This window comes from Parasteatoda tepidariorum, chromosome 9 (assembly GCF_982258835.1).
Source record: "Parasteatoda tepidariorum strain Cologne lab strain chromosome 9, Ptep-v5.0, whole genome shotgun sequence".
Taxonomy (NCBI): Eukaryota; Metazoa; Arthropoda; class Arachnida; order Araneae; family Theridiidae; genus Parasteatoda; species Parasteatoda tepidariorum.
In genome coordinates this window covers 12,564,916-12,627,725 of record NC_141763.1, presented here as the reverse complement: position 1 = coordinate 12,627,725, position 62,810 = coordinate 12,564,916, and the positions used below count along the sequence as shown (strand labels likewise).

General features: G+C 30.0%; 3 protein-coding genes across 3 annotated transcripts; 1 reads left to right on the top strand and 2 right to left on the bottom strand.

Annotated features, from left to right (window-relative positions):
• Nucleotides 1-5,117: 5,117 nt before the first annotated feature.
• LOC107439353 (uncharacterized) lies at nucleotides 5,118-58,737 on the top strand. The gene is made up of 5 exons (XM_087150492.1): nucleotides 5,118-5,200; nucleotides 6,041-6,110; nucleotides 18,342-18,413; nucleotides 49,881-50,123; nucleotides 58,067-58,737. Exons 1-4 carry the CDS (start codon nucleotides 5,118-5,120, stop codon nucleotides 49,962-49,964), a joined length of 309 nt encoding a protein of 102 aa, XP_087006618.1. The 3' UTR covers nucleotides 49,965-50,123; nucleotides 58,067-58,737.
• Nucleotides 28,711-29,505, bottom strand: LOC147803318 (uncharacterized). Its single transcript, XM_087150874.1, has 2 exons — nucleotides 29,225-29,505; nucleotides 28,711-29,138 (listed from the first exon to the last, which is right to left on the bottom strand). The coding sequence occupies exons 1-2, from the start codon at nucleotides 29,435-29,437 to the stop codon at nucleotides 28,890-28,892; spliced, it is 462 nt and encodes a 153-aa protein (XP_087007000.1). The 5' UTR covers nucleotides 29,438-29,505; the 3' UTR covers nucleotides 28,711-28,889.
• Nucleotides 29,562-34,566, bottom strand: LOC107457405 (uncharacterized). Its single transcript, XM_087150453.1, has 12 exons — nucleotides 33,896-34,566; nucleotides 33,466-33,525; nucleotides 33,183-33,317; nucleotides 33,003-33,068; nucleotides 32,166-32,879; nucleotides 31,626-31,940; nucleotides 31,101-31,450; nucleotides 30,641-31,012; nucleotides 30,482-30,562; nucleotides 30,143-30,401; nucleotides 29,728-30,054; nucleotides 29,562-29,594 (listed from the first exon to the last, which is right to left on the bottom strand). Exons 1-12 carry the CDS (start codon nucleotides 33,929-33,931, stop codon nucleotides 29,562-29,564), a joined length of 2,748 nt encoding a protein of 915 aa, XP_087006579.1. The 5' UTR covers nucleotides 33,932-34,566.
• Nucleotides 58,738-62,810: the final 4,073 nt, after the last annotated feature.

Sequence of the window (62,810 nt, the reverse complement as noted above, 5' to 3'; positions counted from 1 at the left end):
TAATAAAATAAAAATAAACTAATTTTTCGGGATTTTTCGAGTTTTTAAGCATTATTTGAAATTTCCCGAATAAAAAAAATATTTTTTACATATAGGATCCTTTAATATATCCAAAAAGACATAAAATAAATAATATAATGTAAAAAAAACAAATGAAAAAAATATAGAAAATTTTAAAAATTAATCGCTGCCGGGGTTCGAACCTGCAACCCCTCGCTAAAGGTGTAAGTCACTAGCACGCGGTTTTAGCCGTTGACCCACGTTTAAGCATGGATCTGGCTACTACATAGCTTTAAGTACCCTCTCCTGGTTAGCTAAACAAAAGACTTAAGGGGCATTTGCTGCCCGTTATATGGTCTATAAATATTTTCCTTGGTAGGGTGTTTCTTCTCATAGAGGCCAACTTTACGCCAGAGTTTGAAAATTATAGCTTTATATTGAAGGGACTTAGACGGACGTGAAATTTGAACCTTTCCCCCCGCCATTTTTTAAAATTTTTTATTCCGTTATGCTTTCTTTCACCAGGAAAGACACTTTATTTCAATCACAGAACACATTTCGGATGCTAAACTATCGTGAAAATACAGTAACAGAAGATTAAAAAAATGAAAAAATAAAAATAAACTAATTTTTCGAGTTTTTAAGCATTATTTGAAATTTCCCGAATAAAAAAAATATTTTTTGCATATAGGATCCTGTAATATATCCAAAAAGACATTAAATAAATAATATAATGTAAAAAAAAACAAATGAAAAAATTATTGAAAATTTTAAAAATTGATAGCTGCCGGGGTTCGAGCCTGCAAACCCTCGCTTAAGGCTTAGGTCACTAGCACGCGGTCTTAGCCGTTGACCCACGTTTATACGTGAATCGCTCTACTACATAGCTTTAAGTACCCTCTCCTGGTTAGCTAAACAAAAGAGTTCAGGAAAATTTGCTGCCCCCCTATATGGTCTATAAATATTTTCCTTCGTAGGGTGTTTTCTCATAGAGGCCAACTTTACGCCCGAGTTTGAAAATTATAGCTTAATATTAAAGGAACTTAGACGGACGTGAAATTTGATCCTTTACCCCGCCATTTTATTTAATTTTTTATTCCGTTATGCGTTCTTTCACCAGGAAAGACACTTTATTTCAATCACAGAAAACATTTCGGATGCTAAATTATCGTAAAAATACAGTAACAGAAGTTTAAAAACATAATAAAATAAAAATAAACTAATTTTTCGGGATTTTTCGAGTTATTAAGCATTATTTGAAATTTCCCGAATAAAAAAAATTTTCTTTTACATATAGGATCCTTTAATTTATCCAAAAAGACATTAAATATATAATATAATGAAAAAAAAACACAAATGAAAAAAATATAAAAATTTTTTAAAATTGATCGCTGCCGGGGTTCGAACCTGCAAACCCTCGCTTAAGGCGTAAGTCACTAGCACGCGGTCTTAGCCGTTGACCCACGTTTATACGTGAATCGCGCTACTACATAGCTTTAAGTACCCTCTCCTGGTTAGCTAAACAAAAGACTTCAGGGAAATTTGCTGCCCCCCTATATGGTCTATAAATATTTTCCTTGGTAGGGTGTTTCTTCTCATAGAGGCCAACTTTACGCCCGAGTTTGAAAATTATAGCTTAATATTAAAGGGACTTAGACGGACGTGAAATTTGAACCTTTTCCCCTCCATTTAATTAAATTTTTTATTCCGTTATGCGCTCTTTCACCAGGAAAGACACTTTATTTCAATCACAGAAGACATTTCGGATGCTAAACTATCGTGAAAATACAGTAACAGAAGTTTAAAAAAATAATAAAATAAAAATAAACTAATTTTTCGAGTTTTTAAGCATTATTTGAAATTTCCCGAATAAAAAAAATATTTTTTTTCATATAGGATCCTTTAATATATCCAAAAAGACATTAAATAAATAATATAATGTAAAAAAACAAATGAAAAAAATATATAAAATTTTAAAAATTGATCGCTGCCGGGGTTCGAACTTGCAACCCCTCGCTTAAGGCGTAAGTCACTAGCACGCGGTCTTAGCCGTTGACCCACGTTTATACGTGGATCGGGCTCCTACATAGCTTTAAGTACCCTCTCCTGGTTAGCTAAACAAAAGACATTAGGGGCATTTGCTGCCCCCCTATATGGTCTATAAATATTTTTCTTGGTAGGGTGTTTCTTCTCATAGAGGCCAACTTTACGTCCGAGATTGAAAATTATAGCTTAATATTAAAGGGACTTAGACGGACGTGAAATTTGAACCTTTACCCCGCCATTTTATTTAATTTTTTATTCCGTTATGCGTTCTTTCACCAGGAAAGACACTTTATTTCAATCACAGAAAACATTTCGGAAGCTAAATTATCGTAAAAATACAGTAACAGAAGTTTAAAAACATAATAAAATAAAAATAAACTAATTTTTCGGGATTTTTCGAGTTTTTAAGCATTATTTGAAATTTCCCGAATGAAAAAAATATTTTTTACATATAGGATCCTTTAATATATCCAAAAAGACATTAAATAAATAATAAAATGTAAAAAACACAAATGAAAAAATATAAAAAATTTTAAAACTTGATCGCTGCCGGGGTTCGAACCTGCAAACCCTCGCTTAAGGCGTAAGTCACTAGCACGCGTTCTTAGCCGTTGACCCACGTTTATACGTGAATCGCGCTGCTACATAGCTTTAAGTACCCTTCACCTGGTTAGCTAAACAAAAGACTTAAGGGGCATTTACTGCCCCCCTATATGGTTTATTAATATTTCCCTTGGTAGGGTGTTTCTTCTCATAGAGGCCAACTTTACGCCCGAGTTTGAAAATTATAGCTTAATATTAAAGGGACTTAGACGGACGTGAAATTTGAACCTTTTCCCCGCCATTTTATTTAATTTTTTATTCCGTAATGCGTTCTTTCTCCTGGAAAGACACTTTATTTCAATCACAGAACACATTTCGGAAGCTAAACTATCGTGAAAATACAGTAATAGAAGTTTAAAAAATAATAAAATAAAAATAAACTAATTTTTCGGGATTTTTCGAGTTTTTAAGCATTATTTGAAATTTCCCGAATAAAAAAAATATTTTTTGCATATAGGATCCTTTAATATATCCAAAAAGACATCAAATAAATAATATAATGTAAAAAAAAAAACAAATGAAAAAAATATTGAAAATTTTAAAAATTGATAGCTGCCGGGGTTCGAGCCTGCAAACCCTCGCTTAAGGCGTAAGTCACTAGCACGCGGTCTTAGCCGTTGACCCACGTTTATACGTGAAATGCGCTGCTACATAGCTTTAAGGACCCTTTACAGGTTAGCTAAACAAAAGACATAAGGGGCATTTGCTGCCCCCCTATATGGTCTATAAATATTTTTCTTGGTAGGGTGTTTCTTCTCATAGAAGTCAACTTTACGCCCGAGTTTGAAAATTATAGCTTAATATTAAAGGGACTTAGACGGACGTGAAATTTGAACCTTTACCCCGCCATTTTATTTCATTTTTTATTCCGTTATGCGTTCTTTCACCAGGAAAGACACTTTATTTCAATCACAGAAAACATTTCGGATGCTAAACTATCGTGAAAATACAGTAACAGAAGTTTAAAAACATAATAAAATAAAAATAAACTAATTTTTCGGGATTTTTCGAGTTTTTAAGCATTATTTGAAATTTCCCGAATAAAAAAAATATTTTTTACATATAGGATCCTTTAATATATCCAAAAAGACATAAAATAAATAATATAATGTAAAAAAAACAAATGAAAAAAATATAGAAAATTTTAAAAATTAATCGCTGCCGGGGTTCGAACCTGCAACCCCTCGCTAAAGGTGTAAATCACTAGCACGCGGTTTTAGCCGTTGACCCACGTTTAAGCATGGATCTGGCTACTACATAGCATTAAGTACCCTCTCCTGGTTAGCTAAACAAAAGACTTAAGGGGCATTTGCTGCCCCCCTATATGGTCTATAAATATTTTCCTTGGTAGGGTGTTTTTTCTCATAGAGGCCAACTTTACGCCAGAGTTTGAAAATTATAGCTTTATATTGAAGGGACTTAGACGGACGTGAAATTTGAACCTTTTCCCCGCCATTTTATTTAATTTTTTATTCCGTTTTGCGTTCTTTCACCAGGAAAGACACTTTATTTCAATCACAGAACACATTTCGGATGCTAAAATATCGTGAAAACACAGTAACAGAAGTTTAAAAAAATAATAAAATAAAAATAAACTAATTTTTCGGGATTTTTCGAGTTTTTGAGCATTATTTGAAATTTCCCGAATAAAAAAATTATTTTTATGTACAGGATACTTTAATATATCGAAAAGCACATTAAATAATTAATATAATGTGAAAAATAACAGAAGAAAAAAATATAAAAAATTTAAAAAATTTACCTCGCTTAAGGCGTAGGTCACTAGCACGTGGTCCTTGCAGTTGAACCATGTTTATACGGGGATCGGGTTACTACATAGATTCAAGTACCCTCTCCCGGTTAGCTAAACAAAAGACATAAGGGGCGTTTGCAGCCCCCCTAATATGTCTATAAAAAATTTTCTTTGTAGGGTGGTTCGGCTCATAGAGGACAACTTCCCGTCCAAGCTTGAAATTTATAACTTAATATTAAAGGGAGTTAGGATTTTCCTCTTCATGTAACGCGAACGCGAGTTAGTTCCATCTGAAAATCTTCCACGAAGGAAGAAGTTCCCTTGTCTTCTGCATTGGGTTTAAAATAACAAGTCTTCGGGGATAAACATTAGTAGTCGTAAATCCAAAACATTGGGTCGGCTGTTGAACGATGGTTGTAAAATAAAATAAAATGTATATTTGTATATTAATACCGGCAATGAACAGCTCACCCAATTCTGAGTTAACAGCAGTCAATGTTCGATTCAGCAGCCTTGTAACTTTGATCCCTATTCAGAAGACAAGGAAAGTCCTGGATCATGCATTGGGAGGATATAACTTTCGTGGAGGACTTTTTGATGGAACTAACCCACGTCTGCATTATATGAAGAGGAAATCCAGATATGGTTAGCATGTCGGCGAGGGGATTATAACCCATGTTCCTTACAGCAACTGAGGATATTTTACGTCTGAACTATGATTTTTCCTATCGGAAAACGAATCAATGAGCCACCGCAGGGATATGAACCTGGGTCACTTCATGTGGAGGCGAACTCTCTGTAAGTAGAGCCACTGCGGTTCGTTATTAATGTATTTTACTCGTATAATGAAAAATACCATTTTGATTTCCAACATTCAGTTACACTTTATTGATGCATTTTATTGTCGTTGAACCGCCTGCAGAAATGTTTTGATACTACTCATGTTCATCTCCATAACTTTGTAATTTTGAACTCCTGGATGAACCTATCCCGCAGTTGCGTTACATGCAGAGAAAATCCTCCCGTGGTTAGCTTGATGGCAAAAAGATTCTAACCCGTCTACTTCTGAGAATATTGCACGTTAGCACTGTGTTCAGTGCGAGCCGGCTGTGGAACTTGTATCAAAATGATTTAAATGGTTTTTCTCTTGTTCATACTCAAGTTTAGCCAATCTTTAGATAACACCCTCTAACGTTGGAATATCAAAATGCTTAAGAAAAAACTCCACTAAGATTCTGATGAAACAGGAATTAAATTAGAAAGTTAGAACTAAAGGAAAAACTTAAAAAAGAAATTTAATTATGTTATACAATAACAAAAAATTGGGAAAAACGCTAAATTTCGAAAATCGTGACCAACATAAAATCATCTATTTTAATAAAATGCATTACGTTTTCAACTACACGATTTAAATGCGTAATGAAATATTTCGTTCTCGTTCTGATTTATGCTTTTCTTAAAATGGTAAAGCATTACGCAATTTATTTTAATACACTTCAAGAAAATCAAGATGTTGAAACATTTTAGTTCACACTTTTTTTATTGGCGAATTTTGAGTTGGCGACTTCTGTTCGGCAAATTAGAAAAAAGCAGACAGAAACAATATAAGATTATAACAACCCTAGAAAACCAAAACAGTATTCTCTCTCGTCTAGTGTTTGTTGCAAGAGTGGGCATTTCATCTTCCATAGGACATGCAATCTATAATGTAAGTTTCCATTTTTGTTTATGCACTTATTAGAGATGTTTATATATTATTCTATTCGTTTTTTTTTCCCATTTTTATAATATGAATGTTTTTTTATCAATAATTTTGTTTCTAGCTCTTTTCAATTGCAATGAATTTCGATTTTTTTTTATTTATATACAATCATTCTAAGTTATTATGTATTTAAATGCATGAATATGTATTTAAATGGTTTACAAATATTGAATGTGTCAAAGTTATTTTAGGAAGGTTGAATGTTTAAACATACATGATTTAGGAAGGTTAGATGTTAAAATATGTATAATTATATAATTATCTACTATTAACTGAGAGAACTAGAATAATTCACGATTTTATAATTTTTCTGTAACACTCCAGTTTAAAATTGCTAATTGCAATTAAACAGTTACATAAGTAAGTTTTATCGGATTTATAATTAGTTAAGAAGAAATTTATCTACCAATTTGTAACATATACACATAGCGTATTCGTGAGATATCAAAATCAAATATCGAGATTTGTATATTTACAATATTTAAAATCCACAAATCTGATTTCTGTACACGTGATTTAAAAATAACATTGTGATTTGCATCACAGGATTTAATTACCCACTATAGTTCGTATACACGCGTTTTAAAACAGAGCATCACGATTTATATTCATGCGATTTTAAAATCAGGTTTCAATTCACACCTGTGCTACTTTAGAATCAAACATTACGATTTGTAATCAAGCGTTTTTAACATTGAACAATTTGTTTTTTATTCAAACTATTTAATTTTCACATATCGCTCTTCATATTCACGCAATTTAGTTTTGATAATTGAATTTTCACTGATAAAAAAATTAACTTTTGGCATGTTGCCTACTTATATTTCAAAATGTATTTATAACATTAAAGTTCAATATTCACAGATTATTAAAAACTAATAGTTCTGAAAATTTTAAAATCATTTTTCTTAAACTATTTTAAATATTTTTTATTAATTTTACTCAAGGATTGTCCGGATGTGTGTTAAGAATTATAACATCACATATTGTTACGAATTTCCTAATATTGTAATAAATTATAATATTATGAGATACACAATTACAATAATATTGTTATTTTTATTTTAATTACTTAAAATAATATGGTTCATAATTTTAGTGACTTTAATTTATATTTTTATTATTCAAATTCCACAAAATGAGATTTAAAATATATCAATTTCAAGTTTATAAAATTATAATTAGAATTTTCTATTGGCAGGAATTTTACTACAATGATCATGTATGTCACCTGATTAAACTTTTTTCGCCATTAAAATTTCAGGTGTTTTTTTACGAAGCTCTAATTACCCCTGTTAAATATTAATGATCATTTTCATATTCAGATCTTCCATTTTTTTAAAAATAGTTCGTGTTAAAAAGCATCAAATGTCAGTTTGAATGACATTCATTTATTAAAAAGTGGCAAAGATAATTTTTGTTTAATTAGTAGGTACTTTTCTGACATTTAATGTAGAACTTTGATATCAATCACTGACACTAGATTTAATTATTTTGAACTTTTGAAATTCTATTAGTTTATTGTACATTGTAATTGTTTATTAGTTTATTGTACATTGTAATTGTTAATTAGTTTATTGTACGTTGTAGTTTATCATGCATTTTTTATATTTTGCTGTATCATCCCTGCGTTATGCATACTTTAATATCTTTACTTTGACAAGTATTTTAGAAATACACGTTAAGGGTGGTCTTTATGGAACACGCCGTATACGAAAGCGTTTCCTCTAAAATTTTTATTTTTCTTAATTTATTACCGTCGTTGAACAGCCGACCCACTTTTTGAGTTTACGACTACTAATGTTCAACTTTTAAGCTTTGAAATTTTGAACCCAATCCAGAAGGTAAGGGAACTTCTGGAACAAGTATTGGGAGAAATTTGTCATCGTGGAGGACTTATTGACGGAACTATCCCGCATTTGCGTTACATGGAGTGGAAAACCACTGAAACTTCCCACGTTCAACATAAGGGCGAGGGAACTCTAACCCGTAATCTGTCTAACACTGAGGATATTTTCCGTCATCACCGTGATCGGCGCTAACCGGGTGCGGAATTCGTATGGACCAGCCATTGCTGTAATTCGAACCTCATTGGAAGGCAAACTCTATCTTCTGAGCCACCACAGTTCTTTCTCAAAAGATTGAATCAATCGAGTTCTAATAAATATTTTTCGATGTAATTCAATCGAAATTGTGTTGAAAGGTGGAAAATAATATGTAATTGTCTGCCTTTAATAAACTGGCTATAACAGAGCTTGTAGACATAAATAAAATTTCCATAAATAAAGTTAAAATTTCAAAAATGTTGGCAAGACTTTCCTGTCGTGCAATGAAAAAACAACTAAGTGCTTTATGATAGATTTCTAGGAAAGAGGCTTGACAACCATTTTCTTTCCATTGCTGATCCTATCAAGGCTTAAGTAGAATTTTTTAAAAATCCGATAGTAAAAAAAATTGATTTTTTTTGATTGAAGAAAAATATATTTTTCACGATTGAAATTTATCGTGTCAAAAGGAAATAAATGAATAGAAATCTCAATTTTGAAATATTTGTCCATTACGTTGATCTTTCTATTGCATAACAATATCTATTTCCTCTAACAGCCTATTTTTTTTGTAAGCTTATGGGTTATAAAATTATTTCTAAATTAAATAACTAAAATGAAATTTTTTGAAATAATGACAGAATGTAGCATGAAGCACATTTTATTCCTCAGTTTTAGCCGGGAAATTACTCCATTTTTGATCCATGGCGAACTCAAGCAAGTCATCCTATTTGTTTTATGTTTTTTTTTTAATAGAATCTAACTTTTTATTATTAAGCTTAAAAATTTCCATTTTACTCATAAAACAAGAAAAAATTGAAGCTTAGAATGAACTCAAAACTGGAATTATCAAACAAAAACAAATGCTACGCCATATTCGCTAGAGACCTATTTTCTAATATATTCGACGACATTTGGCACAAACGTAACACCTTTTCGACGCAATATAACGTGATATTGATATTCTGTGTAGAGAAGCGCTGGTTCATTCCGTACTCAAAGCTGAAGTTATAATTCTCCACCTCATGACGTCGTCACGTCGCACACAGGTCTCGAAAATCACAACTAAAGGATATAAAAACTGGGCAGTTTATATTTTCTGTAAGAAAAGAGTTGAATGTTCGACACTTTTCTGATAATAGCTGACAAACTTTAGACTGCCGAAAAATTATTTCTGTTCAAAAATAAAGTATTCATAGATTTTCTTATAGTATTAAAAATAATATTTTAAAGTTGGAAAAATATATCTCAACGCTTGTCTTTTACGGTTCATTATCTTTTTCTAATTTAAGTTTTTAACTTTTACTGTTAAATAAAAGAAAGCATATACTGACACTTTTATGGTTGCCTTTTGTCCGATAACATTTAATCGGTTTATTAATCGGGAAGCTTACATTTAATATATTTTTTGATAAATGATAGCAAATTTTTTTATGCATTATCCCTAGAAAACAAAAACCTTAAATGCTAACATCCATGGACATATAATGATAGAAATATTACGTTTGCTCATAAATATTTAAAATTAAGACGTTATAATTAAAGCATTAAAATATTTTGAATAATAAATCGACCATTAATAAATCGATTATGAAATTGAAATAATTTTTAAGCATTAATAACTTTTATTATTGATGTTCGGGCTTTTATTTTCTTCTACCCAGTAATTTTTTTTTCTGTTTAAAGTCACGAGACTGTATCGATTTCAATAAAAGTTCTTGAGCGTCTAAACGAAAAACATTATTTTTTTATTCACTGCAATATAAATTATTCCAGTACATTTTATAACTTATTTGATGAGATCTTTATATTTTCTGAAGTAAAGCATGGAAAAATTACGTTTTCTCATTTTGTGTTTATTATAATTCTAGCCGATAGCTGTCAGGCAAACTGATATTTGATTACTACTGTTAAATTTTTATAATCAGGTGAGAAGAAAATCACCACAGAATAAAACAAAATACATGGAAAACAATAAATGCACAAGTTTAAAAAAAGATTGCTAGTTAATGCGAAACAATTTATTTTCAAAGCGAGAAGTTGATGATGCGCCGCCGTGACGTCACTGACTGAAATCAGAAGCTCTTCAAATCTAACCTTCTATTCACTATTTAGTCCTGTGAATAACTACAAAAGACCATTTGACAAAAGAAAACAAGCATATTTTCTTCTTTTTTTTATTTGTTGAAAAAAGTTGTGCGTAGAATTATTAAGCTCCTTTATAAAAGTAGCGTAAGGGATAAGAAATGTTACGAAATAAAATTGCAATTAATTTATTAAAACATTATTGGTCTATAAAATATTACTTTCCATTCACTTAAAACACTTGTTTATTTATAAAGGTTGTAATTTATTTCATTGAAGAGAAAAAAACCCAATAAGTTTGCAGTTAATGAATTATTAAACTCTATTATTAAAAAAAAATTAAAAAAAAAAACAATAAAACTTAAGCAAAATACTGCCGTACAATTGAAAAGCTATAAAAAAGCGAAATTGGAATTTTTATAAATTTAGCATCTCATTATGAATATTGCAAAAACTTTATTTTTCAAAAATCAGTTTTTTTTTTAGCAGTTCTCTGAAATTTCGTTTCAACGTAACTCCGACTAAATCTTTAATTCGTAAACAGAAAATGTAACTCCAAATTATCGTGAATTAAATAATTTCATACAGCTAAAGAATTTTGTGAAGACCTCAAAGGTTACTGATTATCGTTCCAGAGTATCAAGATGAGCTGATATGACTGAGGTAGAAATAATTTTGGCATTGTCCAAATTGAATTCTTGCCGAAGATTCTAACAATGTGCAGCAATTGATTTTCCGAGTTCTTGATTACGGAGGTATCTATCATGTTCCCTTAAGCCAGTGTTTCCCAAAGTGTGGTACGCGTGTCCCCAGGGGTGCGGGAAGTGTTTAACGGGGGTATGCGTTCTTATGCGAAATATCTTGCAACAAACGAAAATTTCAAAATTTTTTATTTAAAAACAAAGCTAGCCTTAAAAATTTACGATTGCGTATTTTTCTATTGACTATTTTTCGCGGAGTTCAGTTAATAATTAGTGGTGTCAACACCAACAACCAGTTGTGATTTTTAACTTTTGTGCAATTTTTTTATAGTAAAAAATACATTCTTTTTTTTATTAGTGGTGCACAGCGTTACGAAGAATTTAGAAAGGGTCCACAAAAGTCATAAGTTTGGGAAACACTGCCTTAAGCCTAAATCTTAAACCGCATCTTGTTTGCCCGTTGTATAGCCAAAGTCGCACTGACAAGGAATGCTGTAAATATTCCAGCGATTATCAAAACTAATAGTATCTTTAAGAGACTTAGTTCCGTTAGCGTGACTAAAAATTACTCAAAAACCAAAATGGGTGAAAATATTAGCAATTTAAAAAAAAAAGCTTGAAGCTCATTAAAATTTAGACATAATGAACGCTGTAGATATGTCCGTTTTCAAGAATTCAGTAAATAATTAATTGCTGCGCACTGGTAGAACCTTGGGGATAAATTCAATTTCGACAGTGACGAAATTATTTCATCCCCAGTCACATCAGCTCATCTTGATACCCTGGAATCTTGTTTTTATCCATGAGGAATACTAATTCCCTTGTTAACGACATTAGTTCCTCGCGACCTCTCCCTAGCCTGTGGAAATGAATTTTGCCCATATCTGCAATAGTGGTTTTTCTTATCTTTTTTCTCTCTCAGCTACTCTAGTTTTTCTAGTTCTGCTTCTCGTCTTTATTTTTCCATTTTTCGTATGCATATTTTCCAGTTTATATTTTGAATTACTCTTGTTACTTCTTACTTACGTCTGGCAAGTCTTGAAAATGGGTACCTGCTTTTGTGAGCTCGAAGCAAACCGACTGTATTTCCAACTTGTATATTTTTGAAGCGAACGAGATTTATAATCAAGCAATATGGATCATGGGATTATTTATATGTGGCTTATTTTTTGTGGCTTATTTTATATAATTTATTAAATTAATTTATTAAATTAAATTATTAATTTGAAATTGTGTATTATTTAAATGTGGCTTATTTTACTAATTTACAATTTATGTTACACACACAGAAACAAATTACTAAACTAGATATAGTTCTGTGGCTGCGAAATTAACTTACGGACAAAACTAAATTTTAGATAAAACGGTGAAAAAAATTTCATTTCTCTTATGAAATTTTATCAAAATTATTTTCATTTTATCAGTTATGAAGTCTGATTTTTATAGCAGAAAGAATTGGTATGTTTAATATCATGTATTTTTGTTTTGTCTTTTCCTTCCTGGAGAACTCCTTTCTACCTTTTGCTTCAACTCTTGAAGCATAGTTCAAAGTAGAAATTAATTTTACATAGAATTTTACAATTTCTATTTATAAATCTTTAAGTGTTTCAAACCTTTTTTTTTTGTTTGCCTAGTTTAGGGAGGCACAACTTTTTTGAGTCAATGGCCACTTGTACAGCAGGTTGACCAACAAGTAGCCGCACATATATTTAGACATATTAACGACAAATGTGGTAATATTTATTTAAACATTTTTATCTATGAACTTTGTAATATATTTGTAGGAAATTAAAGGAGTTCATTTACTAGAATTCATAAGAAAAATAAAAAATAAAACTAATACTTTAAATAAAAAAAAAAACAATTGTCATTTCTATCATATCAAAAATAGATTTATCATAAAATAAATAAACATTGGAGAGAAGAAAGGTTTTTTTTATCATCACAAAATACAAAAATTCATTTTAAAAAAAAATTCTAACAAAAAAAAAATTCAATGCTCACAGAATGAAAGCAGGAAAAAATGTATTACATAAGTAATATAAATTCAAGTTAAATTGTTTAATTGAAAAAAATGTTTTAAACAAAAGACTAAACTAAAAACAAAACTGTTATACAGTCAAACCCCGCTATAGTGAACCCTCAAGGGACCGAAATTTCGGTTCACTATAACCGGGTGTTCACTATATCCGTTACGCAGATAATTTGCCTAATGGTTCCCAAACTCCTCCCTTTTATTGCACATTATTCAAATAAATGACTGAAAAATAGTATGCAGTAGCAAAAAATGTGTTATTTTTCATTACTCTTCGTCTTGCTTCAAAAAAAAAGTTAGTAATCTTCAGCTGATGAGCAATCCTCAACATCAGTTATGGAAACACTTCCCGATTCTCAGATCATTTTTCCTGAATTTCTGTCATTCCGTTTTTTAAACCTGTCTAACCAGCCTTTCGAGCTCATGAAAGTAGTCTCATAAAAACATTTAGCAAATTCATCCACATTTGTCCAGATACAGGAAAATTGCGGCTTCTTCGAATGGTGAACCACTTCAGTAATGCTTCTTCATCATCCTTGTGATCTGCTTTTTTCAACTTTTTTCTGCCATCTAAATTTTTTTCATAAGTAGAAATTATTAATTGCCTATTTTTCCATATGTTACAAACTTCAGATTTGGATAGTTTATATTCCCTGAAAATATCAAAAAAATTTAGAAAAAAATCGGTCGAAGACTGAAAAAAGTTCATTATATCCAACTTCCTCACTTTTTTGGTTCACTATGTCCACAAAAAATGATATTATGCGTGTATAGCAAGGTAAGGGACCGAACATTTGGTTCACTATATCCGGGAGTTCACTATTAACCATGTTCACTATATCGGGGTTTGACTGTCGTTCGAAATTAAATACACATATGTAGTCAATCGCAATATGTAGTCGCTCTAGTCAATCGGAAAGTTGATGAACTTTTGATCCTAATATTCTAACCTTCTAGGCACGAAAACAAGTTAACTAAAAGGTAGTACGAAAATGATTCTGTAAAAAAGAAATTTAGAGTTTTAGATCAAAAAGAAATTTACATACAGTCACTGGCGAAATTATCAGACGCACTATAAGATTCTATGTAAAATCTTAATTATCAGATGATATTATACAGCTTTATTGCTTTTACGCTACTGAAACCGGTTTGCGCTTGTTTACGTTCGTTTATCAATCGGTTCAATTTGTAATGTAATACGTTAAAAAGAAATACATATAGTATAAGCATATAAAAAATCTCCTGAATTAAAACCTATTACATGTATGGTTAAATATAAAAGTATTGCGTATAAACTCGTGTAAAGCATGCAACTATGATGCCTAATAATTTGGTACGATTATTATAATATACTAATATAATACCAGATATAATTATTCTTTATTTATATAATAAATCGTCTAATTTATCCAATCATCGACTATATTATAAATAGTCTAATTTAACCAACTGATACACGAACGTTAGGAAGTGTAAACCGGTTTTAGTCGCGTTAATAATGCTGTATAGATAATTAAGATTTTACATAGAAACTTGTAGTGCATCTAATTATTTTGACAGGAACTGTAGATTTGAAAAGAATTTTAGATAGATATTGTTTTGTTCGAAACAACGGTTTAAAAATTCGAGATAAAAAATAACTATTTCGAAATTCATAAACCTTCACAAAATCCTTTGTTTCAATAAAATACGTTATGTTTTCGACTAAATAATTGAAATTGGAAATAAAATGTTTCGTTTCTAGGTCTGATCTTTGTCACAATTTTTTAAAATAACAAAGTATTTTCAATACATTTTAATACTCTTTAGGAAAATCAAAATGTAAAAATTGTAAGTACCATTAAATTCAAGTTTTATTAACCCGGGATTTTAAATTGGCGACTTTAGATTAGAACATTGCAAATGTGAAATTACATTAATAAGATTATAGCAACCCTGGAAAACCAAAACGGAATTGAAATATTTTTTTTAAAAAAATAAATAGATGAGAAGTATTTTCTCTCCCAGTGGAGTGTGGGTAAATCTCATTCACTTTGATAAATGCTAGCATAAAAATGTTAAATCTGCGTTTATTACTTAAAGTTTTTTTTAAAGTTGTCTGCAAGAGCTTAATATTTTAAGAAAATTAAAAGTAATGGTTAGAATTTAACAAGTAAGTACAATTTTCTTTGCTATGTATAATATAGCATTTATTGTTTACTATTTGTTTTTTCTTTTCATTTATTTTATAGCTAGATTTGTGATTTGATTGTTGTTTTTTTATTAGTTTTTTCTTTAACAATGTTTTTCTTTTAAAATTTACAACGAAATTTCAACGGAAGTTGAATGGTCATCGTTTATTATTGGTTATCGAACGGTTATTATTGAATAATTATCACGTATTAACTGATGAAAAGTTATTCAATCCTTATTAGGTTATTTTAGGAAAGATAATTTATTAAAATGTTTATATTGGTATAAATTTAAAAAAAATACTCGTAATTTCAAAACAAGGTAATTACAGAACAAGGAATTATGTTCTTCAAACATTGTATGAATTGGTGACAAATACATAATTACCATCAATTAGTTACACAATTGCAAGTAGTGTATATGCAGCTAGCACTATTATTATATGAACTCAAAATGTCATATTTATTGTGATTTTAATAGTTTTAAATCTGTCTTTTAAGTTATGGTCCCGATTTTAAGTTATTTTCTCAAAATTTCATAGTTTTTAAAATAGCTCATTTCAATATTAGTTAATATATTTTAAAATAGATAAAAACATAATAAATTAAAATCTAGAGCCATTTACGAGTTTACAACTATTAATGTTCAACTCCGTAGCTGTGAAATAAGAACACAACCCTGAATATAAGGGAATTTTCGGATCACGCATTGGAACAAACTAACCTTCTAGGAGGCCATCTTGATGGAACTAACCGGGATTTGCTTTACAACAGGAAGAAAACCACGAAAAGTGGCAAGGAGTTTTAAAATATGATTCATTTACCACTGATGATATTTTACGTCAACATAGTGAACAATGAGACACTGCTGTCTATTGTATGACATTGAAGCGAAAACTATGAAAACCTCTTACGGTTAGCCCGATGCCAAAGGGACTTTAACCTTAAACTGTATACCTTCAAAGTTATTATACTACAGCACGATGATTGTTGCGACATTATTAACTATTATAATATGGAGCTCTATATAATAGCTCATATAATATGGGGCCCTATAAAATAGCCCATATAATATGTGACCCTTTATAATTAATAACGGTTTCCCCCACTCTGCAGGCAATTATTAAATGTGGCTCTATGCAATACTCGGTTCAATATGTGTGTTCTATACTACAAGCAACGTAGCCTTATATACAAGTTCAACCATAAATTTGCAAATTAATGAGTGCAGACGATATTTAAGTTAGGTTAACTCTTTTCCTGTATAAACGTACCTTTTTTCTTTCTTATCTTTTTTTTTTTGATGGATTCTGAGATTTTTGATCCTAAGAGTATGGGGATAGCCGCAATCTAAAGAAAAAAAATTCTAAATAGTTTGAAACCGAGAGCGGTCGAAAATTTGAATATCTTTATGCTAATATTAATTATTTTGCCATATCCAGAGAGTATATTGAGCTAATCGAATTATTTCATTACTCAAAAACTGCACGACCGATTTTATTCACCTTTTGTATTTTTACATTAAAAATTACATTCATAAAAATTTGCGTCTCTTTTTTTTACAATTAAATAAAATGAAAAAAGTTAAGAAGGAATATTTTTTTTTGCATGAAATTATCCTAGAGTGAAGCAATTTACTATTTGTGTTCCAACACTTTTCAATTTGCTTAAAAAATCTCGAGATGCCGAGAAATACGTAAAATGAACATGAAGGAATATAACTTTCTACCATTCTCCTGCTTTTAGGATTAAACTATATTTTGAAATAATTGGAGCATGCATTGTCATTAGTTATAGAGCTCAAGATAACATTTGAGCACATTAGTTAATCGGAAACAGGTTGAAATTTTTGCAGACGATAAATTTTATGTGTTCAAATAGCATAACGATTCAAACTAGAATAAGGTTTGGGGCTACAAATGAGATTTGATCTGTCTAATCCAGTGTTTCCCAAAGTGTGGTACGCGTACCCCCAGGGATACGGGAACAGTTTAACGAGGGTACGCGTTCTTATGCGAAATATCTTGCAGCAAACGAAAATTTCAAAAATTTTTGTTTAAAGACAAAGCTAGCCATGAAAGTTTACGATTACGTAATTTTCTATTGGCCATTTTTTGCAGTAATTAGTGGTGTCAACAGCCAGTTGTGATTTTTAACTTTTGTGAAAATATTTATAGTAAAAAATGCATTCATTTTTTATTAGTGGTACACAGCGTTACGAACAATTTAGAAAGGGTACACAAAAATCATAAGTTTGGGAAACACTGGTCTAATCAGTCGAAAATGAGACGAACTTTGATAGTAAGACACGTCTTCATAGGCACAAAAGCAAGTTAATTAATTCGTAAAGATAAAATCATGGTGTGAAAAAAAAAACTTCGAAAGAAATTTGTATATTTTTTGTTTTCTTCAAAGACAAGGGTTTAAAATTTGAAATAAATAAAATTGATTTGAAAATCATAACCAATATAAAATCATTTGTTTTAATAAAATGCATCATTATGTTTTTGACTAAACGATTTAAAAGCACACTAAATTATTTCGTTCTCGTATCTCGTTCCGATTTATGTCAGTATTTTTAAAACAGTAAAGCACTTCGCAACTTGTTTAAATATACTTAAATAAAATATGGAGGTTAAAATTCCATGTAGCATTTACTTCAAACTTTTTTAATCAGCGAATTTTAAATTGGCGACTTTAGCTCGGAGCATTCCAAATAACAAATAAGGGGTAAACAGTTCAAAATTATAACAACCCTAGAAAACCAAAGTTGGTATTCTCTCTCTTCGAGTTGAGTGTCCTTAATTCTAATTAAATGCATTCTAGTTCTGAAATTTTATTTGTGCTTTTATTTGTGCTTATGTGCTTTTATTTGTGCTATCTGTGCTTTTATTATCTATCTGAAGGAGAGTTAGTTATTAGATTTTTAAAAATTCGAGAAGATTTAAGGTAATGTTTTGGATTTACTTCATTTCTGCATTTATTATATTTGCTTTTCGATTCTTTTTCTTCTTTTTATTTATTTTGTAACTATGTTTAGAATTGGGATTTAATTGATTTAGGTGACTGCTCTGTTGCGTCACTAACTCTGATTTTTCTTTTTTGATGTTCAATATTCTGAAAAGCATTTTCTATTTCAGTTCTCGTGTTGTCTGTCTTTTGTTAAGAATAACTTTAAAGCGTGGATTGCGTGTTTAATGTTTCATTTGAAAGTAAGTAACTTTTTATTTTCTGTATTAACTTATTTAACTTATGTATTTTATTACTTATTATATTATATCTTACTATATTATAACGTATGTTATTTTAACTATTTAACTAATGCTATTTCTACGATAAGTTGACTAATGTTCTGTTTTTATAATTGTGTTAACTGTAGCTTGATTTCAAGTTACTTTACTATTTGAAGGTTTTAAAGCATTGAACGTATTTTTTTCTTCGTAAAGAAATACGTTTTGAGTTTTGATAACTGCATCTTTAAATGCTTTGATTTATGTGACATTTTAAATGTTTAGATAAGAAGTATTTTCTGGGTTAAAAAAATCTCCAACGTTCCTAGTTACTCTAGTAATATTTTTGTTACTAATTTCGTTCCTTGTTTTTAAATTTTTTTCACCAGAATTAGTTTGTCAAGGTTACCAAATAGTTTTGAATTTTAGAAAAATTAATGCGGTTTTTCTAACTGAAGTACAAAGTATCGTTTGGGTTCCGCGCAGTATCGCTAATGCAATCTTTTATGTTATTTAAAAGCTTAAAATTTAATCAAATTCAACGAAGAATTTAAAAATTTACCATCTTTAATGATATTTTTTGCCATTTTTGCCTCTAAATAATATTTCCTCAAATAGAAATTAGTTTGAACTTATTAAATTAATTTTCACAGATTTCAAAGATTAACAGATTAATCTTGTTAGAAACACTGTTATAAATTTTATTTTTTTAAACAGTTTTTCTTACATTTACTTATTCTGCGTTCTATGTAATCTAATTTTTTCTATTTTACTTATTGGTTCTTTTAAGAAAAGATCGGGTGTGATGATTAATCAGCGATTTCATTTTCGCACTATAATTGCACCAACAGTAATAGACGGATCGAAAAAATAGGAAAAATCTATACAAATTGCGATATAAAATTACATCTCCTTCCATGCTAAAATTTTTTTTGCTGAAAGAAAGGCGTCTCGATTAGCACTTACAAAGGTGCCACAGAAAACTAATTTGTTCGAAACTAATTCCGCATCCGACTCGCACCGACCACAGTGCTGACGTTAATTATCTTCAATGGTAGGGGGATCATGGCTTAGAGTCCCTTTGCCGTCAGGTTAACCGTGGGACATTTTCGTGGTTTTTCTCCCCATGTTACGCAAATGCGATTAGTTCCATCAAAAATGTCTTCTACAAAGGCAAAATTCTTCCAAGCTTGCTTCAGGGGTTCCCTGATCTCCTGGATTAAGTTCGAAATTAAAACGTTAAGGAGTTGAACATCGATAGTCGTAGACTCAAAGTCGAGTCAGCAGTTCAACGCAAGTGATAACAGTCGAGTTTGAGTTACAATGGTATAGACCATGGCACCCGTCGATAGGTCAAGGTGCGCCCGCTGCTTGTGCCAAACGATAAAATATTTCAATTTTCCATTTTCCCATAAAATGATATGCAAAAATTAATGCGGTAAATTAGTACAATTATTACATGTAATTAAAATTATTTCCGAAATAGTTGACATAATTCTAGCAGCTCCTTTGCGACTTTTCAAGGCCCTGCACTGTGGAACAAAAATAACTTTTCGCGGTCAAAAAAAAATGTGAAGTTATAAGAAAAAAAAATCTCAATATGGTTTTTTGTAGTAAAATTTCCAAGGAATATGACGGTGTATTTCGTTTTTTTGGTTTATTAATGGAAATAGCAGTGAAATAAAAAGAAAGTCAAAATAAAAATAAATAAATTTTTCAGTTAAATTTTTATTAATATGATAAATCCTTATAGTAAATAAAAATATTAAAACTATGCATGATTTAAACTTAAATGTATTTTTAAGATACATATGAATTCATTATTTTATATAAACACTAATAAAACCAGAGCCATTTCCCTATTTCTACCTTGTACAATGAAATTGTAACTTTAGGGTGTTCTATAAAAAAAAGCCTTACGTTGCCGAGGTAAAAAAAAATGTGTACGTTTGTTTGGTATATATACTCAAGAACTAAAAAAAAATTAGCTGCGAATATTTGCGAATTTGGCTGATATATCTACTTTTATAGTTCGTGTTTTATATCTTTTTTATATCTATTTTTTTATATCTATATTTTTTATATATATTTTTTACATATATTGTTTTATAAATTTTTTATATCTAGCAAAATAGATTCATTATTTTTTTTAAATTCCATAATCGAATTTGTAATTAGCAATCTTAAATATTTTGATTCAATTTATTTAGTTTAAATTTGTTTCGATAAATATTTGCGATTTTACATCCATTAGTTTATTTATTAAAATTATTAAACACAAATTTGTAATCAAAGATCTCAAAAACTGCTAGTAAATAATTTTTATTTATTTATTTACAATTTTTTCAATCCATTCGCCATTTTGGATCCGCCATTTTGTTTTTTTGAAATTTTGACTTCATATTTGAAATCAGCGACCAAAAAAATCTATAGGTGATCAATTTTTAGAACATTGAAGTTAATTTTCTAATTTTGGCCGCATTTTTCTTATTTTGTCCCACTGTGCCCTGTTACAAAATCCTGATGATGCTGACCTCATTTTACATACTGAAGTACGCTGGCTCAGTAAAGGCAAAGTATTTGATAGATTTATGCATTTAATCGAAGAAATAAAAAATTATCTTGCTGCCTAAAATCAAATATTTTTAGAACTAAGAGATCCTCTTTGGCTAGGAGATTTGTGTTTCGTAACAGACATGATTGAAAAAAAAAATAATTTAAACTTGGAGCTCCAGGGAAAAGACAAATTTATAGCAAGAATGCATGTTTTTAAACGTTGTAGGGCTAGTTCGTGATTTTGAAAAAGAACTGTGCGAAAACAGGATCTATCCGGAATGTGTTCCATTGATTGACTATCTGAGTGAACAATATTTGAAAGTCATCCGTCTGGATCTATGTATTGCTGCAGCAAGGAAGGATTTTTGTTCTTTCGAAATTTAAATAGTTAAGTTTTTATTATTATTATTATTATCTTTGAAAATAAAATGTATTTAATAACGTTCAGACATTTTGTTGTTGTTATTAGATATTTGCTAAAAATTTTGTGTGAAACTTTATTTTCCAGAGGAGAAAATTTTTTTCTATTTCAGCAGGCATGACTTTTCTTTTTCAGTATAATACTTTTTTTTCAGGTTCTTAAAATAAAATTCTTGCTTAAATTTAAAAAGGAAAAAAAATTCAATACTTGTATAGGTATTACTATTTAATTTTATTAAAATTATTGTATACCATTATTTTTAAGAATGTTTATGAGTGTTAATTTTAACTGTTAGAAATAAAACTGTTATTAGAGAAAACAAAATAATTTCTAAAAATTTTTTTTAAATAGATTATGGATCATTTACTTTCATCAGTTTATACGAAACCTGAACAACCAGGAAGTTTTGGAGGTGTAAATGCTATTTATAATTCTGTGAAAGGTAAAGTGAGGAAAAGTGACGTTAAGAAATGGTTAGAGACTAAAGATTCTTATACTTTGCATAAACCTGTGAAACATAAATTTAAACGGAATCGAGTGATTGTAGGAGGTATAGATGAACAATTTCAAATTGATTTAGTTGACATGCAATCTTTAGCAAAATTTAATAATGGATATAAATATTTGTTAACTTGTATAGATTGTTTCTCAAAGTATGCTTGGGCTATTCCTATTAAAGATAAATCAGCCAAAAATGTATTGCATGCTTTAAAAACTATTTTCAGAGAAAGAAAACCTGAGAAACTGCAATCAGATAAAGGAAAAGAATTCACTAATAAACTTGTTCAACAATATCTTAAAAATTTAGGAGTTTATTTTTTTACAACAAATAATGAAACTAAGTCAAGTATTGTTGAGAGGTTTAACCGTACTTTAAAAATGAAGATGTGGAAATACTTTACAGAATATAATACGAAAAAATATATTGACGTCATTTCTAAATTAATCGATAGTTATAATCATACCAAACACAGAAGTATAAAAATGGAACCAACCTCAGTGAATATCGATAATCAAAAGGAAGTATGGAATAATTTATATAGTGATAAGGTGAATAATGATAAGCCTGTCTTTCAAATAGGTGACACTGTTCGCATTAGTAAGTCCAAACGTCATTTTGAAAAAGGATATGAAAATAATTGGACACGAGAATTATTTGTTATAGATAAAATAATCTCGCGAAAACCTATAGTGTATAAATTGAAAGATTTAATGAATGAATCAATCGACGGTACCTTTTATGCAGAAGAATTACAAAAAGTAGTCGATTCTGGATTTTATCCAGTTGAAAAAATAATTAAGAAGAAAAAAATAAATGGAAAGATGCAATATTTTGTTAAATTTCTAGGTTATTCCGATAAATTTAATGATTGGGTGACGGATATTCATAAAGTATAAATAGCGCAACGTTTTCGTTAAAGGTTCATTTTTAAAAATGTCTTTCTACGTGACGTTACCTTCTGATAGCTCAACGCGATTCTTTCCTGATAATAAAATCTCTCATTTCAAAACTCAATTACCTATACCAGTGGATTTAAGAGGTGAATGGGAAGTAGGTTTATCTGAAATCATTTATCCGCATTCTTGGCTGAACGTTAATGAAACTAATAATTATTTTCATTACAAGATAAATAATGGTAATATCATATCGACTGTTAAGCAAGCAATTGATGTGGGGTGTTATGAATCAATGTTCGATATTGTATCAGCTATACAACTTGCTTTACCTAAAAATCCAAGTCGGTTTACAATAAATTACAATAAAGCTACGAAACGAGTTAAAATTAACGCCGTTCAAGGTTGCAGCCTTCATTTAGAGAAGTTAGGCGAATTGTTAGGATTTCAACGTGATGCAGTCATTACGGGTAACCAGAAAAGCGAATTTGTGGCTGACGCATGGTCTAATTTTTCAGTTTTCTATGTGTACACAGATCTTATTTCCCCCCAAATTGTCGGAGATACACAAGCTCCTTTACTGCGGATCGTCCGAATAAAAGGACATGATGGAGAAACTATCAGTCAGTATTATGATAGACCTCAATACTTACCCTTAACGAGACATTCATTTCAAACAATTCAAATCGAACTCAGACTGAATTCAGGAGATTTTGTTCCGTTTGAAAGAGGCAAAGTGATGGTTGTGCTGCATTTCCGAATGCGACAAATACTATAAATATTGCGTGTTTTTTTAAAAAGGCTTCATTTCAAGATAAGCAGTCAAGATGAAAGTACCTTATGTTTGCTGTTCCAAGAAGTTGGAGGACTATTATGCTTCCCAAGCAGGAAACGGTTTACCTTATTATCGTGGTGTGTCGTATCAAAAAGGTTATGGTCTGGGCGGCATATTTAGACGTCTATTTAGAGCAGCCCTACCATACATTGTTCGCGGGTCAAAAACTGTTGGAAAAGAAGCATTAGTCACAGGATCACGTGTTATGTCCGATGTACTAGCAGGCCAAGATTTGAAAACATCAGCCAAAAATAGAGCAAAAGAGTCGAGTAAAAATCTGGCCAATAAAGCTCTTGGGAAAATACAGTCAATGATTGGCAGTGGGCGCTATAAAAGAAAACGCAAGACGAAGAAAAAGATCATTTCATCAAAGAAACAGAAAGTGAGAGGACGTGATATTTTCGACTCATCATGACGTTTCTTTTAAAAGGTTCCCCGGAATGTGTGAAGTCTGAACTGGAATTGTTTCAAATGCCCGGCACGCAAACAGTTATACAAAGTGGACAGTGGGTTGAATTTCACCCGTTATCGAACGTGTTTGATGGCGGACCCGTTGAATTTCATATATCTGGTTCTGGTGATGAATTTATTGATCTAAGCCAAACTCAGCTTCACGTACAAGCAAAAATTTTAAAAAACGATAATACCAATTTAACAGCTGATGATAAAATTGGTCCAGTAAATTTATTTTTACACTCATTATTTTCTCAAGTGGATATTTCTTTAAACGACCGCATCATATCTAATTCCAGCAATACTTATCCTTATCGATCTTACATTGAAACACTTTTAAACCATGGTTATGACAGTAAAACCTCCCAATTGACAGCCGAACTTTATTATAAAGATTCAAACGATGGTCTTAAAAAAAGATCAGATTATTTCAAGTTAAGTGCAACTGTGGATATGATTGGTTGTATTCATAGTGATTTGTTTCATCAAAACAGGTTATTATTAAACATGGTTGATATAAAAATTAAATTAAATCGTAGTAAACCCGAGTTTTGTCTAATAGGAAAGTCGGGATATAAAGTTGTATTGGATAGAATTTCGCTTTTAGTTAGAAAAGTACGTGTGAGTCCTGGAGTCATTCTAGGACACGCAAAAGCATTAGAAAAAGATACTGCAAAATATCCTATCAATCGAGTGCTCTGTAAAGTGTATTCCATTCCTAAAGGAAACATGTCATTTGTGCAAGACAATGTATTTGTGGGACAAATTCCTAAACGACTTATCATAGGTTGTGTCGAAAATGATGCATTTCATGGAACATTTGAAAAAAATCCTTTTGATTTTAAACATTTCAATTTAAACTTTATCGCCGTCTACGTAGATGGTCAACCAGTCCCCCATAATCCATTGGAACTCAACTTTTCACAAAAACAATATATAAGAGCTTATCAAAATTTATTCATGAGCACTGAGCATATGAGAAGTGATAAAGGTAACTTTATTTCCAGAGAAGAATTTTGTGATGGTTACACTCTATATGCTTTTGACTTATCACCTGATTTATGTGATGGCGATCATTTCAATTTAATAAAGCACAGTAATCTACGAGTTGAAATGAAATTTGAGCAACCGTTAGAAAAAACAGTGTGCGTTATTGTGTTCGCAGAATTTGAAAACGTCATAGAAATTAACAAAGCACGTGACATTATATACGATTTTGGAAATTAAACAATGGATGGAAAAAAGATTTGTGAAATTTTATCAAAAGATCCTACAACAGCGTTTAGATTTAGAGGTGTTTACTCGAGAGACACAACACCCTTATTGCAAGAAAATGAAGCTATTATCGTCAACACTGATGAATCAACTTTACCAGGATCGCATTGGTTAGCTCTGTACATGACTGAAGGAAAAACATTGGAATTTTTCGATTCCTATGGCCATTCTCCAGATTTCTATGGACTTAATGTTTATAAATTATTTAATATTTCTAATGTATGTTGGAATTCTGTATCTTTTCAATCACTCACATCTAACGTATGTGGAGCCTATTGTATTTTTTTCATTTATAAACGTTGTCGCGACATATCTATGTTATCCATTATAAAAAATCTCAATGTAAATCGAAAAAATGATTTCGTCATGTATCAATTTGTGAAAAAGAAATTTGGTGTACGTTTTGCTTTCAAACAATAAAATTTTAAAGTTTTAAAACGTTGTGATATTTTATTTTGTGTTTTTTTTTACATACCGTTATTTGAGTTATTTATTTTTAATAAATATTCTCGTTTATTAATTCTTTTCTATAAATTATGGAGTTCCCTAAACTTAGGCATTCGTTCACGTGCATTTTGGCTGGTCCAACAGGATGTGGAAAAAGCCAGCTCTGCAAAAAAATAATTGAATCTAAAATTATTGAACCTTTTCCAAAATCGGTTATTTGGTGTTATGGAGCGTATCAAACCATGTTTGAAACAATACCGAATGTGACATTTCATGAGGGCGTTCCTTCTGATTTAAATACTATTTCAAATGCATTAATTATTCTCGATGATCTCATGTCTGAATTAGGAAGTAATTCCAAATTGACGCATTTGTTTACAAAGCACAGTCACCACCGTAATGTCTCCGTCATTTTTATCGTACAGAATATATTCCATAAAGGTAAAGAGATGCGAGAAATATCTCTAAATGCTCATTATCTTATTCTTTTCAAAAATCCACGTGATCAAAGTCAAATCACACATTTAGGCAGACAACTCTATCCAACAAAAGTGAAATTTTTCCAGGAAGTGTATCAAGACGCAACTTCGAAACCTTTTGGTTACCTACTAGTCGATTTAAAACCAGATACTGATGATAATATGCGCCTACGCACAGGTATATTACCGAAAGATAAAATGATCGTGTACCAACCACGATAGTCATTTGCCCATTAACCTTTCGTGCTAACTGTAATTTTTAGACACTTTAAATCACTTTGCCTTCATTAAAGCTCAATCTTTTGGGAAATGGTATAAAATAAATCTCACAAAGAATAAAATAATCAAATGCGATTAGAATGTCGGACAGTAAACACTGTTGTCTCGAGGTCTTAAAAGCTGTGGCTAAATCAAAATCAAAGCGGAAATTTTTAAAACATTGTCCAGCAAAATCTATTAAACATATTTGTGAATGTGTATTTAATTTGTTAAAAGGTAATATTCCTCTCAATAAAAATCAAAAGAAGAAACTTTCACCTTTTAAAAGAAGCTTAAGAAAAATTGCAGACAAAAAAGTACCTTTATTCCGTAAGAGAGAAGTTCTTGTTCAACGAGGTGACGGGTTCTTAGGATTTCTGATTCCAGCGGCAATAACAGCTTTAACATCTTTAATCAATGGAGTACGCTAAAAAATTTATTCTTATGCCGGAAGATAGGCTGCAAACTAACACTGTAGAATATCTGTCAGAGTTGGATCAACAAATGCATGATATTTTAAAAAATAAAAATATTTCTGACAATGAAAAAGCAGAGTTATATGTACAAATTCTCCAAAAGTATGTTAAATTTCCTACTTTTTTGGAGAATAAAAATGAACCAGTGGAGGAGCGTTCAAATGAAGTGGAAGAAAAAACTAAAGATATTAAGGAAGAAAATATTTCAGAAAGCAGCAATTTAGTAGAAACGCAACTCATGAATATTGTACCCAAGAGTCAAAAGGAGAGAGCTAAAGAACTTTTACAATTCTTACAAGAGAATAAAGAACTGTTAACTTGGACTGAAAAAGGAGAAATTTTATATAGACAGAAACTTTTACCTGGAAGCAATATCACGCATTTGATAAATAATGTATTGAGAAATGAAAAGAAACAACCCAAAGGACAGAAAGAATTTTTCGAAGCATTAAAAGAAATGAAAATACCTGAAAAATTTGTAATTAATAAGAAATTACTTACCGAATCACCATCTGTAAATACTTCGCCTATGTTGTTTGCTAGAAAAAATAGATGGCTGAAATATTGAAACATTTTGTAAAATATTTTTATAATGCGTTTTTTCAATAAATGACTTTTTTTAAAATAAAAAAAAATGTAACTCTCTCTCTTTCATTTTTATGAAAATATTCACTCACACACAGAAACACACACACACACACACATCTCATTCAAAGATTAAAGAACCCCTTTTCCTCATCACCCGAGTGGGGTAAGGGTTAAGACGCGTTTTTTTTAAAGAGGTCAATCGCCAGGAGCCCTAATCCTCTCTTTGGTGGACAGATGATGTCAAAGGGATACCGTTTAAGCTAACCCACAAGACATTGTTGTTGTTGTTATCAATAACCATAAGGGAGCGTCGTCAGGTCAGATTGAATGACTCGCTTATCGTAAACGATCCTATACATTCTGGTTTCCGGCTTATTGATTACTTTTCTTTTTTTCTTTTCTCGACAAATCTTGGCAGGGTTGTGAAGAAGAATAGCTTCGTCTGACATACCAATAACCATCTTCTTTATGGAGTGAAAGTTCAACTTTTGGGAATTTCGAAAATTTAGAGTGAAACCTCGCACCTTACAGCAAGTCTTACCCGAAGATGTCTGGTATGCATAATTTTTTGGACCACCTAAAGATAAATAAATAAAAATAAATAAATAAAACTTCAACTCTATACTAATAGTTATTAAAGTTAAATAATTATCAAGAAGGGGGGGGGGTCTAGACTTACCAGATACGAAAGTTGTTATCACTTCGCCATTCAATTCATCCGTAAACTCCCCAAGAAAGTTGCCGAGTGGTGGGTCATTGCTCCCATCTTGAGCATAAATTATTGAGTCAGTATCATGGTACAAGACGTTTTCACCCAGCTTGTCCATTTCCTCATAAAGCTTCATCCTTGCCCAAGAGGTTGTAAATGCTGCTAAAAAGATGTTCGTGGATGAGTCTTGGGTAACGAATTCCTCTTTATATTCCCAGGATATAGCAGCCACCTCATCGGTGGGAAAAAACACATCTTTTACCTGTAAAAAATAAATAAATAAATAAATAAATAAATAAATACGTTTTCATGGATATTCTAAAAAATAATTATGTTTTTTCATTTATATCAAAACTAAGAAGAAAAAAGGGTGAAACTCACATTTTTGGTAGGATCAGTGAGATGTTTGTTGAATTCAGCGAGTGTAGTTACAAACTCTATTTGCCCCTTATTGCAGTTCATCCCCCACCTATAAAACGTAAAAAAATATTGATTGTAATAAATTCAAAATAATTTACATTCCGCACTTGTTCACCTGCGTTAGTAAAATAAAGAATAATGTTTACTTACCGACCCCAGAAACTGTTCAAAATAAGTTTGGCTACTGCCCTTCTTCCCAGATTTTTCATTATCTTTGAAATATCCAACGCCACCCCTTCTTTTCTTAGGTAATCTTCAATGTAATTAATTTTATCGTCCTCAGTGGCACACTCAGCTGGCCAACCACTTGACTCTTGCTTTATTTTAAGGAATAGGTCAATGAAAGAGTTGAAAAGTTTTGAAGAAGTTTCCTCGAAGTGGTAAACTTCGTGAACCTGAAGAAAAAATATAAATATGAATATATTCAATACAAATTAAACATACCAAATTAAATATTTAAATTGTAAGTAAATTATTATACCTCTGTTATTTCGTAACCCTTTTTCAATGCCATTTTTACTTCCTCCGTAACCCAAGTACCCGTTAGAGCTCTTTCGTCGTCTGTGTGGGTGCAGGGACTTTGTTGCAATGAATCGGCACACACTCTACAAAGTGGAAACATCAACTTCTTATTACTTCTGTAAGGAAGCACTGGCAGGTATAATTGCCTAGGAGGAACAATGGTACACTTCATGATTCCAAAATAGTTTTCGACCGATGCAAAGTTCTCAGTAATTATTAAGGGGTGACCTACGGGATACTCGCAGTATTTATTTACCTAGATTAAAATAAATAAATATAAATGCATTCACTCGTCATTAACTTAAGTGTACATTATACAAACAAAAATACTGAAAAAAATCAAATTTTCAAATAATCATATTAAATAATAATTTCAAATATTAAACATTTTAACCGATGTAACATTCAAATTTCAAAAAATATGCATTTAAATATATATATATATATATATATATATATTACCCATGGGTAGAGCGAAGTAAAATCAACATATTTAGCATTCCCTTCGTGATATAGCTTGACGGCATTAGTACGCCCTCCGTAAAATGCATCACGTGGAACCAGCCGGTCCTTCAATTTATGAGAAAGCAAGAAAGTTTTGAGTTCTTCATCATCTTCCTTCATTTTTTGAAACTCATGTTCCCAGCACTCTATCACGTTGTAGCCTAAAGATCTTAACTTCTGTGTGTTTTCCTCTGTAGACTGTCTCAGATCACCCATAGCAACATTCTTGAAGGGATGAATTTGCTCTGCTTTATAACAATTTAAGCAACCGTGGTAGAAGCAACCCTGAAAATAAAAAATAAAAGATTAATAATATACATACAAAAAATTTTTTTTTATATAAAATAGTATAACCAATAGAATCATTACTAACATGAAATTGATATACGGTGTTTGTATCCTCACAGAAACCATCCACAAAGGTGTTTTCGATCTTAACTTCTCCTGTGCCATTCAAAGCATGGATAATGTTGAAACCATCTTTCACAGCTGAAAAATCTAACCATCTAATAGAGTCGGGACTGTAATTGATTTTTGTAGTGTAGCCAGAAACAGGTACCATAGCTATTGTGTTTTCTTTTATGTGTCTACTTCTAAAAATTGCCATACTGGCTGATGCAATAGTAACACACCTGAAATATAAATAATTCATTATTTATATTCAACTACATACAACATGCAGTTACTTTACAAAACTGGAAATTGTACTTACTGGAAAGGGTCGACACCACCAACATCTAAGAATTCTTTTCTATAAATAAGGCATGAACGTCTCAAAATGTCAACATCAGATCTATAGAATAAATCAAATTTTTAATAATAGTACTAAAAAAAAAAAAAGAAGAAGAATAGATAATAAAGTTTTACTTACCTACAATAAGCCAAAATTTCTTCTTTAAAATTAAAGATTTTATCTTTTTGCTGCTCGTACCATTTGAAAAATTCTGCTCGAACACTGCTACTCATTGCATCTGGTGTATAATAATAATCATCTGGTATGGATCCAATGAAGTCCTGATTCTGGGGGGTATTGAATAGATGAGGAAAGAACCCCTTACGTGTCTCAACCAAGTTGAAAGTAACCGGTAGTTTTGACAAAGCCATGGGCATGAAATTGATGGAGTCAATAATTCGCAGCTGCAAGGCCTTGTGTCTAATTAGCATCAGCAAACTCCCATTCGGAATTATATCCGGTTTGGTTCCTTGCTCAATCAGCCAGGACAGTATAAACTGACCATCGAAACTGAAATAAAAATAATAAACATTAAAAATTCATGAAAATAGTAACACAAGAATATTCTTTCAAAATTTAAATAAAATAAATTACTTACGCTTTCATGTTATGGGCTATTGCAGTATAACCTTTATGCTCCTCGCTAAACAACCATGTGCAAAAATCATTACATGCGTTGTACCCTGGAAATACGTACTCCGATCCATCTTCCTTTTGAGCAACGGCCAGATTGACAATATGTTGCCCTGTTGATTGATCCGTCTCAAAATCAAAGAATATTAGTTTTTCAGACGGTTTCTTTGGCTCAATTTTTTTGAGATGGCATCTGTGGCTTGCAGCGATGACGAATTTCTGACAGGAGGGGCATTTTGAACTGTAGCACTGATGCGCTGAAGGTGGACACATTCGACGCTGAATAACCTTTCTACAGGTCCCACATTGGTAAATCTAAATAAATAAAAAAAATATCGAATGAAATAAAATATAATTAAAAAAAAAAAAAAAAAAAAAAAAAAAAAAAAAAAAAAAAAAAAACTATAGTAACAGAACAACGATAAGTATATCATAATACACAATCAGTAATATTTAAACAAAAGATAGAAAAAAAAAGGACCAAACTTACTTTGTCGCACAGAGATAGTTGTTGATTTTCAGTTTTACTCTTATGGGCCTCAAAACAATTTGTTGATAGACACAGACGATTACAGTCCGGACACCTTCTCTTTGTGTTATCTTGTATGCAGTCAACTCTTCGGCATATCCAACATGAGTTAGGACATTTATGATCTTCAATGCGATTGTAGGACTTGTCGCACTTCTCACAGTAGAATCTGGAAGCATAAAAACCAGGGAGATTCTTTATCACATCATAATGATCATTATGCAGCCATAATGTGATTCGGCGGGGTCTGCACACAGTATCATCCTTATACGAAACCTAAAATAATAAAAATCTAATTATTCCTTTGGATTATAAAATTAATATTATAAAACTTTTAATTAGATGTCATTAAAATAAGTACTTTAAAAATGTATTAAAGTTAGTCAATGATATTTTAAAAAAGCAAAAAATCAAAACTTATATATATATATATATACTGAATAATATGATACTAAATAATATAACACTTATATTTCAGATTGATTTTTTTTTTTAACTTACCCTGTTTAGATTTGCAGTGGAAATGACAACAATTTGCGTATTTAAATGCTCCTCAAACTTCTTAATTTCAGTATAACCACAAGGTCCTAGGGGAACACCAGCTGAGTAATATAGTTCCTTAGCCCTATTCATCAGTGCAGGTCGTCTCCTGTCACGTAAAGCATGAATAGATGATTGATCATTTTCCAGGTGGGCAATAGCGTACACAATCGCTTTCGCGCAACACAAACCTTCATCATCTGTTGGTATGGTCAAAATAGACCTTTTTTTCAGTCCATCCACTTTTTCGTTAATTACACGGTGATGTTGTTTTCCTCCCCCGACGTCCCGCAATATGGTGATAACGTCGATTAAAAAGCCATCATCTAACTGGATTTCAGTCTTTGACTGCAAGACTTTCAAGACGGCAGACAAAATCTTCTCCACAGTCATATCCTTGCACGGCATCAATGTGGTTGAAATCGGTTTATCGAGTCCATCGGATTGAATGCATATTCTAATCAAATCGTTAGGTTTTAGGTTCCAACAAACTTTCTTCAGTATCTGGCTGAATAGTTCACGAACTAAAGCGACAGACACCTCCACCAATGGAGAATTCCTTAATTCGTCTGGAAGTTTTTCTTGGTCGACGACTGCTCTAAACGAAACTTCATCACCTCTATATTTTTCTGTCCTTCTTCTAGATAGTTGTTGAAGGAATATAGCACTGCTTAACTAAAGAAGAAAAAATAATAATAATTCTAAATATATAAATTAAAACCTTTTTAAAAATACATAAACAGGGTAAAAAAATTGAATACCTGATAAAATGAAATAATTCAAAATAAAAATACTCACATTCGGCATATCAGAAGGCTCGTGTTCTATATAAACTGACCCACTGTTGGAAGGTCCTGGTCGTGTCTACTTAAACAAATAAAAAAAAATATGTTAAAGTAAAAAAAAAGAAAAACAAAACAATATAAAGAGAAAAAATAATAAATTAACAGAAAAAGTATCTGCAGAATTAGTTATTACCTCAAAACCCGAACCCACTTGATAATAAATGGGAAGATCTCTAAACACTTGCGTTGCTTCAGCAAAACCTTGCGAGAGATCCCCAATTAAATGCTCCTCGTCTTCTAAAAATTCTTGGGTGAATTCTCCCAAAAGCTAAAATTATAATTATAATAAGTGATTGAAAAAAATATATATTTATGTCAAATAACAATTAATATTCTTTAACAAACAAAAATTATACAATAACAAATATACATCATGAAAGATAAACAAAAATAACAAAAAATTATACAACTATTACCTCATCATCACATTCGTCAAACCCCAAACCCGGCTCACTAAAATCCATTCTATCATCATGCTATGAAAAAAAAAAATTATATTTTAAAGCAAATAAATACTTTTTTAACTGTACAAAAATATAAAGTAAGTTTTTTAAATGAAGCGATACACGGGCGCTATACAAATAGCGACAACAATAGTTAAATATAAGAGAATAAATTCAAAATATAAACGAAATCTACGCTTAAGCAAATTTGGATACTACATTAATAACAACATTGATAACTGAAACATAAATTTAGATTAAATAAATGAATTGAAAAAAATAAAATAATTATTGAGCCAAGCATAAAACTAAAAAAAAAAAAAAAAAAATTCTAATAATTATTAATAAACTAAAAATTCAAATAATTATTAGCTAAACTAAAATTCAAATAATTATAACTTACTTCTTCAGAAGAATCGTCTCTTGAACGTTTGCTCATTGTAATCCTTATAAGACACTGGAAAAATAACTACACAATCGTAACAAACGGAATACAATTTCCAACTAATAAATTTTTTCGTGCAGCAACGGTTTATATCAGCCTCTACTAACACGATAAATGAAGATAACGTGATAGCCCTTGTTAAATCTTGTGACAAAGGGTTGAAATAATTCTCACACGAACTAATCACTAATACCTTAAATTCTACGATAAAACTCATAACCACACTGACCAATATCAACATTTGGTGAGAAAAGTAGATAAAATGTGGTGAGAAAATAGATAAAAACTACTTTCCCTATCACTATATTAAACTTTCCATTCTGACTAATTGATAATAATACAGGTAAAACTAAAACTTCACACCTTGATAAAACTTTATCAGAAAACTCTCACGGGTCTGGTCATCTATTAGTCCCTTTTTCGAATCCCACGCATGATTTTTGAAAATAAATAGTTTTATTATATTATCAAATAAGCTGTAGGAATTTAAAACAATCGCGTTAAAAAGGCTGTTAAATGTTTTCTTCGATTTTAAAATAATTTTGTAATTTCAAAAATTAAATTTAATATATAATTGATTACAAATAATAGAGTTAATTATTTTCTAATCGTAAAAGAAATTAATTCAGAATAAAATAATTCACTTATTTTATCATAAACTTTTTATTTTACCATAAGATTTTTTTTTTAAATAAATAGAATTTTTATTTTAATATTAAATCATTTTATTTAAAATGCGTAAATTAATATTGAATAGGTTAATAATAGTTATAGTCGTTTATATCAACTGTATTTATGTTAAAAAATAACTAAAATTAAGAGTTATTAATATAGTCTCTTTCTAACATTTTAAGTATAGATGGCACCATTAGAATTCATATAGTATTTTTTAAAATGATTAAATTAATTTTATTAAAACCTTAAGTTTTCCTCCGATCTCTGTACATTCACAGGATACTGATTAGCGAAACCAAGTCCCCCCCTACTTGTCGTTGGACTAAGTGTAGGAGGTTTTCGTGGTTTTCCTCTTCATAAATCGTGGTCACTCACAAAGTCCTCTTCGAAGACATTGTCTCAAGATCTAGGAGTTCCCTTGTCTTCTGGGTTCAAAAATGACAAGACTACATTGATAGCCGCATATCCGTACTACGGTAATAAACATCTAATCTAATAAAATAATATTCGTTGATTTAAATATGCTCTTAACCTTAACACGTGTATGGACAGTACCGTTGCCATCCAGAGAAAGTTATCATAGCATTAAGAGGGGGCAGAAATAATTATTTAATAACTGTCAAAAGGTTAAGTGAAAAATATATCGATGAAACTGTATTAAGATATCGATATCAAACAGTTTTTATTCATACACGTGTTCAGAATACAAAAGTTTAACTTATTAACACATATCTAACCAAGCATTCGTGGGTCAGTGGTTATGATATCCAACTACTGACCCACGAAGGCTTTTTGATGGCGTGAGTTCGATCCTCAGCCTTAATTATATTTAATAAATAATATTAAAACAGATTTAAATATTAAAATAGATTTAAAGTTATTTTATTTCTAAAATTCTCATATAGATGGCGCCACTAGAGTAAAAGTATGATATCATTTATTCACTATGTCATAAAAGATGACGTCATAACTTCATAATATACAATATCTCTCCCAAATAACAAAGTTTACAAGTGTTGCCATCCTTAAAAAGTAATATTAAAAATAATAAGTGTTGCCACCCTCAAAAAACTAATAAATTAAATAATATTTAAAAAAACGAAACTAAATTAAAAACAGAAACCGAAACTAAAAATATGTTAGGCTTAAGAAAAAAAAGAAATAAGCTCCCCATGACGTTGCAGACGAAGTTTCGATTTTCAGGCGGGCAGAAATAAGCAAGCGGGCAGAAATAAGCAACTTCCGGTTTATAGGAGGGCAGAAATAAGTCACTTCCGGTCTATGGTCGGGCAGAAATAAGCAACTTCCGGTTGGGGCAGAAATAAGCTCCGGTTGACTGTGACGTCACTTCCGCCGCTTATACCGGGTGGTATACTACTAGGGTTATAAACTCGTTCAGAACTAAGTTAGTATTCTGGATATCACATTTGAAAATGAAGTCTCTTACACATTTTCCAAACACGAAAAAAAAATGATAGGTGACAGTTAAACTGTCTTATTAACATTTGTCATCAACCTCCAATTACTTCAAGATCAATTTGAAAAGCGCTTTCAACAATTTAATATCATCGAGCCTATGGTCACCTTTTTTGTAAATCCATTTACCATCAAATAAACGTAACCGAAAGAGCAACATACACTTCAGAATGTCTTCAAGTTAGGCGAGAAGAAGTGGAGATAGAAATTTTCCATCTTCAAAATGACATTGTCCTCAAAACTATTATATCAAATGAGAAATTCTAGAATATAGCTGACAGAAATAACTTTCCATTCTTATAAAGAGCAACATATAAGATAAAAAGTTTTGTGGTTCCACATACTTGTGTGAATCATTGTTTTCGACAATGAATTCATAATATAGATCACGACTTACAGATGAGAATCTTGACAATTGCTTGCAAGTAGGAATTTCATCATATTCTCCCAATTATGCAGCGCTGGCCAGTGAAATGCAATTCCAAAGATCACATTGACTATACTTTATATATTTTACAAATAGTTTTTATACTTCGTATGTTTTGTATAAGCAATTTAGTAATCATTTATTTTACTCAAGAATATTAATACTAATTATATTCATATGTTAAATTAATTTTTAATACTAAATTTTTCGTGCACTACATGTAGTGTGTTATATTACCTATGTCTACCAACTATAAATTTATTTTGAAAAAATAAATGGTTTTCGCCATTCGACAGTTATTCTGGTATTTGGTCTTAGGTACAAAAAGGTTGGGTACCCCTGGTATAGAGTGTTTCCTCCAAATTAAGGTGACCATGCTTCGAATCCTAAGGCGGCTGGTTGATGCAAATTCCGCACCCGGCTCGTATTGACTACAGTACTGACGTAAAATGTCATCAGTGGTTGACGGATCATGGGTCAGAATCGCCTTGCCGTCGGGCTAACCATGTGAGGTTTCCTCTCAATATAGCGCAAATGCGAATTAGTTCCATCAAAAAGTTTTCCACGAAGGCTAGTTTGTCCCAGTGCTTGATTCAGGAGTTTCCTTGTCTTCTGGGTTGGGTTTAATATTACAGGACTACAGAGTTGAATATTGATAGTCTCATACTCAGATAGATTATGGGAGAAAATATGTAAGTTTTAAACAAAAGATTTAAATAAAAACAAAACTGCTATAGTTCAAAATAAAATTCAATCCTTATTTGGTAATGTACTTTATGATTTCTTTTTGTTGAATTATTAAATTTTTTTATATAGTAAACGTTTTCTTTTTTTTTATCGAAAAAGATCACTTACGTAGCAAACATATGAAAGGAAATCTACAAACAGTGATCAGTTTAAAAATTCACGTTTTCCGCCATGAATTTCTCAGGTTGCAATAATATTGCATTTAAATTAGGGATGTAGCAAGTATTTAGCCCTTTTGTCCAAAATTCAGTTGGTGGAATGATCGGTCAAATATTCGGCAGAATAGTTTTTAGAAAAGTATTTTCGTAATTTTTTTTTTTCTGAATTTATACAGATATGCTAAAGAATAAAATAAAATCGTATTTTTAGCTGTATTATAGTACTGTTTATTATAAGAAATAATTTTTTCGCAAATTTTGAAATCCATGTTTCTGCACATGGCTTGCAAATTTATCTTCTAGAAGACAAATGGTAAAACGAAATTTGAAGAATTGAAACTTAATACTTATAGATTACTTCACTTAATATTCAACCACAAGGTTTTGCACTTCTGCTTTTTTTAAAAAAAATTATATTTAGACAGGTCAATTTCGTAATTTTTTTCGCTACATTTAATTCTTAAAATTGAGAAGTTTTGTTTCATTTTTGCTGCTTTTATTACAACGCAGCATTTTAACGGAACTTCTCGTACTATTAATTTATTATCACTTTTTCTGTGTACTGTAATATAAATAACCCGTAACATGAAAATTTGTGATTTTTGTGAGAAAACTGCTTATGATTTTCAAAATCGTCCCTGATAGGCTTTATCCTTTTTGATTTATGAATACGTTTTTAGAGAAAAAATTATTCTTAGCATTGAAATTTTGATTTCAGTGTTATACTGCTAAAATATGTTGCTATTTGTCTCCGAATATACGATATTCGGTCGATTTTTTTCCAGCCGAATATTCGGTTTTTGACCAAATCACAGTTCATTACCACATTCGACCAAATCATATTCGTTGGGCCGAGATAGTCCGGTTGGTAAGACACTGGCTGGTAGAGATTGTGGGTTCGATCCCTACGTGCCGAAAACTCTCCGTGTAGTAAATGGTGACTGATGCACGTTAAATCTATCGAGTTGCAAAGTCCTCCATGTTCCCTTAGCAAATCAGTACCTCTGGGGTTATTGATCCAGGTGTTTCCTTATCTTCTGGATTGGTTCTAAATTACAAGTCTATGGAGTTGAACATTAGTAGCCGTAAACCCAAAAATTGTTCAACGACGGTTATAAAAGAAAAATTCTTATTCGTTGTCGAAAAAACAAACTAGGATTTACGATAAGACTGTACCGAAAAACCATATCAAAAATTGATTATTTTAATGCGCTATTAAAAATTTGCGTGTCGTAATAACATCGTAGTTAAATAACGAGATAGTCAAAATCACGTGGAAAAGTATAGCAATAATTGAAATGAAAATTTACTTAAATTGCTGAACTCAACACGAATAAAGCGCGTGAAATGCTCGATTTAAAATTAGCATGTCGTAATAAAATTATCGGTATTTTTTATAGTACGTGGGACTGCATAGCAATAACTGCAGAAAAAAATAGTTGAAAAAAAATAAAGAAAGAATAGAAAAGAGGATTAAAAAAAATCACTTAGATTTACGATAAAATCGTCACAATTAAATTGCACCAAAAAGTGATTATTTAAATGAGTAATCTGAAACTCACGTGTCATAATAATATCGTAATAAAAAATTCAGGTCACGTTAAGAAGCGGAAATTGTGTTAAAAAGCGGAAATAACTTTTTAAAAAAATCATTTATATTTACAATAAAATCGGCTTAAAGAAAGCACGTTAAACATACATTTACCACAGAATCTGTTAAAATTGATCGTGTCAAAATGAAATGATTCAAAAGTGCGATTAAAACTTTTTGACATTTTTTATTTAAATTATTTATTTATTTATTTTTAGTTTAAACTATATTTGACATATTTTAAATTTATTTTATGTTCATTTTAAAAAGCTGAAAATTGAGATAAAGAACATTTTTCATTTCTTTATTTTTCACTCTTAAGGAATTTTCCTATTCATCAGTTAATTAGATCTGAGTTTAATTTTAAATAAATTTTATGCTGAATTTTAGCTTCTTTCTATTTCATTTTGTTTTTGGAGTTTTCTATTTTCATGGTGGATCAAAACAGAGGTTTATGCTACTTGTTTTAGAATCAGAAAAATATATAAGAGAAAGAAATAGGAAATTCTCAGAAAGGATGAAGCCATTTTAATAACACATTGGTTCATTCATAGTGTTACAGAAGATTGTAAAGCCAGATAAATATAATTAATAAAATTGAAAATCTTTTCCCCCCGATTGAACTAATGAAACAAAATTTTATTTTATAATCGAATTTGAACAGCAGACCCAATTTTAAGTTTGCGACTATCAATGTTCAACTCCGTAGTCTTACAATTTTGAGTACAACGCAGAAGAGAAGGAATCTCCTGGCATCAGGACAAACTAGACTTTTTGATTGAATTAAAGTACATTTGCGTTACGCGGGGAGAAAAAGCAATGTAAACGGCCTAAGGTTAGCCTGACAGCATAGAGGTATTCTACACCCTCTACCGCTGATGATATTTTATGTTTATACGATATGTAATGTTCTATCTAATTCGCATTAATATCATGTGAAATGCAGAGATAAGATTCTTTTGATAAGAAATTGTTAGTAGTTAAGAAAAATTTAGTCACGAAGAACTCGGAAAACCCCTTAAATTTATATTATTGAAAAAAAAAACTTATGGAATTAAGAAGCTGGTGTTGTGCGCTGGTGGAAATACGAAAAAGCCAGCTTTCTTATAAGTGTGTATTCGTTCTGGACATTTTTTGTTCTACAGTCTCTGACTAAATTATTAGACGCACTGTAAGATTCTATGTAAAATCTTAATTATCAGGTGACAGCTTTATTATTTTTATGTAACTGAAACAGGTTTGCACTTGTTTACGTTCGTGTATCGATTGGTTAATATAACTGTAATGCAATACGTTAAAAATAAATACAAGAATGAAGTTATGTTATTTATGACATTATCCAAATTTAAGACATTAATGCTGCTTATAATCAGAGTTAAGCGGTTTAAAAAAACTAGCTTTGTAAAAAGGGTTTGGCCGGTTTTAAGAAACGCTTTTATTTTATTTTTTTTAAATTTCGAACGTGGTTTTTTTTAATTTCTTTTGAAGATATTTTTAGATGTACCTATAATATTTTATTTAATGCTATATTCTCTTAAGAAACATGTTATATTTAGAGCTCCATTATCTTGAAATAATTGGCATAAAAGCATTTTATTTATTTTTATTCTCACTTGCTATTTTTTAATTATTAAATAACTAGCAATAAAGCATACTTAGTTTAGGACTGTATAATTAATGCAGCTTATCTGTCATTTTCAATCGTCATCATTAAATTTTGAAATAATATTTAATTGACAAAGTATTGTTACAAACTAGTAAATCTATCTATTTGAAAATATCCTTTTATTATAAGTTAAATGTTTCAGACCGACCCTAAATAAATAGATTAGTTAAAAAATTTGCAAGACTGGAGCGTGATTCTAACGTAATTTTGAGAGAAAATAACGCGTTATGTATCAGTTTGGCCCCACTTTCGCCGTCTTGGAAGTAATCACAGTGACCACTTTGACGATAAAATTTTTGGTCTGGAAGCTGAGTTTCAAAGTGATAGATTTTATTTTATATCCGTCGTTGAACAGCCGACCCAATTTTTTTGGGTTTACGTACGACTCATGTTCAACTCCGTAAGCCTTGTAATTTTGAACCAATCCAGAAGACAAGGAAACTCCTGGATCAAGTATTAGGAGAAATTTGCCTTCGTGAAAGACTTTTTGATGGATCTAACCCGCATTTGCGTTACATGGAGAGGGAAACCACGAAAACCTCCCACGGTTAGCCTCACAAAAAGGGATTCCGTCTGCCACTGATGATATTTTACGTCAGCACTTTGGTCGGTGCGAACAACCGGATGCGGAATTCGTATCGACCAGCCTTTAATAAATCTTTTAAATTGAAATCTGATTTAAATGGTTTCTCTCTTGTTCATACTCAAGTTCAGTCGATATTTAGTAATTCTGATAAGTGTTTTGTAATTCCGATGAAGCAGGGAGTATGTTAAAAGAAAAACTTTCAAAAAAAAATTTGAACACGTTATGCTTTATTAAATGACAAGGCTTCAAAAATTGGAAATAAGGAACACTATTTTTTAAAAAAATCGCAACCTACATAAAGTGAATCCTTTTAATAAAATGCATTACTTTTACAACAGTACGATTTAAATGTATATTAAAATATTTCGTTCTCGTGTCTAGTTCTGATTTATGTTAGTATGGTAAAGCATTTTCGAAATACTTTACCATACTGAAATGCATAAAAAATGGTAAAGCATTTCGCATCTTAATTTAATACACTTCAAGAAAATCTAGAATGCAAAAAGTCTACGCGACATGTACTTCAAAATTTTGTATTGGCGAATTTTGAATTGGCGACTTTAGTTCGGAAAATTCCAAATATCCGGAAACAATATAACAACCATGGAAAACCTGAGGCAGTATTATCTTTACTTTGGTAAATGAAAGGTTAACTTTAAACTATTCTATGATTTATTTAACACTACGGTTTTTATCACATATTTGATGATACTTACGGTTTTTATCATATATTTGAAGATATTCTTTTTCTTTCCTTTATTTTATTGTGATTGATAGTTTTTATCAATAGTTTTGCTTTCAAGGATTTTGTTGTGACATCATGATTCATATTAATGCGATTTAAAAATAATGCAGTGTAATATACGCCAAGAGATTGAAAAATTACTCAACATAATTCGTATTCTCTCGTTTTAAAAGAACGATTCGCAATTTATATTCACCCGATTTTAAAATAAAGCTTTGATTCGAACTTTGGCTATTTTAAAAACAAACATTGCAAACCGTCATTCGTATTCACGCTTTTTAAAATAATGCATTATGATTTATATTCATGCTATTTTCAAATTAGATTTTGATTCGCCCCTGCACTATTTTAAAATTGAATCTTACAATTTATAATCACGCGATTTTAACATTGAATATTTCATTTTTTTATGCCCGCCATTTAAAAATCACATTGCTCTTCATATTCACGAAATTTAGTTTTAATAATTGAGTTTTCATGGATAAAAAATATTAAGTAAATTTTGGCATTTCGCCTACTTACATTTCAAAATATATGTGTAACATGTGTGTTCAATATTAAATACAGATTATTAAAAAGAAAATAGTTTTAAAAATTTTTGTTTAACTTTTCTGAAATTATTTTTATTATTTTTCTATTATTATAACTCACACATATTGTATAAATTCACATATTGTTATAAATTTCATAATACGGTAATAAAATTGTACTATTGTGAAATTTACAATTACAATATTGTTATTATTATTTTGATTAAAATAATATGGCTCATAATTTTCTTGATTATTTATTTATACTTTATCGTCTCGTATTCACGGGTATTAAAATTAAATATCGCGATTTGTGTTTACGAGATTTAAAATATACACATCGTGATTTGTATTCACGTGAGTAAAAAATAACATAGTGATTTGCATCCAAATTTAGTTACACACCGTCACTCGTATTCACGTGTTTTAAAATAACACATCACGATTTATATTCATGCGATTTTTAAATTAGATTTTGATTCGCCCTTGCACTATTTTAAAATTGAATATTACAATTTATAATCACGTGATTTTAACATCGAACATTTTGTTTTTATTGCCTGCAATTTAAAAGACGCACATCACGATTCATTTCCACGCAATTTAGTTTTAATAATTGAGTTTTCATGGATTAAAAAAAATTAAATTTTGGCATTTTTATTATAATTCAAAATATATTTCTTAGCATTTATGTTCAATAACATATTATTTTAAAAATAATAGTTTTAAAAATTTTACATCATTTTTCTAAAGCAATTTTTCTTATTTATTATTATTATTCAAGGATTGTCGGAATCTGCGTCAAGAATTGAAATATATATTTTTATGAATTGCATAATATTGTAATTTTCTTACAATAGTATGAAGTTTACAATTACAATATTATTAAAATCATTCATTTAGTTACCTAAAATAATATGGTTTAATAATTTTCTTGAAGTTAATATATTTATACTTTAATTATTGAAATTTCTCATTATAAGATTAAAAATAAATCAATTTCTCATTTATAAAAATTAGAATTAGAATTTTCTATTTTATTTTATAACAGCCGATCCAATTTTTGCATTTCCGACTTCTAATGTTCAACTCCGTAGCCTTGTAATTTTGAACCCAATCCAGAAGACAAGAGAACTCCTGGAGCTCTATACAGAAGGCAGGGAACAATTTTCCATGAGTAGAAATTGACCGTATTTATGTCTCCTGCGTAAATATGTTTTTCCATTAAAATGTCGGGTATTTTTTCAAGAAGCCCCAACCACCCCTCTTAAAATATTGATGGTGATTTTTATGTTCAAATTTTTCTATTTTTTTAAAATAATTTGTGATAGAAGCATTAAATATCAGTTGGAATAATAACAAAATTATCGAATAGCTATATAAACAGCAGATAGTTTGTTTTGTTCTCCCAAATATGAAACCGTGTAACTGTGTAAATTATTCCAGAAACTAGAAATGGCCGTTGAGATAAAGCAATAATTTTACTAAGACAAAATGCCATTTTCGCTGAGGCTTTTTCTATTTTGCTGAAGCAGCATTGCGTATATTTTTCTACATTCATTTTTTACCAGGTTTCTAGAAATATACGTTAAGGGTGGTCTTCACAAAACACCCTGTTTATGAAAGCTTTGTCTTTAAAAAATAAACTAATCTATTTCTAATATATATTTTGTGATGCAATTCGCTCTACATTGAGAGCGAATTAGGGTATTAAAAAACATATATTTTATTACCCGCATCTAAATAAATGTCGCATTTAATAGAAATAGTAAAATCAGATAAATTTCCAAAATCTAGGCCTGCAATTTCTAAAATTATTGCAAGTCTATCCTGGCGTGCAATGTAACGCAAGTGCTTCAAAATAGATTTTGATGAAAGAGTCTTTATGACTATTTGCTATCCATTGCTAATCTTTACAAACTAAAACAAAATTTTAGAAGACTGATGTAAATAATTTTGATGAAAAAATATTTTGCATTTTATATATTAGTTTTTCCTATCATATAAAAATCTAAAATTCAGTAGAATCTCATTTTTGAATTTCTTGTTTCTTACGTTGATTTTTTATTTGCACGATAGTATCTATTTTCTTTAAAAGTTTACACAGTTTTTCTTTTTTTCCAATTAGAGATTGTTAAAAAAATTTATAAAAATGAATTACTAAAATGAAATTTCTTGAAATATTGGCAGAATATAGCAAGTAGCGCATTCGAATTTTCAATTTTAACCGGGAAATTTACTCTATCCTTATTACACTGCGATCTCAAACTAGTCATCCTATTTATAACTTTTCGTTTTTCATTTTTTGCTGGTAAAACAACAGCTATTCAGTGCGAACCGCTTGTTTTCGCGTTATACATACAATGTATCTGTATACACATGTATGTACAACGTCCTTTAATATAGGCATATTAATGTGCAATCAATATATATGCACGCATTGCATAAACAATGCGGGAAAAAAATCACCCCACCTTTAATAACTTTTAATCTAATGATCGGATCTTTACGTTCTAGGTATCTTTACGTGTCTTAATGGTTAGAGGGGGTAACCTAAAATATGCTAATTAATAAGTGACGATATTTTATGTTATGAAATTACTGTCAAAAACGTATTTTCTCTGAATAAACAAACACTTTTTAATGGCTTCGGATTTCTAACCCCCAAAATATTAGGGATAGCCACAATCTGGAAAATATGGTCACCATAGTTGGTCAGGAGAGCGATCCAAAAGTTTGGACTCCTTAATGTTTTTTTTTTTTCGTATTCCCCATATCTCGAAAATTTTTGAAGAGAATTATAATTTTTTTGCACAATGCGTTTAGCTAACGATAATTTCATGCAAAATATAAATGCTAGTAAATATATATTTTTTACTTAATAATAGTTAAGAAAAATATTTTTCTTCATACAACTTTTACATCATTTTAAAGAATATAATCTTACATGGCACAATCTTGGCAATATCGGTCGAGAAGTTCCTTAGAAATCAAATTTTTAAAAAGTCATATTTTTAAAATTTGATTTCCCAGGAACTATTTATTCGCTTTCTTTCAATTATTTTAATTTTATCCATTGTAAAAAGTACATTTTTATTTAGAAAAAGTTATCGTGACTGGTTTCGTAACAAGACTATCGTCAGCATTCTCTCTGTCTGCCTATCTCTGCCTGTTTCTGTCTGTCTTTCAGAGACAGCTGGCGGATGGAATATGATCTTGTTACAATACCTAAAATTAAAAACTTTTCGTTCAAAACAAACTAAACTTAGCATAAACTATGTAACGTAAAGTAAGAAACAATTTAAACTTTTATTTAAAGTAAATAAACAATTTACTTTAAATGTGTAACTATATTTGTCAAAAAAATTAGAATATATATTTTGTAAAAAAAAGTTATACTTAGAATTGTTAAGTTCTTTAAAAAATGTAGCGTGTGTGGTACGAAAGGTTTCTTAATAAAATTTATTAAAACATTGCACTCGAGAAATATTACTTTTTTATGCATATAAAACACTCGTCTATTTCTATAAGTTGTAATTTATTTCAGTGAAGAAAAAACAAATAAGTCAAGCATTTAATAAATAATTAAACTCTTTTTATTATTTGAAAAAAAAAAGAACTTTAGCCAAACATATGTCGAGTAAAAAGTTCTCAACAACATTTTGTAAATTTTGCAAAATTTGAAATGTAATTTTAAAAGAATTTTTTGTTTTAAGGTTGTAAGATTTCATCCGTTTAAAATTGGGTTTCGCGAGATTTATAAAAGTTCAAATTTCAAAATGAACATTTTAATTATCTTCCTAGCAACAACGATTGTAAACGCAGAGAGAGCAGGGGGGAGAGGAAGGAGGTGGTCAGATTTTCTTATTAGCGACTGTTTTATTGCGTCACTAATTTTTAGCGAATCGAAAACGAGTTAAGATTTTAATTTGCATCTTCCTTCTTTCGTATATCTCTTGTTTTTTATTCGGAAAAAAAAATCTTTTTCTATCTGAATTTCTGTTTGAGTGATCTGTTGGAATAAATAAACCTAGAACATGAAATCTTCCATTTGCATGTTAGTAATCTTTAGTTTTTTATTTTCTGTTTTGTAACGTTTTCATCATTTTTCGGGACTTGGATGAATTTAAATATTTTAATAATTTAGCAATTAAACATTTATTATTATTTTGCATTTGAATTACGTAAGTAATTATGTATACCTGTGACTTTTTTAAATGAGGATATGTAATTTTCATAGAAAACTTATTTTTACCGACTAGTATGTTTCCTATAGTATGTAATAATCCTCTTCCTAATTAGTTCCTAGTATGTAATAATCCTCTTAAATTTCAAAGTATTAAATCTTTTAAACTCTACATTTCAAATCGGGTTTAATTCCGGTACAAATACAAATTATCGTGGAAATATCTGTGAGAGGGTGTATCTTCATTATACGTAGTCAAAACGCGAATAGCTTTTACTTATTCTTGTCCATTGTAATAAAATTCTTTGTAAATTTTTTTTAAAGATCCTAGAATTATTATTTTTATCTAAATAAAGCTTCTTTTATGTTAAAATTCACTTTTACATTCACTTTTTTACATGAATACTTGAAAAATATGTTTTCAAATATTTGACTTAAATTTCCATACATACAATAAATTACTTTCTCAAAAGTGTTTTTTATTATTATTAAAAAGTTATTAGGAACAAAGAGTTTTATTATAATCGAAAATTTATAGATTATGTTTTATAACACTCTCACATTTCTGTTTGATAAACATTCTAACTTATGTATTTCGTGAATAAAACATAAATTTTTATCCATAATTCATTAACATCCTTTTTTATTAATTAACTGTACATTATTTATTACTCATTAAATTGAAATTTTAATCAATGAACTGAAGAACAAGTTTTTTGTTGCAATTATAAAAAATACTTAATCTTGCCTAATTCAGGTGTTGGGGATTTCGATTCAAATTAGTTGTACACTTAACGATACAGATTTTTTTTAAAAATAAGTTTTCAGTTAATTTTTGTCGAAATGTACAAGTTAAGAAACGCTATATATAACGTTTTTTAACTTTCACATTTACAACATTACATTTTAAAACCGTCGTTGAACAGCCGACCAATTTTTGGGTTTACAATTTCAAATGTTCAACCCCGTAGACTTGTAATTTTGAACCCAATCCAGAAGACAAGGGAACTCCTGTATCTAGTATGGGGAGAAATTTTGCCTGCGTGGAGGACTTTCTTGATGTAACCAACCCGAATTTGTGTTACATGGAGAGGAAGACCACTAGAACCTTCCAAGGTTAGGCAGACAGTAAAGAGACTCTAATCCGTGATCCGTCTACTACTGTGGTCGGTGCAAGCCGGATGCGGAATTCGTATCGACCAGTCATTGGTGGGATTCGAACCCGGTTCACCTCACTGGACGGCGAACGTTCTATCCCCTGAGCCACCACGGCTCATTAAATTGTACATTTATATAACAGGGGGTTGCGTTGATGGGCAATAAACTTTAGGTCACATCATCGGGATTAAAACTGCACAGGAACGTTTGCCGAAAATAACGTTAAACACAACTAAGAGCTCTTTAAACCTGTTTAGAAGCACACTCACAGAAATAGTTCTGAATACGTGCCTTTATCGGCGTATGACGACCGTTCTAGGCATGGGTTTCTATGCAGTTTTAACCCTGATGATGTGACCTATTTTTCCTTCATGTTATTCGCAACATTTATGCGAACTCTTCGTTGTATATAATTTTTTTAATTTGAGCCTTTCAACAAAAAATAGATTCAAATGATAATTCGAGAAAAAAAAACTAGCTTGGAGATAGAAACCAATTGCAGATTTGAAATCAAGTATACGAAAGTATATCAGATCTGTTAAAAAAAATCTAATGCAGCATAAAAAAAATATTGATTTATTCAGAAGCTACAATAAAAAATCAGACATAGAAACTATAGAATTAAAATAAATATTTTTAACATTTCCTATTCAACATAAGCAGACAACCGCTGTAAAATTTGGATTTGGCGACACTCAAAAAAGATCACTTCTAACATTTCCTTTCGTTTCCTGTTATAGCAAATAAGTCAATTTGAATTCGAATTTGCGAGATCATTTTTATTGGTTTGTTAAGTTCGAGTGTAAGTAATTTTTCACTTTTTGTTTTTATTCGGATTAGTTTTATTTCTTTCATTTTCTACCTTTTAAGTATTGTGTTCGTTTAAATGTTAAAATATATTATTTTATGTAATTGCGACAAATGTTTTGAGTACATGATAGCATGGAATGAGGTATCTCGTATCTTCCAGTTGATAATTTCAAAAAAAAAATTTTAAACGCTTTCAAATAATTTAAAGAATAAATGCATTTCATGGCTAAGATTAATACAGAAAATTTATTAAGGCATTTTTCAAAAACTAATTACATTTCCGAAATATGGTTTATAAGTAAATTCTCAGTTTCATCCGATGTAGCTTTGTTTAGCATTTGGATATTTTTCCCTCGTCGTAATTTTAAATGTTTATGAAATTTATTTAACTAAAAATATTTAACTCTTCATTTTGGAATTTAGTGTTTTTTTTCCTTCTGCTGGAAGAAATTGAAGTATAACTCATAAAAATTACAATTTTGTTCCATATAAATTTTCAATATCTTAACATATCTACTAAACAAAAAAAATAATAAACATCTGAAATTTTTCTCAAAGAATTTTACAATTTTTGTGTTTTTTTCCATGTTTAATCTATGTCTTTTTCCATGTTTCCATCTTTAAATATATATTGTAATTATTTATGAAAGTTTTGATTTTTGTGTTAATATTTAAGGGATGTTAACTTGCTCTGCTTTATGGGCAGACTTTTACCAGTGGTAACAAAACTATTTTCATTCATAATTTTTGCTTTGGTAAGTTGATTTAAAGTTATTTCGACGTTACGGTCAATATATATGTGTTTTATTGCAAGATACTTTGGGATTTTTTTTTATCTGTTTCTAGTTGACAGGAAAGCAGAAAAATGACGTATATTTGTGTGTTTACACGTCTTATTTGGTACGTCAGCCTAAGGTGGGCCATAGCCTTTAGTTGCAGATTCCGCTAGGACAATTAATTTTTGATTTGGAGTCTTTTGCACCCATCTCTCTAAAATTTGATTCCGCATAATTAGGCGATCATTGTTGTGGTCATTTTCTTATGTCTTTACATGTAATTTTAATTGAAAAAAACTCTTCCCCTCAAATAAGCTTTTTTCCTCATATCTTTTGAGTTTGGCTTAATCACACATTGAATAATCACTGATATCTTCGGTTTCAATAGTAAATAAGTATTGTTTTTTTTTAGGAATTAACAGTCCTTGCTGGAACTCGTTCTGTGGTCTGCCGTAACTGTCTAATTCGTAAGATGGACACTGCCATTGGCGAGTGATGGAATTTGTAAAGTTGCATTTTCGAAGTGCCCTATAATAGGAGCTCATTTTCAAAACTCGCCAGGAGTGAATTTTTTTTCTCTAGTGAAGTGCTATATTTTTCCACTAGGAGTTTTTCAAGTAACGGCATCTAGGAGTTATTCAAATAACAAACTACTGTAAGTTATAGTTTTAAATTCTTTATTAGTATAAAATATATTTTGGAACAGTTTACATCTGTAATGCTGTATTTTTCAAATGTTTTGAAGTATTTAAAAAAGTATTTTATGTGAATTAATTGAGAGCAATAAATATAAAAGAGATAAATTGAATTTATACCGTCTTTTGCACCTTGGGTAATTTAACTTTATGAAAAGTATAGACCAGAGGTGGCCAACCTGCGGCTCGCTAGCCACATGCGGCTTTTTGAAGGATTAATTGTGGCCCTCGATAAGTGTACCCGAGTTCCCTTTAAAATTTTGTGCCATTATATTTTAAAAAATTAATATCGTTCCGCATGTGTTTCAAAATATCTTTTGAATTACTGACAACAAATATGAAAGACTAAGTACAGCGTTGTTCAATTCAAGGTGAGTTTTCCATTTCCAATATAATTATGACAGAAAAAGCATCTGGAGAATTAGAATTAATAGAGATGCTAGAAGATCAAGCTCTACAATTAAAATATAAGTCGACGTCGATTACTGAATTTTGTAAATTTGTACCAGAATCACAGTGTCCTGAATTAAAAAAGGCTGATTGTAGAATTGTTTCAATATTCGGAACAACGTACTTAGGTGAATCATTTTATTCTACTTTAAAATTCGTGAAATCCAAAAACCGATCAGTATTAACTAACCAGCATCTCAAAGAATTACTGAGAAGTGCTGACACCAATTATTCACCAAATTTTAAGGAATTATCAAGAGAAGTAAAATAAATGTGTTTAATTTTTAATATTTAAATTCAATACACATATTTTGTACTTTCACTTATATGTTGTAGATAAATATAATTTATGTAAAAAAATTTTTAATACCTTTTTTCATATCTTTCAAATACGTATTTAATTGCGGCTCGTGAAAAATTTCAAATTTTGAAAGATGGCTCGACTATCAAGGAGCTAGGTCACCCCTGGTATAGACGTTCCTCAACGATAGTGGTATTTTTACTCGTCAGACATAGTTTATGACTAGGATTTTTTTTACCCTAAGCACGTGATGTTTGATTTCAGCTCAGTTCACTCACTCAAACTTTTGTGCTATTTTAAATTAGAATTAATCTTTCTTTATTTAAATAGACTCAATATTTAATTCTGATATCGCCATCTGGGTAGTTGGCTGAAATACAAAATGGAAAGAGAAGGAAAAATATATATATATATATATGGCAACACACGACAATAAAAAAGCAGCAACTAAAAACAAATAAAAAATTGTGATAGCTTTATTACGATTTCTGGTTACTCACTGGCCAAACGCCTTTTTTCTTTACTGGATAAATCCCAAAACATTTCAAATCATGGGTTGCAAAAATTGTTTCAATTCATGTTTGTCGTCGGATAGGTTTTCAAATCCTGCCTATATGTGTGTTTCAAGATGTCACAAAATACTTTTCCATCATCAGTATTCATATTTATATTAAAATTACCGTCAAGACAGCGATGTTTAATTTATATTAAAAGAATAAAAAAATACTTTGAATTATTATTATGTAAATATATTAAAAATGCCTGCTGGTGAAAATGAAAAGAAAAAAGAATTCTAAATAAGTTATCAAACAGCAGCGGTCGCCATAGCAACGCATGTGCACTGTTTACTATTACTCTTTGCCGTTGAACTGTTTACCTTAAAAAAACCGAAGTGCATGAAAAATATTTCGAATATTTTTTTTAATTTGAAATACTTTTATTTATAATTATAAAATTTGAAACATTTTTATTTTTAAATTATTTAAATTGCTTTCTTATTTTTTCTTATTAGAATTGAGAAATTTGTTATTGAAAAAATTGTTTTCATATGTAACTATATTGGGTTGGTTTTGAAACTAAACTTGAAATTAAGGATGTAAAAAACCGGTATGTCCTTTGAAAAATTCTCTCTTATGCTTATGTTCATCAGAAATATTTGTCAATAATTCTATTTAGATATTAGCTGCTTGCATGAGTTTTGATGGGAAACTTTCAAAAAATATACAATAAATAGACAGCTATTTAGCTTTAAGCATTATTTACTATGTTTTTAATGAATCGTTTTCGTTTCTCTCTCTGACGAAGAGAGAGAAACGAAACGACTCTCTAGAGCACTAAAATTTTAACTGGAATATCTTTCTGAATGACAGTTTCGATCATTTTTCCGATCGCTAAAAGCAAGGCAGCATTTATGGTCAATCGAGGTATCGACATCATTTCGATTAGCTAGAGCACTCAAATTTCAGCTAGGGCTTTGTGACAAAATTGACAATTACATGTGATAAAAAAGTACCTAAAAGGCACAAGCAAATGTTTATCTTAATTTTATTGCTAAATAGAATTCATTAGGAAAGAATCGAATAAATTTCGCCTCGCTAGAGTTCTGATATTTCAGATGGTGTTCTGACCTTGGCTACAGCAAGTAACAATCGTTTTTTAAAATCTCTAAGTTAAAATTTATCTCCATTTTAGTTCCCAATCGAAATTTCAAATACTTCGATTGGGATCGATATTGTCATAGACAATAATAAAAAGTAAGTAATATAATTGAGAAAGTATCTAATATTTTTAAAGTTGATTAAAAAGAGAAATTAATTCCATTTGTAATAACTGTTAATACAGTCTTTCAGAATATTTAGCCTTGCATTTACCGTTTTAATTAAGACAAAGATAGAATTTTTTCTTCTATCGCTCTACTTCGACTTAAGAAACGTAATTTTTAAAATTTTAAATTTCTTGACGTTAAATTCTCTTTTTATGTGCCCAAGTATAGTATATCTGATGAAAATTGTAAAGCTCAAGTTTGTGGAAAATAAATTTCTGCTTAATCGATGTTACTTCTTGTCTGACGAGTGGAAAATAATCTTTTGATAATGCATTACTTTGAGAAATTCAAAAAGTACAAATAAATCACGAATTTTTTTTAATTTAAGCGATATAAAGGTTTCATGATGAAAAAAGAATTTGGCGATGGAGTTCAATTTGGCGATTAAGTAACTAAATACGACGTGTTTTTATTTTATTGAGTGGTAACCCGTTCAAATGCAAGTTTGTTAGTGTAATATTGTCGGTCATTTGTAGTCTTGTCATAGAATTTTCTTTTATCTATTTTAAACTATTGTTAATCCTGGGTAGCGCCTTACATTAATTTTGGGAAGCTTAAATTTCTTTTTGACGAGATCTGTCTTCTTTTGTGAAAAAATGGCTAACTTGATCAAATAATTTAACTGTCAGGATTTCGTCTGAAAAAATTTTAGTTGAACTTGATGAAATAAGAATAGTTTTTTTGTCTACACAAATTGTTTCGTAAGTTTTATTTTTATTTTTCTATCTCTCAAATTTTAGATTTGTTTAATTGTCGTTGTTTAGACACGTGGTTTCAATATCTTTGCATCATACAGTTCATGGCTAAATTATTAGACACACTATAAGATTCTATGTAAAATCTTAATTATCAAGTGATACTCTTCAGCTTTATTATTTTTACACAACTGAAACAGGTTCGTGTATCAATTAGTTAACTTTGTACTGCAATAAGTTGAAAATAAATACAAATAGGAAGTATGCAAAAAAAATCTCCATAAAAACCAATCGCATGTATATTTAAATATTCAAGCATTGCATATTAAACTCGCGCAAAACATGTCATTATTAAAAAAACTACAGTGCGTCTAGTAATTGCGTCTAATTATTATAATATACTAATATAATACCTGATATAATAATTATTTTTTATTTGTATAATATATCGACTAATTTATCCAATCGTCAAATTTATATTATATATCGTCAAATTTATATTATATATCGTCAAATTTAAAAAATTGATGCACGAACGTAAACAAGTGCAAACCGGTTTCAGTCACGTAAAAACAAGCTGTATAGTATCACCTGATAATTAAGATTTTTAATAGAATCTTATAGTGCGTCTAATAATTTGGCCATGAACTGTAATGTCGAAGCATATTTTTTTTTAATATTTCCTTATTAAATTACATTCTGCAAGTATTGCTTAAAAATTTGAAATTTAACCAGAGATATAGACGAATATTTTGAATTCACCCTAAAGTTTTTGATTTCCTTTTTTTACTGAACAATAAAGAAACTAAAGAATCGATTTCAATAATGTAATAATCCTGTAAAATTCCTGTATAGTTTCGGTTCTTATGCTTATTTGGCTTTAAAACTAATACGGAAATAGAACGAATCATAAGAAAAGCAAAAAATTACAACGTCTATTTATATTTAAATTTAATTTGAAGCTAAAAATTAAGTTTTTTTAATCTATTTTAACTAGGATTTAAAGTCTTAAGTGTAAGTTATACTTTTTAATAGACAAGTATGCGATTTTGTAAGTCGAATTCTAAAATCTAACAAGGTTGTGTCGAATGAAAGAAAAATACATACTTAACAATTTATTTCTCAAATTTGGGGATTTTTTTATTTAATATGATTCACTTTAAGCAAACATTTCTTTCAAAATATTTTTATCACTATAAATGAAGTAAACATATTGAAGCTTTTTTTTGGTAAAAATTATCTTTGTGTTAATAGGAAAATGTTTAATATGTCAGAAATCTATTTTTTTTTAAATAATTGCACTAACTAGATAAATATTATTTTTAATAAGAAATGCTATTTGGATTGTAAGTCTACAAAGATCAACTTTTATGTATCTCTTAAGGTGAACTCAACAATAAAAAAATAATTTAATGTTATGGACGGAATACAAAACAGCCTTTTTAAAAATTAGTTTAATTTAAAAAAATAATTTTATTGTCACATAAAATTCTTTTTTTAGGATGCAATTTATTTTTACATTTGTAAATTTCGAAATATTTAAAGTAACCAGATATTATATTAGTTATATAAAAGCGTTAATGCGAAACATTATTTACAAGCATTTAGAGTTTTCTTTTAACATTATTTAAGAAGCTTAATTTTATAATAATAAAAAAATAATTCAAAATTTCGAGACAAAGTTGTATTTGTTGATTTTTAGTTAATCAACTTTTTTGGAGGGGAAAATCAGATGGCAACCCTACAATTCAAAGAAATGAATAAACAATTTTTTTTTCTTCGTTTAAAATTTTTAGTTGAATATCGACTAATTGCTCCTGGAAAATTTTCTCTTAGTCAATTTGAAAACTGAAATCGGAGTTTGCGTTTTGAGTATTTTTTTTTCTTTTTTGATAAACATGTAGATTTTTACTACCGTCTGTCTTATAATGCATTTAATTATTTAAATTTTAGTTATTTGGTTTAATTGTAAATATTTGTGTTAAATGTTTTACATTGTAATAAAACATTTAAAAAGAATTATAAAATGCAATGAACATTTTTTTATGAGCGGAAGTAATTTTATTCTATTTACAAAGAATTAAGTAGATAAAAAATTCTAGAAATAAGCTTTATAAATTGAAAAAAAAAAGACTTTTAACTCATTATTAATAGAAACGATACATGGGGACATTGTCGCAGAACGTTAAAGTTCTTGCAGAAAGATTTTTCTTTTGAAAAGTAAGAAAATTTAGTTTTCTTTTCTACAGAAATATACACGTAATATTTGAGTCATGAATGTAGATAATCACTTTTCAACGCGCTTTATTTAAGTCGATAGTATCGTAAATCGATGTAATGTTTCAATTGCATTTTCGGCAGTTATTGATATTGATTTTCTAAATATCTAAATATCTCGATGTATTTTCAAAGAATAGGGAAAATTCGAATCTTGCATTTAAGTATTTACTTTTTAAGGCAATGATTCCATCGACTTTTTGGCAGTTATTGCTACTGATTTTTCAATAGTTTTTAAATCCGATATTATTTTATGCGATAGTATAATTATTTATTATGTATTTGAGTAATCCTTTTTTTAAGGAGTCTAAATCGCATGATTTTTCTCGTCGATCTTTTTTTTTCGACAATGCGCGGATTTTATGATTTTTAATTATTTTTTTATTATGATGATTATTTACAAAATACGAAGTAAGAAATAATTTATGCGGCACCACCCACCCACAACAGAACGCGAGAATATCACCCAAAATAATAGAATCGCAAACTATTGCATGTTCAGTTAAATAAAATATTTTATATATATATATATATATATGTATATGTATATGTATATGTATATGTATATATATATATATATATATATATATATATATATATATATATATATATATATATATATATATATATATATATATATATATATATTGTAAACACAGCGTTTTTGTTATTCTAAATTAGTAACATATAAAATGTTTGTTATTATAAAATAAGTTAATAATAATATGTTATGTATGTTTGTAATAATATGTTTGTTATGAGGCCGGGATAGCTTGGTCGGTAGGGTGCTGGCCCATGTCAAAGAGTTTGTAGGTTCGATCCCCGCCGGCCGAAGACTCCCCGTGTAATAAATAGTGACTGATGCACGTTAAATCTGTCGAATCGCAAAGTCCTCCATGTTCCCATAACAAATCAATACCTCTAAGGGTACTGATCCAGGAGTTTCCTTGTCTTCTGGATGGATTCAAAATTACAAGGCTACGGAGTTGAACATTAGTAAAACCAAAAATTGGGTCGGCTGTTCATCAACGACCGACGGTTATAAAATAAAATATGTTTGTTATTATTAAAAGTATCTTATAGAAAGATATTAGTGCTAGACAGCTTTGTTGCAGCATGCTCGAAAAAATTCTTCCACAGGGTTTAAATGCTATTTAAAATTTTAATAAATCAAATGAAAGATTAATTATTACGTTTAGCAAATGTCTCTGTCGTAGCAAAGATTTATTTTGATTATCCAGTCATCTTAAAGTTTTTAGTAACTTTTTTTTTAATTAAATTTTTAAAATTTTATTTTTTTTATGTATAGGTGCACATAAAATTCGGTTGACAATCTGCGAATTGTATATTTTATTACCGTCGTTGAACAGCCGACCCAATTTCGGGTTTACCACTGGCATTGTTCAACTCCGTAAACTTGTAATTTTGAACCTAATCCAGAAGACAAGAGAATTCCTGGATCAAGAAGAGAAATTTGCTTTCATGGAGACCTTTTTTGAAAGAACTAACCCGCATTTACGTTACATGGAGAGGAAAACCACGAAAACCTCCCACGGTTAGCATGCTGGCAATGAAACTCTTAACAATGATCTGTCTCCGTCATGTTTTACGTCAGCACTGTGGTCGGTGTGAACCGGGTGTAAAATTCAAATCTACCAGCCATCGCTAGTATGTGAACCCGAGTCGCCTCATTGGAATATGTGCGCTCTGAGCTTCCATAACCCAGAATTCTTATATAGTTATACATAAATGCTTTAATGCAAAGCTGGGTATCCTGAATCGACGGGTAATAAATCCAAATTTTATGAGGTACTTGAAAATCGCCGAGTTAACAAATAAAATTTTTACTGGGTACTCGGAATCGGTTCGGCAGATTTGAATTTCCCCTGAACCCGGACCCAGCAAAAATTTTTGAACCCGGTGCATCTCTAAAAAAATTTATAACCGTTAATATCAATGCAAGTTTGTCATTTTAAACTTGAACATTTTATAGGTAAGTTCATTACTTGGAATAATTTTCAAGTGAAAAATCTAAAACATGGTGGGACTACTTTTCTGATCATGTGTGTCCATATCCTCCAAATTTTATTAAAATTAAAGGGGTCAGACCAAAAGTTATCTGATGTGAAATGATTATTTTGAATTTTTTATTCAAACTATCAGTTAATAATAGCTTCGAAAGTCTTTCTTGAAATAATTCTCAATGGTTTAGTTATTTAAGTTCATGACATAAAATATTGCTTAATCCTTAGTTTTAAAAAAACCAAATGAAAAATCCTATTTAAACCATAATAAAATAGTTTCTTTTTATTGCGTTAATTGATTTTTTGTTATATTTTGTGTTTTGTCTTGCAGACAAGAATGTGAAGAATTGGCTGCACGCCGCAGTCGCACTAGAGCTGCACAATGGGATATTCCCGCCTGTGATTGAGCCGGAAATCGATGAGTACATTTTTGCATCATTATTTTGGAATTGTTATAATTGCTTCCGTCATTTGATGATGATTGATTGTGATGTCCAGTCCTAATAAGAGAACCGCGAACTGTGATCACGTCCGGGTGATCCTGTGCCGTTAAAGTCGGATATACTCGTTTCGTGGTCAGTTAAGGGAGAAGACGTGTGTGATCACGGTCCTCGAAAAATTAATGATCGAAAAAATTAAAAATATAATGAGACGTGGTTGGTACTTTAATAATATGGTTTCGTCTTCAACGCTGTGTTGCTTTTCGGATTATTCATGTGCTTGTGATAATGTTTTAATATTGGGAAAATATGTGAAACTTAGCATTTATTTAAATATAAAAAAAAAGGAAATTGATCATTCTTTGGTTCAATTGAAGCTTCTATTTTTGATAGTTTTTACAATTCGGATTTAACAAGAAGTTCCCTGACTTAACGAGCGGATCACGTACTTAGGCTCTGTTCTCGGTGATTTCTGCTCTCTACATATGAGGTGCCGCAAACTTGAGATCATGGCACCGATCATGAATTATATCTAGGCAACATGGTCCCAATAGTTTAGTCAAAAGACAGTTCTAAATTATGAGTCCGTTTATGTTATTTTTTATTATGGTGTTTCATCTACCTTAAGCATATTGTGCTTATTGCGGCACCGACTTCCTCACAAAAATTTAAAATCCTCAAGAATAATTTCGTATTTTTAAAGTTGAGTTATTAAAAAGGTAAAGAATTTTTATATCTGATCAAAATTTATCTAACGTCATTTCTGACTTACGACATTTTTAAATGTCAAAAACTAATACGAGTAGGATTTTTATTGTAAAACTACTAAAAGCGGAAGAAAAAAAACGAATCTAGGTTTTTAAAAATTTTTTGGCTCTCTGCCCACTTTGCCAGACATTTTTTTCAACGCTGCTTAATTTTTTTACAACCGTCTAATAATCCATTCTTATTTTGAACGACGAATTTTAAATAAAATTCTTTAAAAATATTTAAGATTGAAAATTAATTGGTACAAAAATGGTAATCTGACTTGTAATGAATGACTGTTTCATTTTCTGATAATTCGGAAAAGATTAATAACATTCCTACAATTTTTTACAATCTTTTTTCTTCTAAGAGGAAGTTTAAAATAAGCATGAAATCTGTATTTTGAACACAGTTCAATATTACTTTTAAAATTATTCATTTACTTAATTTAGCTATGAGCTTAATTTAAATATATGATTATTTAATTTAGCTATGTGCTTAGTTTATATAAAAATGCTCTGGCCATCTGGTTTCACGGATGGAACCATAGGGTTCTTGGGGTGAAATATCAGGAGTTTCGGCAGTTAGGCTATTTTTTTTTATCTCTTAAATATTTCGGGTATTTTAATGTAACTTTTTTTTAAATTTTCAATTAAAAGTCTAGCGAAAAACCAAATTATATGCAGGTATTTTCCAACAATACTAATTTTATATAATGCATAAGCATTTCTCAAAACTTTTCTATTTAAAACAGATAAATGTTGCTCTGATACTGTGTTTTCAAAGTTTGTAACAATTCTTATTCAAAAAGACGTAATTCAGCTAATTTTATTCAATTTTAATTAATGCGTTCACAAGAAACAAATTCAGAACAGGAATCTGCTCCAGACCTTTTTCGTTAAGCCCAACCTTTTATAAATTTTGGGCTCAAATTTTCGTCCCGTTTCTTGACCAAACTATGAAGACCATATTTCTGAAACATGCACGATTTGCTAACGAATATTTTTTGTTAACTCTCGTTGCTGATAAATAATTCGGATTATAAACTAGAAATAACCATTCATTGCGGGTAAGTACTTGTTATTTTAATATTTTATTATTGTTAAATTGTGGCTAAAAAATATATCACTCTTTGATTTTTCGGTGGATAACTTTTCATATCTCTATCGAAAAAAAAAATTTAAAAAAATTTATCTGCGTAAAAAAATTAAAGTAATAAGCAAACCTTTGGATATATTTAATAATATTTCGAAATTTTGTTATTTCTCATAAAAAAAAGGCCGAAACGAAGTGTTAATGGGAGCTCTTAATATAAGTGATTTTTTTTTAAAATTATGGTACGAATACGTACTTTAACAGAAATCAATTGAGAGTTATTGTTTGTGATTACAGCTTACTTTCTCAACTGTTCAACCGTGTTTAGGTCAACCATTCGGAAATTTTTTAAGAGGCATTTTTCCGCACCTGATACTGGCTCAAAAACAAAATCCATATCCATCCTCTCTCATCCACATAAATCCTCTATCATTATGGATAGAAACTGTTGCGTACTAGTTGCCAGAACTCGTGTGCCTCTGTTGCTTTAAATATATTTTTCGGATATCGCGAGATATGGAATTCTAAATTCATTTATATAAATCATAAGAGAGCTTATTAAGTTCAAGAGAGCCACTATGGAAGAAAACTAATGAAGAAATCACGGATCCATCTCCCGAAAACAGGAAAATCGCTTAGTTTGGGTTAGATGAAGAAAGAATTTTAAATTGTGAGTAAGGGTTTTGATATAATAAATAATTAAACGGGTGAGTAATATTGAACAATAAATTTAATTAAACAATAAGTAACAAAGTAACATATCGGACATGACATTTTCATGCCAACACCACCTTTTTGCACACCTAATACTACTACAGTAAGAATAAAACAGTTCTGTACATTTTCCCTCTTAGGGGAAAAGTTTAATCATTCTCCCTTTTTGCGTTTTCTGAATCTCATTCCTCCGTCCTTTGGAGAAGCATCTGGCTTCAGAAGAAGACGATGCGTCTAACTGAAATCCTACTAAGAAAGAAACAAACAAGAAAACAAAAAACATACGGAAATATACGTTGAAAAAATCGTAATTATTTCACATATAAAAATGTAAGAGCCCAGTGAAATATGACTCCAAAAATACTAAAAAGAAAAAAAATTAAATTTTCAAGACAGATTTACATAATTAAGGATAACATTAGAAACAATTTATTAACTAAACATTAGACAAACTATATGCATTCTATTTATATTCATTCATGTGATATGCAATCTTGACCAGGCGTCTGCAATTCCATGTGCACTACCTCTCCTCCCATAAGTAATTTTGATATTATACCTTTGGAGAGCTAGTGCCCACCTTGTCAGCTTCGCACTATGTGGGGTACTACGTGTTAAATAGGTGAGTGGGTCATGGTCAGAGATGACATCAATTTGAGAATTAAAAATCCAAGTGTCGAAGCGTTTTAGTGCTTCTAACACTGAAAACGCCTCTCGTTCTATAGTGGACCATTTCTTTTCGCTTTCCGATAATTTTTTGCTGAAGAATGCAATTGGCATTTCTTTCCCATGTTCATCTTGTTGCTGTCGAAGCTTCTCGATTTCAAATTGTTGACGTTTATCCTCGAGCTCTTGCTGTTCACGGAGCTTTCTGTCTTCAGTAATAACCAACAACAGATTTTTAGTGAACTCTTTATCGTATCCTTTACCTGTCGTTATCGATTCACACAAATCGGTAATTTTCATGTCATCCGAAATATCATGACCCAACTCAATGGCTAAAGCCTTAAGATCATCTTTTCGTGCACGCTCCAAATAAGCCATATTCAAAAATTAAAAAAAAATATTTCCCCCAAATTTCGTTAAATAAAACAATAATACGAGAGTATACCAAATAACAAGTGATGATTAATTAAATTCCCATTTATGCTATTAAAATTTGCAAATCAAACTAAATAATAATAGGCAAATTAATATGATAAAACTTCAATAAGAATAAGCTTTATCAAAACTAATAACAACTTTCTATTATTCAAAAATCAATCAACGGATATCAATATCAAAGTTTCATAAAAAAAAACTTTTTTTTAGCATAAATTGCAGACGTTTCTAAAACAAATAAAATTTATTCTTATATGTATACAAAAAAAATTCTTATATCAGTAAAAGATAAATTGACACAATTCTACCATTTAGAATTACTAGGAATATTTCTTTTATTAGAGAAAAATCTCATCTAAAATAAATTGGCATCAGAATATAATTCATCTGATAATAAATTTACGAATACGTAATAAAATATCATTCCGAATAATCCTACAAGCAGAATAATCTTTTGGAATACACAACAAATTATAAATGTCTTCAGCGAAGAAAATGACATGAATCACTGTTAAACTCAAGGTTGTTTCGATTTCTAAACAATTAATAAATTCTTTCACTTGAAACAGAACACTCATAATTAATCTATATCTTCTTCAAACTTCAATTGTTATAGGTTATTATTATTAACAACAATTTCACAATAAATAAAAGCATTTGGGACATTAATAGAATAACATGTTTCTAAACAACGTTAGATGCAAACAAAACTACTGATGTAGTTGTATATTCCACAATGAAAAAAAAAAACTCAATTTCACTTAACGTACTAATGTACATAAATGTATTACTGGATAAGCCTTCAACTTAATACACTGATGTGCATAAATTATCTTATTTTAAGAAATACTTCTTACTTTACTACATTGGCATGTATGAAATCAAAAGTACTGGCGTACTTTAATACTTTGTTAAAGCTAATTGAATGTACTGACGTACAAACATATATTAATTTAACTGCACTGATGTGCTAACACC

Excerpts from the sequence above, each read along its gene's own strand:
- LOC147803318 (XM_087150874.1), bottom strand. The coding sequence starts at position 29,437 with ATGAAGTGTACCATTGTTCCTCCTAGGCAATTATACCTGCCAGTGCTT. Across the intron at positions 29,139-29,224 it reads AGGGTTACGAAATAACAGAG|GTTCACGAAGTTTACCACTT; the intron begins GTATAATAATTT and ends TTTTTTCTTCAG.
- LOC107439353 (XM_087150492.1), top strand. The coding sequence starts at position 5,118 with ATGATTTTTCCTATCGGAAAACGAATCAATGAGCCACCGCAGGGATAT. Across the intron at positions 6,111-18,341 it reads TAGGACATGCAATCTATAAT|TTCTCGTGTTGTCTGTCTTT; the intron begins GTAAGTTTCCAT and ends TTTCTATTTCAG. Across the intron at positions 18,414-49,880 it reads GTTTAATGTTTCATTTGAAA|GAATTAACAGTCCTTGCTGG; the intron begins GTAAGTAACTTT and ends GTTTTTTTTTAG.
- LOC107457405 (XM_087150453.1), bottom strand. The coding sequence starts at position 33,931 with ATGAGCAAACGTTCAAGAGACGATTCTTCTGAAGAA. Across the intron at positions 33,526-33,895 it reads GAGACGATTCTTCTGAAGAA|CATGATGATAGAATGGATTT; the intron begins GTAAGTTATAAT and ends TTTTTTTCATAG. Across the intron at positions 30,402-30,481 it reads GGTGGTGTCGACCCTTTCCA|GTGTGTTACTATTGCATCAG; the intron begins GTAAGTACAATT and ends TTTATATTTCAG.